This window comes from Cuculus canorus, chromosome 3 (genome assembly GCF_017976375.1).
Source record: "Cuculus canorus isolate bCucCan1 chromosome 3, bCucCan1.pri, whole genome shotgun sequence".
Lineage (NCBI taxonomy): Eukaryota > Metazoa > Chordata > Aves > Cuculiformes > Cuculidae > Cuculus > Cuculus canorus.
The window spans coordinates 84,738,730-84,810,541 of NC_071403.1; the positions used below are offsets into that span (position 1 = coordinate 84,738,730).

General features: G+C 42.0%; 3 protein-coding genes across 4 annotated transcripts in view; 1 reads left to right on the plus strand and 2 right to left on the minus strand.

Moving 5' to 3' along the window:
• APLF (aprataxin and PNKP like factor) overlaps nt 1–1,652 on the minus strand; it is a 23,261-nt gene extending 21,609 nt beyond the window's left edge. The window contains exon 1 of the mRNA XM_054061985.1: nt 1,481–1,652. The gene's annotated coding sequence lies outside the window, so the exon portion shown is untranslated. The remainder of the gene's footprint in view (nt 1–1,480) is intronic.
• An 8,868-nt stretch (nt 1,653–10,520) lies between these two features.
• PLEK (pleckstrin) lies at nt 10,521–33,339 on the minus strand. Of its 2 annotated transcripts, none has more exons than XM_054063360.1 (9): nt 33,193–33,339; nt 26,713–26,868; nt 22,743–22,924; nt 21,422–21,513; nt 20,514–20,698; nt 18,772–18,876; nt 16,432–16,515; nt 15,194–15,263; nt 10,521–14,323 (listed from the first exon to the last, which is right to left on the minus strand). In XM_054063360.1, the coding sequence occupies exons 2-9, from the start codon at nt 26,860–26,862 to the stop codon at nt 14,184–14,186; spliced, it is 1,008 nt and encodes a 335-aa protein (XP_053919335.1). In that variant the 5' UTR covers nt 26,863–26,868; nt 33,193–33,339; the 3' UTR covers nt 10,521–14,183. The 2 variants fall into 2 exon arrangements, with proteins under 2 accessions (XP_053919335.1, XP_009554801.1); XM_009556506.2 differs by lacking the exon at nt 33,193–33,339 and adding an exon at nt 30,070–30,233 and having other exon boundaries at nt 10,524–14,323.
• Nucleotides 33,340–38,959: 5,620 nt separating this feature from the next.
• CNRIP1 (cannabinoid receptor interacting protein 1) lies at nt 38,960–48,553 on the plus strand. The gene is made up of 3 exons (XM_009556507.2): nt 38,960–39,322; nt 39,994–40,138; nt 46,457–48,553. Exons 1-3 carry the CDS (start codon nt 39,144–39,146, stop codon nt 46,619–46,621), a joined length of 489 nt encoding a protein of 162 aa, XP_009554802.1. The 5' UTR covers nt 38,960–39,143; the 3' UTR covers nt 46,622–48,553.
• The last annotated feature ends 23,259 nt before the right edge of the window (nt 48,554–71,812 follow it).

The following is a 71,812-nucleotide window of genomic DNA, read 5'->3' on the forward strand; positions in this document are numbered from 1 at the left end:
GCACCATTTTTTCTCATTTTCACGGCTCCCTTTATCTCAGAACAGATCCTACTTGGAACATGCTGGTTCTGTTAAGGACAGACTATCAGACATCTCAACAGGATGTGTGGTTGGTGTTTCGTCAGCATCTACCTCCTGATCTTTTTCTGACAAAGCAAAATCATTTTTAACTAGTCAGGCTCATCACAAATATAAACACATACTCAAACACAGAAGGCAGTGTGAACATTGCTATTAACACACTTCTAAACTGAACATAACACACTCTTACATCAATTCACAAAACACATGCCTTCCTTTCTACTTCCACTGAGAGTATTTTGAGGGGAATATTTGCCAATCACTGCCGACCACTGCTGTAGAAATTTGGCTTTTAAGTATATAATTCATACTAATCACTGCCATGACAAAACTTTGAGAAAGCTAGATTTACAGGTCAGAAATGGCTTTACATAAATCAGCACAACATCTCAAAATTTGATTCTATACTAAAAGTCAGACGGCAACATTACAATCTAGTTTTCAGCATCAGATGCCCATCGAATCCAGCACGCCTCTGCAAGCGCTCATTAGGGGTGACAAGCCTGCAGCTCTGAGTTGACACCTTGTACTCAGGTGCTGGTTTTAAAAGCCTCAGCTCAGAACCACCATGTCCCAAATGCTTTTCAATCCTCAAAGTGCAACTGGTTTCCCTTCAACCTTGCCCTTCCACAACTGGATTTGCTAGCACAAAGAATCAGGGAAGGAAAGCCTGGATGCTGCCGTATCCGCTGCACAGCATCACCTGGGAGTCACTGCTGTTCCTTCCACACGTTTCTGCATTACGTTGGAGGCACTTGCTGACCGGCTCAACTTGGCTCCACCAAGAATCATAGAATGGTTTGGGTAGAAAGACCACCCAGTTCCAACCCCCTGCCATGGCCACAGCCACCCTCCAGTGGACCAGGTTGCTCAAAGCCTCATCCAGTCTGGCCTTGAACACCTCCAGGGATGGAGCATCCACATTTTCCTGGGCAACCTGTTCCAGTGCCTCACCACCTTCACAGTAAAAAATTACTCCCTTAGATCTAACCTAAATCCCCCCTCTTTCAGCTTAGAAGCGTTCCCGTCGTGCTGTCCCTGCACTCCCTGCCCAAGAGCCCTTTCGCTGCTTTCCTGCAGCCCCTTTCAGTGCTGGAAGCTGCTCTAAGCTCTCTTTGGAGCCTTCTCTTCTCCAGGCTGAACGAATCCAACCCTCTCAGCCTGTCCTCACAGCAGAGGTGCTCCAGCCCTCGGATCATCCTTGCGGCCTCTCTGGAGCGGCTCCCACAGCCCCACGTCCCCGCTAAGCTGAGGACTGCAGACCCGAGCGGGGCAGAACCCCCCAAGCCCTGCCGGCCGCGACCCTTTCGATGCGGAGAGAGATGCGAGAGCCGAGCAGCCCCTGCGCGCCCCGGGACGGGACGGGCTCCCCCCCGGCAGCGCCCCGGGACCGGCTCACCTCAACAGCGATCGCCGCCTGATGACGAACCCGCCGCGTCACCCCGCGGGGAGGGAAGGGTCGGCAGCGGGAACAGGGGGGAACAGCAGCGGGAGGAGCAGGAGCAAGAGAAGGAGAAGGAGGAGAAGTAGGAAGAGGAAGATCAGGAGAAGCAGGAGGAGGAGCAAGAGCACGAGGAGGAAGATCAGGAGCAGCAACAGCAGGAGGAGGAGAAGCAGCAGGAGCAAGAGGAGGAGGAGCCGGAAGATCAGGAGCAAGAGGAGGAGGAGCAGGAGAAGAAGAAGGAGGAGCAAGAGGAGGAAGATCAAGAGCAACAACAACAGGAGGAGCAGGAGCAAGAGAAGGAGGAGGAAGAGGAGGAGGAGCAGGAGCAAGAGAAAGAGAAGAAGGAGGAGCTATAGGCGGAAGATCGGGAGCTGTAACAGCTGGAGCTGGAGGGAGGACAGGAGCAGCAACAGCAGCAGGAGAAGCAAGAGCAGGAAGATCAGGAGCAGCAAAAGCAAGAGGAGCAGCAGGAGAAGGAGAAGCGGGAGGAGGAGGAGGAGACAGCCTGGCCGACTTCGTGTCTCTCCTGCCCCTGGAGATCAGCTGTCAGATATTTGGCGACCTGGACGCGGCCAGCCTGTGCCGGGCAGCCGTGACATGCAAGGGCTGGCACCGTGTCATCGAGAGCAGCCAGTGGCTGTGGCGGCACCACTGCCTGAGCGTGAGGGCCGTCTGCCAGCGCGAGGTCGACTGCGATCGAGGAAACGGGTATTCCTGGAAGGTAAAGTTCACATCAGGGACGTTCTTGTCAGCAGCACGGAGGCTTCTGGGTTTGGCCATAGGAACATGTAAAGGAATTGCATCAGCACTTCTCCTCAGTCCCGGGTTTGTAGGGGACACGCTCCAATCAGAGCAGTGCACCCCAGCAGCTGGACGTCTGGTCAAACACACAGAGAGGTGAAAGCATGGCAGTCCCATTTCCTACCAGGACCATCCTGTTTAGTCCTCACAACATGCAGCTTCAGCACTGATGTTCATCATGCCAAAGTCTGCACAGTCCTAGTGTGGAAGAAAGCCCACATCCCAATAAACAGGGCTAGAGGGAGAAGACATGTCCTAGCTAGGCAGTGTGTGTTCTCTGGTTGCATTCCATGGGAATATAACTGCTGTTGAGGAATGACTTCCTGGCCCAGAAGACCAACTGTATCCTGGGCTGCATCAAAAGAAGCGTGGCCAGCAGGTCGAGGGAGGTGATTCTGCCCCTCTGTTTCTCTCTTATGACACCTTATCTGGAGTACTATGTCCAGTTGTGGAAGCCTCAACATAAGAAAGATATGAAGCTCTTGGAACAGGTCCAGAGGAGGGCTACAAAGATGATCAGAGGGCTGGAGCACCTCCCACACAAGGACAGGCTGAGAGAGTTGGGGTTGTTCATCCTGGAGAAGAGAAGGCTCTGAGGAGACCTTATAGTGACCTTCCAGTACCTTAAGGGGCTAAAAAAGCTGGAGAGGGACTATTCATAAAGGCTTGTGGTGACAGGACGACGGGGAACAGGTATAAACTGCAGAGGGGCAGATTTAGGCTTGATATAAGGAAGAATTTCTTCACGATGAGAGTGGTGAGGCACTGGCACAGGTTGCCCAGGGAAGCTGTGGCTGCCCCATCCCTGTAGGTGTTCGAGGCCAGGTTGGATGGGGCCTTGGGCAGCCTGGTCTGGTGGCAGGTGCCCCTGCCCATGGCAGGGGGATTGGAACTGGATGGTCTTTAAGGTCCCTTTCAACTTAAACTATTTTACGATTCTATGATTCTAAATTCATCCCAGGCCTCTGCTTCAATATGCCTTGAGAAAAAAATTGAGAAGAGGAAACAAGCAGAAGCTCTGAGAATCTGCTTTGACACTCTTCCCACACACACTCCCAGTTACAGCTGCTCTGAGGAGAGAGCTGAATGTGCTGAAAGATCTATCACCATCAAGTCCAGCCTGCAAGCTGAGGTAGATCAGGAAAGGAGTGGTTTCACAGATAATACTCATTTTAGGGAGAGTGTTTGAGAACAGGAGGATAGTGGAGGGGTGAAAAGAGAGAAGCAGCAGCAAAATCTAACTGACTTCTAGACTCTTAACATTTCAGCAGGGTTGTTTCAGTATGTGGAAAAGCCTTGAGCAGTAGTGGTTGCCCTTCAGTCATACAAATCTTGCTACTCATTCTGTGGTTTATCTGTATTTTGGAGAAGGGATGTGAAGTGGAAGCAAACATGTGCCAAGTCAGCATTTTCTGGCACTGAAAACTTGGCTGAACAGAAGTATCCAGCCAGCTAGCATTAAGAACCTAAACAAGTTAAAGGCCATAAATAATCTAAAGAGGAAGAGAAAGTGAAATGTACTTCCTTTAAGGAGTAAGATGAATTCCTGGTTTAGGGTTTTCATCTTTACCTTCAAAGAACTGAGACAAGAAATGATTCTCCAAATGATTTTGAACAGAAGAGATGGAAATAGACCAAGGTCTGCTTCTTGGCAGGAGTTCACCTTCCTGGACTTAGTGTCTAAATATCTAAAGTCATGTTCTGAATCATTTTTCTAGCTTTAGTCTTCCAATGCAAAACTTATTTGTATTGAATGCAACTTAAATTGGTTCACTTGAAAGATTTGAGCTGTCTGTTTTTTCATCAGATCACATTCCTGAGAAACTATTGGAAAAGCAAAGTGAAGCAAGAATGGCTGAGTGGGAAATACAGCAACATTCCTTCACAAAACAGCTTGCCAGAGAAAAGCATGTATCCGATGGACGTTGACACATGGGGAGAAATTCTGGAGGCAGAACTTGAGAGATAAGAAATAAGTGCTGGTTCTTGGAACTCAGGAGCCTTCTATCAGCAACTTAAACTGCCAAACTGTAAATATTTTGCCGTTCAAAATCAGTTGTGTTTGCAAACATGATGTAAGCTTCTAAAAAAAAAAAAAAGTTATGCCTTTTTCTTATTTGCACTTTATCAGATTATTTTTCTGTAAAATTCTAAATAAGACTAAATATTCAGTTGTAATTCTATATTTGTAAATTTAATATTCTGCTGTATCGTCAAAAATATGTTGATTGTACTTTCAGTTTGCACTTTTATTTTGGAAGAGATTATTTTAAAACAAACAAACAAAAAAGTGTTTGATTTGAAGTGTATTCTGACAGCAGCACATGAGAGGTCACAAAGGAGGGCTGGAAAAGGGACAAGTCCAGACATTTGGAAAGAAGAGGACAAGGCAGCCACCTTGGGATCAGCTGGACATGCCCAGTGCCCATCTGATGGGACAGAGCCCTCACAAGGCTCTTCTCTGAAGCTGCACCCAGAGAGGTGTTAGTGCTTGGCAGTTGTGCATTTCCACTTCCCAGCTGTGGGATTTCTGGACCATCATCCACACGCAGGAGCACACAGGACTGAAGTAGCTATGGAATTAACAGCCGCTGTGCATTTTAGTTAGTGGCATAATGAAGAGTAGAGCAAAATTTACTACACCTCATAACAGAACTTCATGCATTTTTGTAGTCAGGGTAAAACACATTCAGAAACTCAGATTTTTCCGATGTGATGACTCCCATCACACAAACCCTGCTTTACCAGCACCGTTTTTTGGCACTGACTTTAAAAGCTGCTGCTAGTAAAAGAGGAGATGCCTGTCACGTTACTCAGCGTAAGAAAGGAGGCAAAATCAATTTATTACGACTCTATTTGAATATCACCTTTTCCTACCTACTTTGCACTGAAGAGTAAAGTAAGCGGGGAAAACCCTGGGAAGGTCCCTACTGCTTAAGGTATTCCTACAAAATTCAGTCACCAAACTGCGACCAATTTTCTAGAGAAAGACTTAGACTTACCATGCTTATGAAACTTAGTTAATATGAAGTGACTTCAAATCAACTCCTGTGACTTTGGCAGAGAACCTTCTGGCAATTTACAGACAGCAGTGTCCTGTCCCAAACATGAGGTTCAATGACACTAATAAATAGAGTTTACTTACGTGATACAGGGTTTACTTTACATCCAGCCCTTAGCTTTAACAGGGCCCAGGAACACAAGATGGAGCAGTGGAGCAGTTTTGATCTGAACATACAGACTGGTCCTCTGGGTTAAAAGCTTGTAGTTGTTTTTGTTCTGTTGTGTTGGTGGTTAAACAAATCATTAGTTTAAACTTGGTTCCAACTTATGCATTTTTGTTTTCTTACAATTATTTAACCATTGCAGAATATCTGGTGAAAATATCTAGTATTTTTCATCTCCCTTTATTGTAAGTGTCTGGGCTCACAAGTTGTTGAGATGCCCAAATCTACAGGCCGAGGAAGAAACAGAACAGCCAGGTGAAATAGATAGTTCTATAATGCTTCCAAGGAAAGTATGTTACCTGATCCCTTTTCTAGCTTGGAGCATTCAACAGATTTCATCAGAACTGATCCACTTCCCGCAGCCTTCTCGTTAGAAGAAGATATTGGTTCATAGCACCAGTACCTTTTCTAAATCGTGACTAACATACCCAATTGAGACAACTCTCTCCCCAGTAACATTGCATGACATGATGCAATGACTGGATGATATACCTTACATGTCTTTTGCAATTTATTCCTTATAGGTGTTAGTCCCAGACTCAGGACGCTATGGTTTTATAAAAACCACCAGGTTTTATAAAGATCTCCCTATACTGTCAAAAGAGATGATGCTAGTTTTGTGGGTTGATTACTAAATTAGCAAAAATAGATGCAGTACCCAAAATTTACTGAAGATTCTGCTGTTGACTTGCTGCCAAACATGGCTGAAATGTAGCTGAATAAACAACACTGTTCAGTATAGTGGGTGTAGCACAAAGCTCAATCAACGGCAAACACCGCTTCCTTTAGTAGTAGCTATTCTGGTCTACGATTATATTTTGTTAGCTCAAATTAAAAAAAAAAAAAAAACACACAACCCAGCACAAGTTTTTCCACTGAAGGTTCTGCCTTGCCCCCTCCTGCTCACAGCGTCTTTTACCCTGATTTTAAGAGAGCCAGAAGTGAAGAAAGTGCATATAAATTAATAATGAAGAAACTAATACCAGCAGAACATTCTCATCACTTCAATAGTGCAGAATTTATTAATCATAAGACATTAAAAATGCATAATAATAGGTTTGGTCTCTTACCCTTCTCACCCAGCCTCCTCCAGTTACCTCCTGTCTCTGTAACTCCCTGACATTTATCCTCTCTTTCTGCTCTTTTCCAGCCCCTCAGCTGTCCGTTCTCATATATTTGTCTTGGGATACAACTTTTAAGTGGAATAATTATTTTAGCATAAATCCTGACACTTTTGTTTCACCATGCGCTTAGATGCGGCTTTTCCTCATTCTCATGTAAGCATTGGAATCACCAGTTTCTCTCATGCCTCTGCCTCTGTCCAGAACAAGCGGCTGTGCCTCTTTAAACACGCAAGGAATTAAACACTCAGCTATGCAATTAGACAAGGCCTGGATCTTTAAACCTGCAGTAGCAGTGGTGTAAGTGGTGTATAAACTTATTTAAAGAAAAAAGCAAGTATTTAAGTGCAAGTTCTTAAGAAAAGGAAAGCTTGCTTCCCTACCTCAACCTAAGCACCTCCTTTAAGGGGTTTAATTCCCCCTGGAGATTCCCTTCCAGCAATTCTGGTCTTCTGTTCTACCCCTTTCTGTCCCTGTATCACCTGCTCAGCCTACTGGCTCCACTGCAGGCAGGATATTCTCTCTTCCCTTTAAAAACACCTCAGCAGCCTTCATCACTCCAAACAGCAGCACTTCCTACACCAGCTGGTTAGGCTCCTCTCTCTCCCTTCCTGCCTGCAAACGGAAAACACTGAAATGACAGCAAGAGGAAGATTGCACTGGTGCTTAAATTAGTGCTAATACATAGGTATCCTTCCCCAGTGAGCATCCTCAGCAACTAAGCCACACATGTAAACCCACCCAGGACATGCGCCAGCTCTCCTCACACCTAGGGGGCTGGGGAAACCCTTTTTCCACTCCAGTGCCCAGGTTGCTTACCCATAAATTTCTGAGGAAGTGCAAAGTTCCACTGTAGCCAACCCCACTGACCTTCCCATGTCACTTCTACCCTCCTCCTTCTGCAGGTGTCACCTGCAGAAAGGCGCCCAAGGTGCCCATCACCCAGGTATCTCGTGAGCCACACAACCTTCCTGCCCACCCAGGCAGGAAGAAAGGCCCTTTCCTAAGACAGAGAGGCCTTTTGAGAGAGCACACGAAGCTTGTGTGTTGCAGAGCAAGTAGGATGTTCTCTGCCCACACACCCCAACTATACAACACAGGCTTAAACCAGCTATGTTTTGGGGATGGCAAAAAGTTTCCCTGCTGCACAAAATGTCCCAAGCTGCCACACATACAAATGCCGGCACTGAAGCTCAGCCTGATGTCCCTTGAGGTCAGTATTTTATTTCTGCATTTCCAAAACTGCCTGTGCTATTAGAAACTTCCTTGCAACTCCTCAGTATTACAGTGCCCCATTTTTGAAAGGGAGGAGCTGACAGTGTGGCTTTATTTCATCACGGTGCAGGATGTGGCTTTGGGCCACTGCCATTAAGAATCTAAATGAAAAAAGAAAGCACAAGATATTTAATCACCCCAGGCTTTTCTTCATTAGACCACTTAAATTTCAAAGCTAATTTTGTCCAGACAAGTGTTTCTCCTGATAGGCAAGCACTAACATTTCATGTCTCTACCCTGTTCATCTCTGGAAAGTCCCAAGTGACAGAGTTATCCCAATTGAAAACAGAACAGTTGGGCTTAGGGCTGGGATAAGCTGCTTCAGCCCACCAGAGCTGACAGAAAGGTAATAAAGACATACTGATAAAGGAGAATTTGGGGCGTGGTTGTGGTATTTTTTTAATTTTCTCTCCAAATGGACTTTGGTAGAGGCATATTGGATTCTCAAGAGCACCCTGACACTTTGTGGTTGGTTCTCAGCTTATTGCTTGTTCAAAAAGTCTGTCTCAAAACCATGGAAGAAATCACCTGCTGCATTTAACTGTGAGTGAGCAGCAGCTTCTGATCAGCACAACAATTCTAAGGACTGGGGGAGGGGGACAACGTGAGGGGGGCGGTTCGGACCTCAGTGCTGAGGGCTAGACCCACTTCTACTATTGTGGTAAACCAAAAAGCCAAGCTACAACTGTGGGGAGAAGGAGACAGGTAATGGACAGCAAACTCAGAGAGGAAACTCAAGAGGACAATTCTATGTACTGGCCCTCCTAACTCCTCAGAACCAACTTCACTGCCACCAGTCCAGAAAACATGGATTTACAAATCCAGGGAGGAATAAAAACCACCCTGGTAGAATATGCAGATCAGATACAACACTATTAATTTTTTTAATCTTGTTTTAGTGCACGGTCCTTCAAGGTCTTCACAGCCAGAGGAGCTGCTGTGCTGCTCCTTTCAACCAAACCGAAAGGAAAAAAGTAAGCTACAAGAACCAGAAGCAAAGCATAGAAAGCCACAGTTTTGGTTCTAAACACAAAGCAGGAAGTCCTACATTCTAATCCAGGAAAAAAAATATACTTATTTTTAGGGCCAATAAGAAGCTCTATTTCAAGAGGTCTCATGAGTAACAATGAAAGAAGAACCTTAGTTTCAGTTAGAAATTTTTCAAGGGTGTTTTTTGTCCACTTGGCTTACGGATCACCAACTTGCCATTTTAAGAGGAAAAGCAGTTCCCAAAATACCTTCAAAAGGTGATGAAGTAAGCACATTCAAATTACTTTTTATGCATCAGATTCAAACTTCAATTATGTTATCATCCCACACAGCAAAAACAACCCACAGATACAGTTGGTGGCTCTCTTCCTCACTCATTTTGTAGATCAGCCAGAACCAAGTCTCATTCTTGTACTGAAGCTACTTCCACAGAGCTGGCAAAAGATTCTTTTTCAGGCTCCAACCCAGTGACTGCTGAAGCCAGGTGGGAGCACTCCAGAGGCTCCACATTGCAACAAGACTCCCTTAATCAGGTGAGGCACATGTCATGGACAGGCAAAGTCATCTGGAAAGGTACCAGTGCTTCACCAGTCAAAACACTGACCCTTCCTCAAGCAGAAAGATACAAGATATATATACTCGGCAACCCTGCTGCTGGGAACCAGAGAAAGGGTGAAAAGCGAGAGAAAGACTCCTCACTTGCTATCAACGTTGGTCACAAGAACTTCCATCCAGTGTCCTGATGTTAAAGGACAAACACCTGATACTTGATACATTGAGAGCTCAGCTTATAGGGTAAATAATATAACTATACAATTACTTAATTTTATAATCCAGAAGGAATTCTTCAAGCCAGAGGCTGTGTGAACAGCCTTGCATTTTATTTTATCCTAGCTTCTGAAAATAATCTCTTACATATTGTGGCATATTAATCACATGTAAGGGCACATACATTCCATTTTTACTTACTTCAGGACAAAGACAACAGAATACATTTACTTAAAAATTAATCAAATAGATGGGCTAAAGAATGTGGCGCTATTCTTTGCATGCCACACTGAGTATTCTTAGGCTGACGAAGCTATCAAACCCAAGAAGTCCTCCAAGAGGTTGGCTGGTGAGAAGGAAGGACTAGACCACACACACTCCTATTAGCCAGCAGGAATCCCAAACAGGAGAGAGAAATCAGAAGCCCAGCTTCTAGTCTAATATTGTGCACAGAAGTTCACACTGAGCATGATCAAACCTTTATATATCGATGAGAAGACCATAGTTCTCAAGCAAAAACACAAACTAAAGGCACTCACAGAACTATTCACTACCCACAACCAGCAGAGGACTGTTATCTACTCATTTTGCTTTTTGAAGTTCCTCCTACAGCGTCCAAAGGTATAAACTGACATTAAAAAAACAAACACAAAACCAACAAAAAAAACCCAAACCCAGCCCCCACACCCCCCCTAAGGTGTTTCTAGCCCTCACCAAAAAAAAGCTTACCTAAGGGAAGTTTTCAGGATTCTTAGTTTTGGTGCTACCCAAGCCTGAATTCAAACCGTATGGAGGCACATTACAAACAACGAACAGAGCTTATCCAGGGCCCTGTGAAACAAGTTGTTTAAACCAAAAATAACATCTACTTCATTTGAGAACAAATTAGGGAGGAAAAAAAAAGGAAATAAATTGTGTTTAACATTTGTAATAAAGTGAAATCTAAGACAAGACAGAAACAGTATTACTGCACCAAAGAGTTATCTACAATATTGCACTCACAAATACAAATAAAAACTTTGTCTGAAAGAGTAATTTGACGATACATACTAGATCACACCTCAGAAGCCTTAACTAGATCTTTCTTCTTTATGAATTAACTATGATTAAAGATGCCTCAATAAAATGTTGTATTTCTAAACTCACATTTTCAGCAGACCTTTAACACTTCCAGTTAACTAGTTCTTTCAAATAAAAAGCAAAGACAGCACACTGCAAAAAAAAGCAACAAAATAATACTAAACTTACCCTTCAGAAGGAAATTACAGCATAGAGAAAGTAACCAGCCCCCAGAAACCACTGCTAAAAACACGTTAGGGCAGAACTACCTCCACATGCAGCATCCATTGGCTTATAAGACCTTACACCTCTGTGAAAGTTTGTTGGGCTATTGCAATCCTTTCGGGTGTTATTTTTTTCAGTGTGTGTCTGTGTGGTTTGCTTTGTCCTGTTTTCTTTTAAACCATGGAAGAAGGAGCAGAGTGTCTACATGAGTATTTTTATGGGTGCAGGGTTAATAAACGTTACTGTAAACCTGACTGTAGGAAGCACACAGTCAGTGTCCAAAGGGAGGGAAAACTGCGCAGTGTAAGATGTTTGACTTACAACATGGCTTTATAGGAGATGGTACCATACAAGCCTTACAGTAATCAAAGATTATAAATATAGTCTTTGTCCACAATGGTTCATTTTGCTGTCCTTTAGTCTATGAAAAAAGACTAATTCCTGTTATAAGTAAAAAAGGAACTAGTGCTGATGTAGTAACTGCTGAGTGCATAGCACTGTGATTTAAATAGAGGGTGAAAACGGAGGAAGCATAGCACGTGAAAAAAGAGCATTGCTCTTCTATTTTTCCTCTTTCAATTAGTAGTTTCTTGTACTAGGCCTGCACTCCCTTTGTGCTGGCATTCAGGATACATGCCCGTTCCCTTCCATACCCTCTACATAACTAGGCTGGCCTCATAATTTGATGGACTTGTAGCTGCTATTTGATGCTGAATTCCCTTAGACAAGACCTGTTTAGTGTCTCTAGAAACTGAGCAATGTAAAATTAACCTTTTTTTTTTTTCCTCATATAAAGACAATAGTCCTCACCACCTTGTCTCCACTTCAGGACCTCTCTCCTTAGTGACTTCCCTGACTCAGTTCAAGGCTTGTTATAATTTTCATAATCTCATGCACAATTCCTAAGGTCAGACTGCTGGTCGCATTCAGGTACCTACTTTGATTTTCAAAAGCACTGCCATGAGTTAGGAAGCCAAATGTCTTTGAAAACTAGCCCCATATTAACCCTAGTCACCAGTTGATCCCTTGTGAAGAACTTATCAAAGAGAAAAATCTGTGAAATATATTGTCTTGTCTGAAAATGGACTAGAGCACACTCCCCCTAGAATACAGAGCTAATAATTGATATAAACATGCAGGAGGATCTGCCTAAAACATAGAACAATTTAGAGTCACTCACACTACCAGCCTCAGGAAAATGAAAGCATTTACAGCAGGAATGTAGGTAGGGTGGCATAAGACACACACTTCCAATCTTCCCATTTCCACCAAGAAGCAGACAGCTACATAACCATGTGATCCACCTTCAAAAGAAATGCCTATGAGGTTAAAGACCCTGTTGATATAGTCTGGTACAAACATACAAGCTGATTCTCAAATACACTGACCTCACCACCTACCAGAGAAAATACTGTTTATAGGTGGGCATCTGTACCCTTGACTGGGTACAGGAAAAGAATAAAGCCAAATACTATTAAAACGTCTTAGTTTTATTAAAAAGTAGCAGTTGTATCCCTCCTTTGCTAAGCTGGGCAAGTTTCAGTTGCTTAGTTTTATGTGGGTTTTCTTTTCTGTTTTCTTGTGCCATAGGATATTTTTGGGTTAGTGAGCTCTGAAAGTAAAAATAAGCAGCAACCACAAAGCAATTATCAAGAAAGCAGGGTGAGCAAACGGGGTATCTTTTTGCCGTGAGCCTTCCTTCCTCAAAATGACAGACTAGGCTTCAGTGATCCTGTCAGCTTGCATGAGATACAGGAAATGCCTGCCAGAAGACGATATCCTCTGGATGTCTTAAATGGACACAACAATGTAATGTCTGGCAGCCTGCTGCCCCTGCAAGGCTCTGTTTTCTTTGTGATAAGCAATACCAAGGCAAAAGACATTCAGACTCATTAGCTCAGATACAGGTATAATTAAGCAGAATTGAAGAGAAGCTTTTTCAGCCTGAAGAGATCTGAATAAGAATTCTTGAGGATAAATTACCTCATTACAACTACAAACAGAGTTTTAAAAGTTTTGAAGTTCAGTTGCACTCAGAAACATCAGTCTGATGAAACATCAGGAACAGTCTATGTACAGAATCTGACATTAACCCAACTTTCAACTCGTGCTTCAAGTTTAAGACTTAGAAGTTTGATAGATACAGTCAGACAAAACCGTAAGGATTGATCAGGTAAACTGACCCTATCAAATAATAATGTTTATTTCAATTACAACAAGCACAAGGTTTCTCTTATATTACTAAGGTACAGAACCAAGAATTGAGTGTGTTGCTGGAGGTTACAAAATGAAAAAGAAAAATCTAAACCAAACCACTCCAACCAGTATTTCAAAGTAGCCAAGTCATGGATCCTTTCTTTTTTTCTGCAAGATTCTTAATTCAAAGACAGGTCAAATCAGCAGTATATGACACTCTAGCAACTGCATTGGAGACCTAAATGGAGGGAAACAATGGTCCTAAAACAGATTCTTGTGGAGAAATTTAGTGAAGGTGAAAATCATATGATAAAGAAGTTGAACCAAGATTGCTTTGTCTTTAAAATACTGTAGAAAGGGACTTTTCTTCATACCCCTGTCATTGAGTTGTACTTGCTTTCTGAATGGTGTTTCCATAGCTGTCTACATCCTTCCCTTCCTGGACACCGAAGGATTATAAAGGAGTGGATCAGGTTTCAAAATAAGTTGATTTCTTTCCTTAAATCCAAGACATTACTCGTATAGGTGAACAAGCAGTAAAAAGACACGATAAAGAAGAAAGTATAAAGCTTGTCTTGGGAAGTCTTTGAAATATCTGAAGACACTGAAACACAACACAGGCTGAATGGCAGGTGAACCCTTGAGTTCCTCACTTACAGTCAGCGACATGACTCTGTCCCTTGATGGTGGTGAAATTCTCACTATCAGCTGTGGCAGCGGGGAAATGTATAAGGTACAACCTTCCAAAGGGGAACTAATTACTCTAAGCAGCACACACTAATATGGCATGTTCTATGCTACAATTTAGTAAAATATTATCATAATATAAGTGGAAAAACATTAGTTTGTTAGTGCCCACTATGGAATTGAAACCGACTACCCACCCTCACCCCTAACCCACAAGCCTTAGGATGCCATTCTGGATGATACTGCTTTCTTCTGTTTTGTTTTGAGCAACTAATTTCAGTTGTCTGTCTTCTCACTGGTAGATCATCTTCATTTTCCAGTCCTAGAAACTGTCTGAATTGCTTTGATCCACTCTGTACGCTCTGCGGATGAGGCTGCTTGCAAATAATAGTGGATATCATTTGCTGTGATGATTTCAAAGAGGATGTTGTCAACATCATACTTCTTGGCTACAGGGAAGAAATAAGTCAGTTATGAGAGAATGAAGTCTTGTATTTACAATGTTTCTTCCTTTACACACTGTAAGGGGATTTTCTTCCTTTTTACAGCTCTGCCTATCAGGCCTTCACAAAGAGATTGCAAGATTGAGTCTCCTCTCTTGGAGAGTCAACCCACGAATTCTGAACATTTCACCTTCCAGAGTCTCTGGGTAATTAATCTCTAGCTGCAGAAGGACCTCCAATCCTGTAGACAGGTCATAGTCCCCAAACCTTTCTGTGCCTTACCAGCTACAAAACCAAATGCTTAAGTCCATGCAACATCCAAAATCTCTGGTTCTTTTTGTATCTGCCAGCACAGGCCACACAGGTGCTGAGATGCGAATAGACCTTCTTGCTGGGTATGATAGCCTGCCTCTCCAGTAGAGAGGAGGATGTGTAGAATAAGTGTTTCTTGTCCCTTGCAGCAATGTTTAACCATTGCTGTTCCCACAACATTTAGTTTTGGGAGGGAACAGAATGTGAACAGTAATAATTTGTTGGCATAACCATGTCTGATGTAAAGCTTCCATCCCAAATTCATCAACTAAAAAGAGCAAACTCAGTTTACTTTTTCCAAGGCCAATTATCCTAACACAGGGATGGTGTCATCCTTTCAACAAGTCTTCTCTAAACAACTGACAAAACACAAGATTCCCTGTTGCTACCTTTACTACAGTATCCTTCTCCAGTTATTAGGACAGCAATAGAGTCTAGTTACTAGAGGAGTTACTGAACTGTTGCACATAGATCACTTTTAAATAAAAACCACTTGTGATTTCAGGCAGACTGAAAGAATGAACCAAAAGGGTATTACACAGCTTATTCAATATGGTTCCTTACAATCTGGCATGTCTTCTACTGCTGTCACCACACAGCCTCTCAAGTGAATTGCTCCTAGTGGTTCTTCTCCCTGGTGAGGACATGGAATCAGAATGAAACGCAACACTTCTAAAACTGTTTACATTTTAATATCTGGCTACAACTCCAGAATGGAAACAAAAACATTTGCTGACCCTTAGCATATGACCCAGAAAATCATGGGGTGCTCAGTGTGTGTGTGTGACATGGAGAGTAGGGGCTGTGATAGGGGGAAAACCTCCAAGTACAGAAGAAATCTCTTTTGGGATTTGGAATTCAGGATCTGCAGATTATTAGCATGTCCTGTACAAAGGCACAAGAATATAAGCCTTGTGCCAACTATAACTTTCCTTTTGATCTCCCAATGAAGAGAAAAAAAGATCAGTTAGAAAAAGAGCAGATCTTAGAAGTATTCTTACCAAGCAGCAAAAGCAGCTATAACCTTATTCACAAAACGTCCTCTTGTACATTTCAGGACTGTGATAGTCAAAGAAGGGATGAAGATGCATTTTTGTTATCGTAAGTTTCAAAGAAGCAATCCCTACAAGCTGACACACCTCAGGTCTTTGGGGTCCCAGAAGTGGGAAAGGCAAGCTGGGAATAGGGAGGTCAGAAACTCCTCACAGTTGATCATCCAGTGTATCTAGGTTGCCTCTATCAAGGGGGACATGCACAGCGTAAAGCATCTGTAACCCACAATGGCACTGCTCCTGCAGCAATACAGGATAAAATAAAACCTGTGGTCTGAATCCAGCTTTTGGGGGGCATATTTTGCCTGTGGCAAGGCTCCCACATTTCTTAGGGCAAGGTTTGGCCTATTAGAATTATATAAGAAATGGAATGCCATGTCTCAGCCTGACACAGAAGGTACTTCAGTTATAAACTGCAAAATTACTGTATTGTGTTTGCTTGCACTTATGACCTAGTTAATTTCAATCAAGTGAGAGCACACATTAATTCTGATTCATCACAGATAAGAGCACAGTTCAGTGTTACCTGCTTCCAGGTCTTGGTGGCACTTGCCACCCTGACTTGACAGCCCCAGAAAGCATCCCTCACTCTACTTTTGCAGAGGATTGCTAGGCTGTCTGAGCATGAACAGCCCTACAGTCCTGCTTGGTCTTCCCTATCACACATTCCCATGCAAATGCCCCATTCAGATATTTCTACAATGTGTTTGCTTTAAAATAAAACAGGGGAATAAACCACACGTCTCTTACCCCAGCAGGATCGTAGTAGTGAAGATATGCTGGGTCGTCTCTTAAAACAAACTTTCTCACTTTCCAGTTCTTCCTCCGATGTCCCTAAGAAAATCCAAAAACAGGAATGTCATGAACTGCTTTGCTTGCAAGCACTTGCAATCAGCTTACCTGCATGAAAGAACAGGCAAATACAAAAGGGTGAATACTTTGGACAGGAAATATTTGTTGGAGTGGAACTTGAGTCTGGCCTTTCTGCATACCACTCTTTTTCCTAGCAACTGGGTTGTCATACTGGTTTCTCTTTTTGGTTCTTTTTGTGCAAAAGTAGAACAGCTTCAACATAGGAGGTTCCCCTAAACATATCTCATAGTCTAGTAGTTATGACATTCACATGAGGCCTGTGAGAACCAGGTTTAAATTCTTGCCAGATATTATGGCTGCAAAATGTCTTGCAGGAGGGTACTTCAAGCTATTGGCAAGAATGAGCTGAAGATTGTTCTCTCCCTGCAAAGACAATAACAACCTAGCAACAACAACAAAAAGGCTTTTCTGGCTAAAGCACCCCAGAGAGTGTGTATGGCTGAGAAGCTCAAGCAGAAATAACACCACCTTCTGATAGGGACATGGATGCCTCATTGCCTGTTTTCAAGACCAAAATGATGGGTGGGGAAAATCCAGATCTGCTGAAAGCATTCTCAGCAGAAGCAGTGACACTTCCAAGCAATGATCCACGGCTCACTGGGGGTGACCAAATCCAGACTAACAATGGTGGCAAGCTGTCATGAATCACTTCTCCTCAGCATTTCAAAATATTAGTTTCTCAATTAGCTACACTGTTTGCAAAGTAAGCTCCTACTAACCAGGAAGATGTGAATGTGACAGGGTAAAAATTAGTGGAAAGATGTGTCTCTAATTTCTTCCATCACTTTTGAGTAATCTGATTAAGCAAAAGAAATACAAGTGAGCACCACCAAAAAGTTCTTAGGCTCCCAAGGAATATTTTAATGGTGGAGGTTCAGACTAATTAAGAAACATTTCTTTACAAGAGGGTGGTCAAACACTGGAACAGGCTTCCTAGAGAGGGGTCAATACCCCAAGCCTGGGAGTGTTTAAGAGGCATTTGGACAAGGTCCTTAATAACATGCCTTAACCTTTGGTTAGCCCTGAAGAGGTCAGGCATTTGGACTGGATGATCGTTGTCAGTCCCTTCCAACTGAACTATTCTATTTTATTCATTGAAGAATCCTGATTTTGCCTTCAGTTCACTAATATCTGCTTGCAATGGCCTCAGAAAGCAAGGATCTTACCATGACGTTCACCATACTGCCTAAGTTTTGCTGGAAAGGAAAGTATACAGTTATCATCCGTCTTACTCCTTTGCTCCGGTGTGCTGAAAAAGCCCATGAAAACTGGCAAATGGAGCCAGTTTTGTGTCCAAAGGAACACTGAATTAGCAGCCTTTTTAACCAAGTTCAGTTTTACATCGTACCAATGACTTGCCACATCTCCTGCTTTAGCACTCTTTTTTTTTCCCCGAATGCCCCTGTACTCAGCATTGGCGAGGCCTCACCTCAGATCCTGTATTCTGTTTTGGGCCCCTCACTAAAGAAGGACATTGAGGTGGCTGGAGCATTTTCAGATAAGGGTAACGAAGCCGGTGAAGCGGCTGGAGCACTTTCAGATAAGGGTAACAAAGCCGGTGAATGGGCTGGAGCACAAGGCTTATGAGAGGCAGCTGAGGGAACTGGGGTTGTTTAGCCTGAAGAAAAGGAGACCGAGGGAAGACCTCATCACTGTATACAACTGCCTGAAAAAAGCTTGTAGCAAAGTGGGCGTTGGTCTCTTCTCACAACTAACAAACAATGAGATGAGAGGAAACAGCCTCAAGTTGCACCAGGGGAGGTTCAGATAGATATTATGAAAAATTTCTTCACCAAAAGGACTATCATGCACTAGCACAGGTTGCCCAGGGAGGTGGTTGAGTCACCAGCCCTGAAGGTACTTAAAAGACAGGTAGATGAGGTGCTCATGGGTATGGTTTAGTAGTGGACAGGTGTGATTGGACTTGATTATCTCAAAGGTCTTTTCTAACCAAGTGATTCTGTGATTCCTAATTAAATCTACAAACCACCTTATTTCATAGTAAGAACAATAAACCTTGCAACACTGGGCAGAAGCCCTGCTGCCATGCTACGGCAAACGTTCTTTGTGCAAAAGCAAGAAGGACAGAGATGAAACCTGTCAAGTGTGGAGATAGCATAGGGTAGTTTCTTCTCTTAAGCTTTCAGGTGCAAAAAAGTAATCTTCTATCCACGCAACATCATCCCAGTGACAGGTTGGAGTACATGCAATACTGACCTGTTTCAGCAAACATCCTTGCTTGACTACCATGCCTCTGAATTCTTCTTTCAGGACAACATCATCATCACTAGAATTTCCCTCGCAGAAAAACCCACTGTCTGGCTGCATGATCACAAGAGAAAATTCAGAAGTTACACAGCTGCTGTATGTTTATGTAAACATATAAGTCTGGCTTCTCTTTGGCTTCACTCTACCCTGTTTTTTTAACACCCAAAAAAACTCTCTTACTGGAAAACACCTGCCAGGGAAGTTGAGGAGCTCTCCAAGCCACCATGGAAGCATTTCAGTGTGAGGTAGGACCACACCAGTAAGTCTCAGAGCATCTGAACAGAACTGGAGCATCTGTGTGTATGTCACTGCCTCCACTGGTCACATTTCCTCCACAATGGACAGGCTGCCTCAAACCGGTGAAGTCACGGTTTTTTAAATGCGCAGACAGCAGTGCATGTGAAGCAATGCCAGCACAGCCAATACACTCCAGGCTGGACATCTCTGCAACCAACAGATCCTTCTTCTCCCTCCATCCATCACAACTATCTAGAATTCAGGAAGAAAAAATGTTCCATCTAGGCTGTCCTCTCCAAAACCAACTACCCCTAGATTTTTAAATTCACAGTTTTCTATATCTGGGATGTTGTGATGTGTGCACATCACAACAGCATAGGCTGCCTCAGGATCCATGCATCACATCTGTTCCACACCAGATAAATTGTGACACTACTTACTGGAACCTTACACTGTTTAAATGAAGGTAACCATTCATATGGCTTAGAGTTAACATCTGTGCTGCCTGCTTGTACGGTAGCAATTCAGATATTGACTTTATGTGATCTCCTCACACCACACTGGTATTGAATCAAACTAGAAACAAGCTGAAAATCAGTGGAGTGCACATGTGCAGCTAGGAGAAGTCTCTCAGGCAGTCAGAAATTGTGATGTCCACCAAAGCGGCCTTCACCAGCAGTGTCTCTGCTGCCATAAGTCTCCCTACCAGAGATACATTCTAGGAAAACAAATGAAGTAATGGAAGATTGATTTTGCTGAAGTTGAGTGATTTTATGTGGTAAACATAAAACGAATTGTAATATTTAAGCATTTTACTTGGCAAAAGGCATACTTTGTTAGTGGAAGTTTATAAGCCAAACATCTTTAAAACAGTATTCGACTATGATTGTGATATTGCAGGTTCTTCAAATCAGTCTACTGAATATGAAGCAGTAAATTGAAAAGGTTGGGTAAGCTACATGGGACAGGTATTATTGGGGGAATATTAAAAACTTTTGCTTCTCTGCTCACAGACAAACTGTGTGTCTGTATGTGTGCACTGAGTCAGATTTGATGGCTCTGCACAAAAATGGGTTTGTAGCTTCTGCCACCCTGAGAAGCCCCATGATAATGAATTACTCTCTTCCCTTCCACTGAATCATCAGGGGAACTGATGGCTACATTCTGGCCGCTGGTGAAATTACCAGGAAAAAAAGTCTAGATTAAAAAAAAAAAACAGCCTGATCTCAACACTCAGTTCACATTTAGAAGGGTGTCAGAAGAAATATGTCATGCTTACAAATATTTAAGTGAGCCAGTTTGTTCCGAGTATCACATAGAGAAAGATAATTAACATGGATCTGCATCTCTGTACAATCTTTCCTCCAGGAGTTAAGAAACCCAACAAGAAGCCTGAGAAAAGCAGAACATCTGCAAGTCTGAGACAATTAAAAGAGTCAGAATACAACACTCACAAAGTAGTAGTAGGCATCAACCAGATCCAAGAAGGGCGTGTCAGACAGGCCCTCGGCAGCAGCCTTGGATGTATCCCCTGCAGGCTGTAGGTAGCCTTCACTCAAGAGGGAAGAGGCAAGCATGAGACCTTCCTTGCGATTTCGGATGGAGTTGCTGGACACCAGCCAGTCAATCACAGAGGTGCCTGGTTACAAAGGAACAAACAACATCAGCCACAAACCAAGACAGGCACAAAGAAGCCTAAAAATAAATAGGCAACATGCCTACTCCATCTATTCATCAATCTCCTGAAAGACGTTCTTAAGTGACAACACAAAGCTAATCCGGAAAGGTGCTCAGGTCTTCCAATGAGGTACGGCAAATTCAACTGGTGGCAGGGGCCAGTATAGCTCTTGAACACTGTACCTGAGGGAGAAGAGAGCTGGGAAGGGATGCAGGGCTGTGCTGGGAAGCCTCAGGGACTGAGGAAGTATGAAGGACAGCCACGCCTGGAGAAGACAGTCTGCAGGCTGCTATGTTACTGACACAGTGCTGTTGAAATGGTGATTTTTGACTCTTAGCACCCACAGATTTCACTTGGACAGGAATCAATGTGACATAGTTAGTTGATGAAAAAAATCAGAAAGGACTAATTCTTCTGGAGTTAAGCGTTTCATTGAACTTTATACAAAGATCTACTTCAATCCTTCCGGCACTGGTTAAATTTCTTCCTCCTCTCTTGCTTATCATGGTCATGACTGAATACTTCATCCTTTGAATACCTCCTGTGTTGTCAAGAAAAGATCTGCCAGGTTTTCTTCTCAAACTTCTCTGTACTCTACAGAACTTAGAGTCCTCTTTTCTGTCTTTAGCCTCTCAGCCTTGTGCTCCCTTTGTTGTATGGAAAAGAGGCAGAAGAGCTGCTTACCTGTAAAGCAATAATTGAACACTTTTTTATCTTTTTCCAGCTTCAACTCCTTTATTCCCTTTTCAGGATCTTTCATTGAGAGGTACAAAGCACTGTGCATAAAAAGAACCACAGAAACTGTCAGCAAATAAAAAGCTTTAGCCAGGTGATATCATTGTCATTCATGAGGTCTTCACATTTTCCTGGCATTTTGATCTCTGCAAAGCAATGGCATGGCTTAGTTTAATATCCTAAAAAATTTACATTGCAAAGCCTGGAAGCCTCACTACATCACTGTCACAGCTGCAAGAGCAGAAGCAGGAGTGCACAAACAGCTCACCACACCCCCCATACTTTAAGAACAGAACAACTTGTGGTGACTGTAGTGCGAAGAGAACACCCACTGCTGAGGCACCTTCACAGGGCCTCACAGTCTCAGTGCTGATAGGGGAGCTCACTGCTTTGCTATGTTCTCCCAAGAGTCCTTGGCTGAGCAGAAACCCTCTGACACTGTGACACCTCCAAAGCCTGCATGCTGTCAGGAGCCTTAAATAACCTCAGTGACTCCTGGTCTGACTTCCTTCCTCCCACACGCCTTTTATTTGCTGAGAACTCTAATTCCTTGGAGCTCTGGAATGACAAGAGGGACAAATATTAAATGTCATAGGCTAAGTCCTTTGGCCTATTAGTCATGGTGATCCTCCGCTGAAGCCTGTGAATTCGGATTTATTTGGATCTTGGCACTATGCAGTCCTCCAAGTAGCACTGCAAGCTCATTTATATCTTGGTATTTACTGCTCAGGGGCAAAACTTAAGTTATTCTTAAGTTTTTTAAGTACTGACAAACAGATGGCATCCTGTGTGTGCCCTTTTATCTCTTCTCCTTTTGCCAGTTTCGAGTTCTCTGGCAGACACTCTGCACACCTCACCACCCAAAAAAAGCAGGCTAACATCAGCATTTCTCTGGAGAGCAAACAAAAGGTTTAAAATAGTTTTGCAATAAATCAAATATTGTATAAAAATGTTTCTCCTGGAAGAGGCACACTTTGCCTAGGGTCTCCTTTTGCACCACAGTGTGCTCAGAAATCTCCTTATCAGCAAAATCCTGTGATAAATAAGCATACTTTTAAGCAATTAAAATTGATCTTCCCAGTCCTGATCGTTAGCTCCTTTCTACCACGTTGTCCACTCTGAAAACGTGAGTCAAGCAGAAAGGACTGTGAAGAAAACTAGAGAGGTAGTGAGGACAGAGATGCTCATAGCTCTTCCAGACTAGGGTTACAGATCTGGCACACCACCTGTGGATGGAAGTAAGCAAGGGAGCAGAGCTACAAGAACGAACCTCAGGTTGATTGTTTCAGGAAGTCTGATAGACTTTCTTGTGGATTTTCTGGCAAACCTTTGGCCTCCATCTAGGCAACGAATTGCTTTCTTGATGTCCCGTACCCAGGCATCTCTCTCTTCCAGGTAGGCAGCTTGAAAAAAGTGGTCCTGCTGCTTGGCCACAGTGAGCTTGAAGACAAACTGGAATGATATATGAAGTTTCGTTTAAAGTTACTTTGGTGTAGCCAGTTGGGTGTGATTAACCTTGTACCACCACAACATACAACCTGACTGTGCCCAAGGGACTATGAAAAATACCTTAGAACCACAGTTAAACTAAAAAAAAAAAAAAAAAATCTCTGAAGAATAACATGAACAGGCATTGCAGGTAACTGACTCCTTCATTTTTCCCTGTGAAGGATCCTGATGTTGTGTCTACAACTGAGGTTAGTGGCACTGTAATAGCTGCAGATTTTAACTTTTGCTGGGGAGCTCAGCACAGCTGAAAGGCTGAAGTGCCCAGACCCTGCAGGCTGACAGTAAAATTTGTCCTAACGTTGCAGAGATGTGATCAGCCTGAAGGAGGAAAAAACTTTGCATCATGTTGCTCGGCTACTGATTCACAAGGGGAGAAAAGGTCACATTCACACTGGAGAGTAGCTGAACACATCTGCAGACTAGCAAACCTTTAAGGGCTTGGTCGGGAGATGATATATCCAACCCTTGGATACATCGTATGATCACTACCTTTCTAGATACACTAGCAACAATGGGAAAATTGTTATTTCCCAGAACTGAAAAAAGATCTTTTAAAGGTAGGTCTAAGCAAAAAAAACATTAATCTGAAAAAAAAAAAATCTACAAAGTTCACACTGTTTGATCTCATTTTCATTCAGTAATCTTTTGGGTGGAAAACGTGGATCTAATTCCTCAGTCAAGAGGGTTTCCAGTTCCTCTAAAATACGATTCTCCATAAGGGGAACTGTAATTTCTTCCATACTTGTATTAGAATAAACACAACAAGTTCTGACTCAACAGGCATCTAAAAATGACAGGCTAATCAGCAAGCAAGCAGCATGGCTTGGTGATGGCAAGTAAAGAAGCGACTGCTGTCAAAGAACAGAGAGCAGTGAATCTACAGCAACAAAATCAAAAAACTGAATGAGTCTACTGAAGCCTGTGTTTGTATATGGCTCATTTCTGAACATCCCTCATACACATCTTCCATATGTGTTGCCAATGTGAAAAAGTCTGACACCCTGAAATGGTGCAGAAGTCCCACTGGCTTTCACAGATGACAGATTTCAATCTTATAAAGCACTGCCTCCTCAAAAATCCATTTCAGACAGAGAAGTAACCATTTCTTGTCTGATACTGTTCATATTTCCAGCATCACCCACCTTATCTATTATGCAGTTAAGAGCCACATCCTGAAAACTGACATATAAGAAAGGGGGTCTGCAAGAAAGCTGGGAAGGAACTCGTTACAAAGGCTTGTAGTGATCGGACTAGGGGCAGTGAGTATAAACTGCAGAGGGGCAGATATAGATGAGACATAAGGAAGAATTTCTTCACTATGAGAGTGGTGAGACACTGGCACAGGTTGCTCAGGGAAGCTGTGGCTGCCCCATACCTGGAGGTGTTCAAGACCAGGTTGGATGGGGACTTGGGCAGCCTGATCTGGTGGGAGGTGTCCCTGCCCATGGCAGCAGGGGCTGGAACTGGATGATCTTTAAGGTCCCTTCCAACTCAAACTATTCTGTTTCTATGATATGGTGCATGTGTAAAGCAGACATGCAGATCTCTCCAAACTCCAATATCCGAGAGTTAGGCTAACACACTACATTAACAGAATAAAATGTCAAAACATTAAACAAGCTTTTACCAAAGGAAAAATCATCATTCTCAAAGTCAAAGATGTGAGAAGCAGTGTACAGTGAAATGCTAAAGAAGATTATTCATTTCTATTTTTCTTTTTCCCAAGAGACTAGGAAAGCTCTTTCTCTTAACTTTAGCTTTTAGAAAGCCTGGCCACTAAGCAAGATATCAAGGCTTCCTCTGAAACTGGTGAAGAGGTTTAGTCTCTAATGCTACAATTGACCAAATCTTCCTCTGACGATGCATATCTGTTTATGCTTTTAAGAAAATTAAACCATTAGACTGAATTAAATGCTAACATTTTAGTCAGATTCATTTGTCCTAACTTAAAATATGAGCAACCATACATGAGAACGCCATCCACAGGTAAACCATGGGGAAAACAGAGAAAGCACAAGTATAGCAGAATTAACATCACGTTAAGCAAGGACCAAACTTCAGATCAAGAACAGCAAACAGTGGTGAATGCATTTTGAAATAAAATCTCAAAATATGCAGTTGCAGCCTCTCCTGAACAAGGCTATATATCTGTTTAACAAATCCAAGATCATTTTCTTTTCCCTCAGCCCCTGCTTTTTGCAATTGATATAGGACATAAAGTGTGTTGGTCATGTACCCTAAGGTTTCAAGGTAGGCCCTGATGCACATACACAAGCTGATTGAGAGAGCTGACATCTAACCAGATGAATATAAAAGTCTGCACATGGCTCAACAGTTACTACCCCAAGTGAGCAAGACAGGACTTAAAACTGACATAATGAGAATTATCCCACTTTTCACTCTACACAATGCCTGCCCTAAAAGCATATTTTCATTTCCAGCCCTATGAAGTAACTTAGCAAACCACTCAGAACCAGAGTAATTTCTATAAGAGGAAGGTTTTGGTACACAACTAATGAGAAGGCAGGATGGAATGCAGAAGATTTGGATTCAGCAGTATAGTAAAGCTGTAAAACGCAAGATACTAAAATCAATATACTATATTTTCAAGGAATATATGTAGAAATTTAGGTTCAGTGGACAGTAACTGTAATTGTAAAAACAATCGCAGTGATGGCATTCCTCATATGAATAAGTGTGTTGCAGTTTTAACTGTTTGAACAGAGCAAATTCAAAGAGAAAATACGCCTCCAGGGACTGGTACATCCTTCAAGCAACTCTTTGGGCAGGTTAGGACCTCTCTCACTCTCCCTTCAGCAGACATTGGGTGGTTCAGACCTCTCTGCCTGTTTTGTAGAATGCACATACGCTGATGAATTATCTTTTCCTTATTGTTAAATGTGCTATTGTTACTGACATTTCGAAGCAACTACTATAGACCAATACTGATGTCAGTGCCTCTGTGGGAGTTTAAAAAACAATTAAAAAAAAAAACCACAAAAGAAACAAAAACTCACGCCCTCAGAAACTGTTTGGAAAGGAATGTCTTGTGAGAAAAAACTTGATTTCTAATATTATAATGTAGGGTCAGTGATGCTTTTGAACATCGTACCCTTCTTTCCATGAATTATACCTCATGTATAAAGGAGTGCTTTGCTGCAGCTTGTTAATTAGATGATGTAGGGACATGGTGTCAAATCAGCAGAATTAGAAGCAAATGTGTGCATTTAGTATCTGTTCCTTTATTTGGTTATTTATTGTTCCTGCCCTGTGCTCTAGTCCTTAGGCATAATTTTGCTTCACCTTTATTATTAATGGTTTGAAAAGATTTCAAGGCAAGAGCTGTAACACAAAGCTCCCAACGAACGCCCAGGCAATGCACTGACAGCTCCTGGCTGTAGCAGAAGGTCAGGTCTGAAGCTGCAGAGGTTGGACAGCAGGGCTTTCTGAGCCATGCCCAAGGGTGGCTCAGGCAGGAGCTGTGAGCAACAAGGAAGAGTAAATGAGCTTGACCACAGCAGTTAATTTCAAACCCTTCTGAATCAGTTGGACAATCCACTTGCCAGCTCAGGGATCAAAAAAACTATCTTAGGCATGGGGTGGGAATGCATGATCATGCGATTCTCCTTTCAGGTATGATAATACACTCTCCTGCAGACAGCTCACAGTACCTAGAGAGAGCTAGGAAGAGCACATCATTAACCATCATCATAAAAAAAAAATGTACTTACCATTCTTTTGCCAAAATCTTGGCATGGGCTGTTAATAGAGCTTCCTTTTAGTGGGATCATTCCTTTGGGGCTGTTGTCAGCCTTCCGTTTGTAGAATTCAATTCCATCTTCTAAGAGCACGACCCACATTGCCTTCCAGGTATTAAACATGCTGCCCTGCATCAATGAATCACTCTGTATATTACGCTCAATAAGTCACTCTTCACATGGTATCTACTAAAGATATGACCCTCCAGAGAGTGTCTGACTGACACTAAGATAACTGTAGTTAGTGTCTTGAGGGGAACATACCACAACCGCACCCATCTTACTATGCAGTAAAACATTGCTGTTATTCTTCTGACCACTATTCATTTCCCCTTGCAGTTGCCCCAGCCATGAGTTTTTCCAAACCACATTGCCTGCCTCAGCAGATGTTTCGTTTCACTATCAGTATGTCCCAACCACTGTCTTCAAGATAACATAATGGCAATGAATAATCTTCAAAATTTCTGGACGTGAACTGGCCCATTAGGATAGTCTCATGATCTTGGACATCCCATGCTTTATTTAGGGCTCGACAGTCAGTTGTTGAGGGTTGGGTCTCTGATAAGAAAGCACACACACCAGAGGATTTCTAGACATATAAGAACTAACTGTAAGAGTAATAGTTTAAGGGCCTGAGGATGCTGATCTTCAATGCTGTGGTGAGGAATTGAGGTACTTAATTTTTTAAAGCTTTTACCTCCTATTCCTGAAACACAGCTGTCAGATGCAAGACACACAGAGATAAAGAGAGGTGTGGATCCTACATATAGTGAAACACTCAGCAAAACTCAGGGATTCAGAGAAGAACAACCTGTTTCTCTTTGTTGAGCATGATTAATCACTAGAATTACTAAGACTGTTGCACTCTAACAAGATGACCTCTCTGGTCCTGCCTGCAACCTCCTGCAAAAGCAGTCACAATTCCAGATACCCCAGTGACTCACTGCTCAACCAAATGAACACTTAGATATGCTGAATACCAGCAGTTCCTTTGAAGAGCTACCAAAGCACAACAAACACTTGTGGGCCCCAAATCAGAGAGGCCGTCCTTCAAAAATATTGGTTTCCCATGCTTTTTCTTTACAGTGATCAAAATTTATCCTCCCCCTCCTACATCTCCATCCACAGCATTGTTAATCCTGAGAGCCTTGCAGAGTTAGTCCACATTTGCATTTTGTATTTCTGAAGAAGTGAATGGGACAGAAACATGCCAAGTCTTTCACTTTATTTTTCCCCAAATTAACCCTTTGTCTGTCACATCCTTTTTTTTCCTGCTCTACCTTCCAAGAAAAGCCCCTTGCTCTCTGAATCAGACCTTATGTTCTGTTACAGGATGGGGAAGCAAAACTGACAGCTGAGATCTCAAAAGCCGGACCTGCTTCCAGCTTCTGCAGCCCTCACTGGAAGCAGAAGGTGCCCCACAAATGAACGCTATACCTTCTAAAGGAAAGTCACTGCCCTGTGGTGCTCTCCGGAAACCCAGCTAAACAGGGAACCACAAAAAAAGAGTCTCATCCTGGTACCACATATGGGTTGACTGCTGTTTTCTTTTTATTATTATTATTTATTTATTTTAATAAGCCATAAGGATTTACCATTTTTTGAAAGGACAAATTGGCCCACTGGATCTTTTCCTGCGTAATCAATTAAAACAATGACAAGACAAGAACTGTTGCAAACTCCTTTGTCTGTGGGTTTACCACAGGTTACAAAACTTCTGTTCATAAACAGACAAGTCCAGTAGTTCCCGAATAGCAGACTCTGCCATGCTCTGCCAATGGAAGCCACTATGGAACAGTTTTAGACTGGCAGTCTCAGATCCACACCATCAGCAAACTTGAGCACGGTCACATTGCTCTTACCTAAAGCATCTCATGAAAGACAAGTAAGCAGGATGTGGCCTTTGATTTTCTTGGACTAAAAATCAAATTGTCACACCTACTCCAAAGGCTGAAGATACAGGTGAGTGTTCCTTGAATTGCTCCCTGAAATCATTACCTGCTTCAAAAACACACACTTCCCTTTGGTAGAACAGCATTTTGTAACATCTGCAGCACTACAAGATTAGAAAATAGGCTGTTTCTTATGCTTGGAAGAAGACACAAGGTCCCTAAAATATACAAATAGAGGTTTAAGCTGACTGAAATTAACACCAAAGTCCCATCCCACTTCTACTGGAGGTCACATTGTCACAGCTAAAGCACTGACCCCAAATACAGCACTGCTCCCCAGTCTGATGTAACTATCAAGAGGAGAAAGTCGGTGACAAATGGCCTTCGTTCTCTGCAAAGAGATATATGGCGGCATGGATGACTTGTTTGGGAAGTCAAATGCTTGGTTTCACTTTACACGCATAAAGAAGAGAAGGAGAGTACATAATTAGCAGGTTAAGTTAATGAGGAGCACGCTCATCATAGCTGGAAGCTCTGGGTGTGGAATTCACAACAGCTTCACTGATATATCAAACAGCTGGTACCAATTTGATCTGTATCTTATGTTCCTTTTGCCCTCCAGCCCTTCCTCTACAACACTGTCATTCCTGGCCACCAGCAAAAGCTTACTTCTGAAGGGACAGAACCAACTGAGAGGCTGCCTGTTCTAAGAAACGGGCACGATTTCCACTTCCTTGTTGCCATTGCGACAGCACCTAGCAGCAACTTTAGCAGCACCTCAACAGAGAGACTTTTTGGGGACCCAGCATCCACATGAATGTGAGGGACTGACGCTGGCACATCTGTATGAATCTTTTCCCTAGCATACCAAGCCAGGCACACAGTTTGAGGTTGTCCCAGTGATGAAGTTACCAGCCATTCTGCTGTCATGGAGGAATATTGACTGTGAACCACTTGCTCTATATATCAGGCCACTGGAACTAGAGATTTGCAACATGCACAGCACAAATTTGGCTCTCCTTTGTCATGACAGCATCACTGGAGCTTTGCAATTACTTACAAACTTACTTCCTTTCAGTGTCAGTAGAAATAATACTGAGCAGTGGCCTTTTCAAGCTGCAACCTGTTTCAACAAGCTTCCACTAAGGCCATCAGGTTCGTTACTAAAAATACAAAATTTTGAAGCAAAGGTACATTGGAAATATGTGAAAAATGCCATAAGTAGTATTCTGACAAGATATAGCTGCTAGCAAGTACCTCTATAAGCACTAACACAGCATTGTTTCACCGCTCTAGGAACTCCATTCATTTGCCTTTTCTTTTTGGAAAGAAATTATCTTTTTTTTTAATAACTGAAAACAAAGTATGTTTCCTCACACCTTGCTAACCTATTCAGAGTTAGCTTCTTCCTCCACCCTGTCCAAAACTGCCCACTTACCTTCTTAACTAAGTAGCCCTCCCTTATGCGCATGGGTTCTCGCTCCATGTCTCAGGCAATCCTGCTCTCAGGTCTATCAACACTGGCAGCTGAGTTCTTCTGGCAGCAAAGTCTGAAGGCTGGCGTTTTTACGGTACAGCTGTGTCACTTTCACAAGTTCCTCTGCCTGCTAATCACATGAAAACCAGCCCATTTCCTCTTACAGAGTGAGAGATAGGGAAGTGCAGAGGCACATGTGTATTCATAGTTTGCCTCTGACAGAACAGGCAAGAGCATCACAAAATGCTCAACTGCATCAAACGTGGCCAGGCTTGATGACAGAGTCCTGGGAAATTACATACGTATTTTAGTGCCCAATCCCAAGAAATCAGGCCCACTCTGCAAATACATGAACTCTAGCAAAACAACAAACAGGATGGAGTACTGTGTTGCTGCTTAGTGCATGCTAAAAGGACCCAAGAGACAGGTTTCCACCTCATCGGTTCTGTCACTTCATCCCATCTCTGAAGTCTGACTCCCACTGAGGGAGCCCCTGGGGTCTGGCAGAGAGCTGGAGAGCCCTCACTTGGTTAATGACAACGCGCCCCCTGTTGTTACAAGAAATTTATTTATCAGACTCGATCAGGTCTGGGAGTTTGATGCTGAGACCTCCCAAAGACTTCAGCTGTCAAACGGATTACTTGGATTAGGCCAACGCGTTACATAAAGCACTATACAATGTCACTTTCTACAAGCATCTTTTATGTGCTGCAGAGCTCATTTAGCTATATTTGGTAAAAGAGAAGGCAAAATCATAATTTTTCAAAAGCTGAGATATATCAGAGTCACAATCCATCTTCCTCATACAGAAGGAAGGGTGTTGGTATACAGGAGACAATGAGGAGGCTGCTGCATTGCCAAGAGCAAAGTACTCTCCCATGCACAGGACTCTACATCGCTTCTACAGTTCAGACCATTCAGCTAAGGGCTGAGCCCAGATAAGGGTTACTCCATCTCTTACCTCTGCCACTTGTAAAGTCTCCCAAAAGGGGACTTTTCCCACAGAAATTCCTGCTCTCCGTTTGACTCTGTTTGTCTCAGCCTTTAGTCAGAAGTATACAGAAGCCTGCCAAGGTCTGTGACAGAGGATCAAAAGGTTAGAAGAGCCCTCAGAGACTTCCTCTAGCCATTCCTCTCTGATGCCTATTTAGCAGTTCTCCCACAGGTGAGATCGTGCTCTTTCCTTGGTCACCTGTATTAGTGCTTCACTAGCCCAGCTGCTGAATGTTTCTCCTCACTGGGTGAATTGGTATTTTCCTTTCCAGACCTTTCTCAACTAGCTGCTCCATTTTCACCTTCAGGCAGAGCACCTGTCTGTACCAGCAATCTCAGGCTTTACACTTTGCAGCGCATTCTGCCCACAGCATACCTTTTTGTGATGCTTTTATGTACTATTATGTTGTCAGTTTTCCTGTTTCTAGAACCTACAGAGTCTCAGTATGTTGTTCACTTGTTCATGTAAATCCTGCTACCATGAAGATCTGGTTGCTATTAAAGGCTGACCAAGTCAATCATCCATTAGGCGGTTTACAAATCAAAGGTTCAATATACACATTCCAAGTCTCCAGCCGCCAAGTGCACTTGATATCAGCCAACAGATTCTAAAATAACTAGAGAGACAGAAACTCACACATAGCTAATAGAAGCTACACACTCTTTGGAAACTGAGCTAAAAGTAAAAATTTAACATTAAAATGTGATCAAAAAGCTTTGTGTCACATTTACAGTAAAGAACCTGCCTGCCAGTCCCAGAGCCTGGAATGAAATGAAGATGCGTTTCAGAGTTCAGATGATCTAACTGAATTTTTTATTTTTGGTTCTGTGAAGGCTCTCTCCATTTTACATAAGCCTTTAAATGATGCTTGATGAACTCAGGAGCTTGCAGACTCCTCTTGTATAACGTCTTTTTTTGGTCAGTAATTCCTTTTGCTTTAAGAGGGTGAATTACTTCCTTCTCTTCCCTTTCATTCCAGTGGTTCCATCTTTGGGAAAAGGTGCGTTTTTTGGGTTTTTTTCCTTTTGCTCTGATTGGCTAGCCCAAAAATACAGGTCATAGGCCACTGAAAACTTCAATTAAATACCTTTCACTGTATGGCTGGAAGCTGACCTATCCCGTTACTATCTGCCTTGAGGATATAATGCTACAGAGCCCGGGGTGAGCATGAGAGACTAACTGGCTCACAGTTCACTCTTCCGTCTATACCTTGTGGCCCCTGAGACCTGAAGAAAGGAAATCTCTTCCCCAGCTGGAAGGGCTTATGGGGAACAAAGAAATAATCTGCCAGTATTTTTCTCCCTGCAGGCAGCTTTTCCACAGGCTTTGTGCTCTCCCACTGGTTCAGTGTTTGTGCCGTGTCAGGATGGCAGGGCCCTGCTATATAAATTGATTATATGAAATGTTCAGGCACAGATCATCTTCAATAGGGCTTATATAAGACTTGACGCTAAAATTGGTTTAACATGAGCAGAAAAGGATGCTGACTCCACAATTCTGAAAAAGCTCAGTTTCTCATTTACCTGTATGAAAAGCCCTTGGAGATGTGAAACGCAATTCTAAATATGGGGCACCAAACCAATGATTCCAGAATTTACTGTTACCTACTTAAGTGACTCAGTGTCAAAGCATAGAACTACCTCCATCCAGTATTAGCTGGATATAACACTTTTATAACACTTCTGTTACTCTATATTTTTTCTGTTTCATCTTCAAAGCTCAGGTATTCCTTTTGCCCTTCTACCTTATGTGTCTGGAACAATCCTTTTAACACTGAGGCTTGGTTTCATTTATCACACACAACCACAGGGGAATCAGCACTTCATCTCCTCCCAGGCAGAAACGTGCTAATCAGCAAAATCACTCCCATGAAGCAAAATGTTCCTTAACCACAGAGTGGACGTGGCAGGCGTGAGGGACAGCCTAGACTGCTGACATGCCTTCTTTGTGCAGCTATTCCTAAAGAGCAGCACCAGGCATAGGGGAGAGTAAGGACTTTATTTCTTCTAACTCTCCAAAGAGGGGAGAACAGAGCTTTGTCTAGCAGAAAGAGAAAGTTACTTGCATTGTGGAAACCTGCTATAACTTACCCTGTTCTTCCCATTTCTCTTCAAAGTAGATAAAGGTGCATCATGCTGGGTTAGAAGTGTTTGCCATGACAGCACAGTCTGCAGACTTTAGCTTGTTTTATTGTCAATCCGTTCTTGGACAGCAGATCTTGCTGCTGCATTTCTTCAGAAAATTCTGGGGGGTTTCTGCCACTGCAGGGTCCACTCCTAAGAAATATTTTTTAAAAAAGTGATCAATCACATTTATCTGAGCAAGATATAGCCGAGAGACTGATGGACTCTTACACTAAAAATCAGAGCTATATCTTTGCAAATAAATCTGTTGGCTGCAAGGCAGACAGGCAGTTTCTCAGCTCATTACATCAGCTTCACTGCTCTCTGTACTAGCCCTTGCATAGCTGTTCTTCCTACATGCTTGCTGCACTGTAAATGCCATAAGCCCTTTCCATCTGTAACATAGCATGTGTGTTCTCCATAAATATGCATCTTTTCAGCAAATCAAGTTGTATTTCCAGGGGAAATTAAATCAAAAGCTGTGTGTTCAAAATTGTTTACATAGGAAAAATACTATACATAAGTGGTTTACAAAGATGATAAAGACTCAATCCATCTTATAGCTCAGTAAAACACTTTCTTACTTCTCCACAGATGCAGATGTCTCAAAAGAAAAAAGAATTACAGTATTAAATGGTGAGCTGGCAGGTGCAAGTCTCAACACAATTCACTCCATAAGGAGTCACACATATTACTATTTTTAGTGAATGAGAGATTGTGGCTTCTCATCCACTTCTCAGAAAGAAACTCCAAACCAGAACACTTCCAAATTTAGCACTGTGTTACGAAAGTAACAAAAGAGGGGCAAGCATGGAAAGACTATTACAGGTATTGTCCATGTTACCTTGGAAACTAAATGCTGTGGTTTGGCTGTCATAAATGACCCATCTTTTTCTGACCTCAAGGCACATTTTCTATATTTAATTATCATGGAGCATTGCAGCAGGATTAGTGCACTAACTCTAAGTGGGAAGATCTACGTAAATGGTAATACTGAAAAGCTTGTGCAGCTGACATACTATCACGTACAGAGAGATCACACAGAGTGGATGAAGTCAAGAGACCAAATAGGTTCCTCCAGAACATTTTCTAGACAAATTAGACAAGCACAAAGCATAGGCCACGGCTTATCTACATATTAGCTCTGACTTTTCGTTGCGGGCATCCAGCCTCACCTCTCCCCTACAGTAGCTGCCCATCAGTGATACAAATAGGCAATGCAGCTGCCACAGGGAAAGTCTAGGCACAAGAGAGAAGTCTTGCAGGATGAAGCTGCAGCATGATAAGACTTTCCGATTCTGAAAATAAAGAGAGGTGAGAATGCTGGCTGCAGCTCACTTGAGGGAGCTCACCACTCCCTTCAGAAGCGCTGAAGGGTTCACCAGTGCACAGAGCAGTGATGCAACATTACTGCCCCAAGGGAAGGGAAATAGCTTAACGTACCTTGATGACTGCAGACAGCAGACTAAGAAGTCTCAGATGCCAGGGCAACAAACAAATAAAAATCACAGTTTTGCACCTTATAAAGACATTAAGGTTTCCAATCTCCACCGCTCAAACATAGGTGTAGGGAATAGAGGAATGGGCACAAATTTATCTCTTTGTTCCTGGAAGTAAGTTACTGCTACGGCTCAGGAGAAATAGGACCTTGCCCTAAGTCTACGATGATCTATTTAGCTTCACACCTTAAAAAGGTTAGTACGTTTGCTCTGTGCTATGGACAAAAACACACTACCTCCTTCTTCCTTCGGGTATCTTAGTCCCTACAGAATATCAAGCAACTAATATCAGGTAACCATGCAGCAGCCTGTGGGCTGGGACTTAAGGAAAAATGCCATGGGCACTAGAAGGGCATGGGTTTGTCTAGCCAGGCCACCATCCACAGTGAGGGAACAGCCCATAGCATCAGGCATCTGCATAAGGATGAGCTAAGGTCAAGCCAGGTAATCAGCCTGCAAGTCAAGATCAACAGCATCCATGGCTGGGTACATTTATAACAGAGCTGGAGACCAGCCCTCATAAGCACAACCTAGGAAAGCACCGAAGGCTGAGCAGAAATAGGGCCCAAGGGCAGAGCTGTGGGTGGAGGCTCCAGGTGAGGCTGGTCAGGGCCATTAAGGTGGGCAGCAGTAAAACTAACCTCCCAGAAAGGCTTAGCAAATGCAATGCCTCCCCCAGATCTACAGTGATAAGGAGCATCCGGTAGGATCAGATCAGTAAATATACTAACAGCATGTGAAGTTACCAGGTCGATAAAAAGAAAGGCAGTGCTTATGTTTAAAATTGCTTCTTCATAAATGTTCTGTTCTCACTGAATTTCGCTTTCACACTGTAGAACAGTTACTCAGCCTTTGCATACATGATCTGCAGTATGATGCTTTTTTAGTTTTCCCTCATGTTTAGCACTTTTTGCCATAGCGGTCTGGAATAAAGTCACGGCCTGAGCTGTGTCCAGAGAAAGATGATCGTTCAGGCAGAAATAATAAGGGGAAAAAGAATAGATCGTTATAGATCTGACCTCTCATGTACTTGGGAAACTAATTGCAATCAATGTCTTCAGCTACACACGATTTGCTACAACATGATACGTCTGGCCTGTGAGGTGAGTAAAACTGATCCCTGGCAATGGCCATTATTCTTCACACGCCGCTTTAAGTGATACTATCAGATTCCCCACTTGTAAGGCCTCTGTGATTTCGTACTGAATTACATTTAAACTTACAGAAGTGGCAATTGCTGCAAGCAAAGCTTTCAACAAGCCACGGAGTGCAGCAGTTACAGCAGAATGTAGCAAAAAAAAAAAGAAAATTCTCTTGCAATAAGCAAAAAAAGACAGGAGGAAACGCACATGTAGCTGTCATTTGCAGAACCATACTGTTACGAAATATGTGTCTATTTATAGCAACTGCCTCCTCATCTGAAAACCTAGACAGTGGTAACTGGATCGTCTGATAACTTGCAAGATATTTTCAAGACTATTCATTGTTGACCTAGATGAGGGTCGGAGGGATCCGTTTTGCCTATTTCGGGTAATTCCTTTTGAGGATCTTTAAAGTCAGCAAAGATCTTTGCCAAAAATCAAGGTCAGTGTATGATCCATGATCAAAAATTGGCCCCTACTGTAGGATGAGAAGCTTCTGCACCTTACTACTTTATTAGATGCAACTACTCTTTGATTTGATGCCCTTTGACCAGATGAGCCTTGTGTGACTCAACAAGCCTCAACAATTCTTCTAATACATTTATGTTGATTCTGCTACTACCTCATCATACATAGGGATTTGTTGTTTTGGTTTTCTGTAAATGATACTTGTTTTGCTCTTGACTCTCCAGTGGGAGAAGCAATGATTGCATTGTGTAACAACTTCCCTATATGAAAGTCCCTGCTATTGAAGTCTTACAAAACTCATCACATACACAGTTCTGAGATGCAGTGATCATGCCCTGCCTTTAACTTTGTGGAAATCTTATCTGCTAGACACACTGGGAAGCCAATTCTTAGCTGGATACCTAATCAAGGTAAATAAATTAGAATTTTTAGTTGTTTTTTTTTTTTTTTTGCAGAGGTTGTTTTCAGCAGAATATATTCTTTTGCTTAATATCCACAATAAAATTGTTCACTAATTAACTTGCACACACAAAGAAATGCAGCTGGGTGATGTTATATTTCCCATTTGATTCAGCAATACTACCTTTTAGGATTATGAGCATATCCTGTCTTTAGAAAAACAAAGAAATGGTCAGATCCACAGCAACATATAGGTGAGCTAGCTATGAAATTGTCCTAAGAAAATCATTAACTCTGCCATAATATCCAATCAAAAAAAAGCCCATATTTGTGGCCCAAGCTCTGTGTCAGTCATCACAGCTTTAACAGTAAACAAGAACAAATGCAAGTAATGGAAAGGACGCATAAACCTACTCCTGGGTTAAAAGCAATCTCTAACTATTAGATGGGAACGAGACTTGCAGAGTATAATTCTGGTGCAATCTCCAAAGATCTTTCTCCTTGAAGAAATGTACTAGCCATAGGTATAGAGTACTATTAGACTTATAGAAATGAGATTTTGATCTGATACTAAAATCACAGTAGCATGTTTGGGTTTTTTCCTATTAAAATAAGATTGTGATGAAGTGATAAAAGAAAAAAGGCCAGCAAGTCGAGGAGGTGATTCTGCCCCTCCACTGCACTCCTGTAAGACCAAATCTGAGTATTGTGTCCAGTTCTGGAATCATCAACATAAGGAGAATCTGGAAAGGGTCCAGAGGAGGGATACATAGATGATCGGGGCTGGAGCACCTTCCACAGGAGGAAAGGCTGAAAGTGTTGGGGTTGTTCAGCCTGGAGAAGATAAGGCTCCGAGGAGACCTTATAGCAACCTTCCAGTACCTGAAGGAGCTACAGTGAGCTGGGGAAGGACTTTTTGCAAGGGCATGGAGTGATAGGACTAGGGGGAATGGCTTTTAAATTGGAAGGGGGAAGATTTAGATTAGACATCAGGAAGAAATTGGTCACGGTGAAGGTGGTGAGACACTGTAATAGATTGCCCAGGGAAGCTGTGGATGCCCAATCCCTGGATGTGTTTGAGGCCAAGCAGGATGGAGCTTAAGCAGCCTGGTCTAGTAGGAGGTGTCCCTGCCCATGGCACGGGGTTGGAACTGGATGGGCTTTAAGTCCCCTTCTAGCACAAACCATTCTATGATTCTATGATAAAATCCCAGCAAACCCCCTGAACCAAATATTGATGTTGACAGTTGAGTTCAGGGCACAAGAAACCAATCCTCAGTCTAGGCACAGCGGCTCACCAAAACCTTCAGCTGTACAGGGAGAAGAGGCACAAACCCATCTTCAGTCTGTGCCCTTCTCTCCCTCTGCAGCAGCTCCGTCTCCTGAGAGATCATAGAATCATAGAATCACCAAGTTGGAAAAAACCTCTTGGATCATCAAGTCCAACCATTCTTATTGGCCACTAAACCATGTCCCTGAGCACCTTGTCTACCCATCTTTTAAATACCTCCAGGGATAGTGACTCAACCACCTCCCTGGGCAGCCTCTGCCAATGCCTGATGACCCTTTCTGTGAATTTTTTCCTGATATCCAGGCTGAACTTGCCCTGACACAGCTTGAGGCCATTCCCCCTTGTCCTGTTCCCTGTCACTTGGGAGAAGAGGCCAGCTCCCTCCTCTCTACAACTTCCTTTCAGGTAGTTGTAGAGAGCAATGAGGTCTCCCCTCAGCCTCCTCTTCTCAAGGCTAAACAACCTCAGCCGCTCCTCATAAGACTTGTTCTCCAGCCCCTTCACCAGCTTCGTTGCTCTTCTCTGGACACGCTCCAGAGCCTCAACACCCCTCTTGCAGCGAGGGGCCCAGAGCTGGACACAGTATTCGAGGTGGGGTCTCACCAGTGCCGAGTACAGGGGCACAATAACCTCCCTGGACCTGGCAGGGAAGCCCCGCAGCCCCCGCGCTGCCCGCCGCCCGGCCGCTGTCCGTGGTGCTGAACTGCGGCGGCGCCCGCGAGGTACGGCCTCGCTCGGGCTCCCTGCTCTCCCTCCGGGATGAATGAATGGCGGGATTAAGGTTGAGGTAATCGGGGCCGGATTAACTCCCTGGAAACCGTCTGCAATCTGAGCAGCTGCAAATGTGCCCCAACCCGAGAGATGGGGGGAGAGGAAGGGAGGGGCGCGCATCCGCCGTCCAGATGCTGCGCCGCGATTAAGGGGAGGGGGAAAAAAAAAAATAAACCCAAATCTATCATCCGCTGTTTTTGAGAAGGGCCGGGCTGGCTTGGATCCGGCAGCCCCTCCTCTTCCTCCTCCCTCCTCCTCTTCCTCTCCCTCGCAGCCTCGCTGTCCTCTCCCGGCCACCCGCCTTCCGCGGAGGGGGCGAGAGCAGCGCGGGTCCCGCAGCGCCTCGCCATGGGAGACATCCCCGGCCTCGTCAAAATCAGCGTCTCCCTCAAAATCCAGCCCAACGACGGGGCCGTGTATTTCAAGGTGGACGGGCAGCGCTTCGGCCAGAACCGCACCATCAAGCTGCTGACCGGGGCCAAGTACAAGATCGAGGTGTCACTCCGGCCCGGCACCGTCCAAGCCACGTAAGTGCCCGGGGCGGCTCCCCGCGGGTCGCCCTTCCCCTACGTTTTATTTTTAGAGGTTTAATATTTTTTCCTGGCAGGCTGACAGCACAAGGGGTTTCCGTGATTCCTCCCTCCCCGCCCTTTCTCTTCGTTGGCCCCGTTTCTGGGTCCCCAGCCAGCTGTTCGCACCGCATTGCCCGGCTGCCTTGGGAGGCAGGGAGGCTGCTTTCTGGAGTCACCTCCTTCCCTCTCCCTCCCCGCCGTCTCCTGGAGCTCTTTCAGCCCAGCTCCTTTTCTCCCTCCTTCCCTGCGGTTTGCCCTGGAGGCAGAGGGATGGGGCCCTGCGTGTCAGGGATGCATCATGCCCAGGCCACGCTGTGGCAAAGCAGAGACTGGGACCAGCGTGGATGCAGATGGGAACCGGCTCTGGGTGGAGGGGCAGCCCTAGAGAAGAGATTAGACTGACCTACCCCCAGATCCCTCCTGCCTTTCCTTTCCACGCCCTCCTTGGGTGGCTGCAGAGCCCTTACGTTTTTCGAAAGCCCCAATGAGTCAGCAGTGCCTGCAGGTCTGCTAAAATCCCTGAAGCATCTCCCAGCAGAAAGGCTGCCAGCCCACGGGCTGGCTCCAAGCTGCCAGGGAAGGGGGCGTGCAGAGCTGCTGAAAGGCTGGATCTCATCTCTTTGCAGGACAATGGGCATCGGGGGTGTCAATGTTCCACTGGAAGAGAAATCGAGGGATGCACAGGTGGCCTTTTACACAGGGATCTATGACACAGAAGGGGTGCCCCATACCAAGAGCGGGGAGAGACAGCCCATCCAGGTCAACATGCAGGTATGTGGTTCTCCAACTCTGGCATGGGAAGACAAGGGAGGGCAGCAGGTGGGTCACTCACAGACAGAGGTGTGGTGGTGAAATATTCTAGGGTGAAGTCTGATCACAGCTGCTGCCCTCTTTGCTTTGTGTCAGTAAGACTGCTGGTCAGAGTGTAGCTGGAAACACAAGCTCTGCTTCCTAAGGGTAAACAAAGAGAGTGGCAAGGGCCAGGAAGTAGTAGGGGGATTTCTAGAGACCTGCAAAGCCTTCTGGGGTGCTGTAGCAGAAAACATGAGTCTCTCCTCTTCTGCAGAAGGTATTACAGACTTCAGGCAACTCACAGCAAAGTCCTTGGCTAGGAATCCAGTCCCAAGCCCTTGGCATACAGGGACTCTCCATTTGCCTGCCAGCACTGCCAGGCTGTTTTGGAGCACAGCATGCTCCAAGCACAAAGGGAGACTACTTTCCACTTCCACCTGTCATCTCCAGGATGCCTGAGGACCTGCCAGAAGCTGATGGCATGCATGAGAACACACACACTCCACCCTACTTAACAAAGGCCATCTTCTTCCTTTAGCCCCATGGATTTCCATTATCACATTATCTCTGCAACCAAAAAACCTAAATTCTTATTCAAATGACTCTTCACCCTAACCTTAAAGAGAAACCAAAGGGGCCAGAAGCAGTATATACCATGGCCTCAAAGTGAGATGACAAAAGCTGCAGCACTAAGGTAGCAGAGCTGACAGAAGACAGGAAGAGCAGCAGGCAGATTTCCACAGCAGTTTTTAGGTGCCCAGGGCACAGGAGATTTGTTTTATTCTGGCTTTGACTTGGTTGGTTGTTTTGTTTCCCTTCTCTTGATTACAGTTGTGAGGGATTCCTGCTGTTCATTCTATGTCTCCTGGACCAAAAAGGGGAAACAGGCAGTGAGCCATCTTATTCTGAATCTTTCTTAATGGTCTGTTCAACTTATACAAATTTAGGACCTTGCCAAGCCTAGCAGATTTCAGCTTTTTCTCACATTTCCTCACTGCATGCGAGATTTCATCTTGAGCTTTACTATTTTTTTCTGTAATCATCATTTAGCATGGCAATCCCCTTCTGAGTAAGAACTGTAACATCACCGTTTGGTGTTTCTAGTAATTAGAGCTTGCCTAACTTCATTTTGGAGACCCACATCACATTAACAGTTACCACTTCATAATCTTAGGCTGATAAGACTACCCTGGGCTATTTGTCCACGTTAATCACTTCTTTATACAGTGACCTCCTTTTGACACTCAGGAAACGGAACACCTAGTATGACTTCTCAACAAGCAGAACAGGGCTGCTAGATGCCACTGTTGAGTACTGCAGTTACATTTCATAATGCTCATATACCAGGAGATGAAAAAGCAGCACTCCCAAAAAACTAGCTTCTTTGATTAACACATCCTGTTTTGGTAGCCGCCTTTACCCTTAAGGGTAGCACTGATGTGAACTCTGAAAATCTGGAAGTTTATCTTTTCTTATGGAGAAAACCAAGTCAAATCACAAAGGAAGTAATTCAAAGAAATGCAAGGAGGGTCTGATTTTCAGGTACAAGCACTGAGATGGCTTGTTGCAGCATCAGCATGAGCAGTCACAATATTTGTCCAAACAGTTGCTTTTACAAATCAAATCCTGGGATATTAACCATGAAGCTAATAGGATTTTCAAGCATTAAGCAGGTCCTTAACCCCTTTTAGGATCTGATCTTGTTAGATAGGTTCTTCAGTATAGACTTACATGTACACAATTGATACTTTTAAGTATTAAATATAGGCAACTGAACAGGGATTTACATGTTTAACTTGCCATTTAACTACTTAGCTAGACAGAGCCATAACAGATTTAGGGAACCAACCTCAGATACCCCAGTCTGTAAACTGTTTCTAATACCTACTTCCTGAATCTTCAAAACTGCATTTATTTCATACAGCTTTAAATTTTCCTGTTCCCTTCAACTATGAGGAACTTCTGCCTCTGCCTCCACTTCCTTGTCTATAACAGGCAGGATCCTGATGCATCCTAAGGAGATAAGGACACTATTTTAAGGCATAAAATCTAAACTCATGTTAGAAACAGATTGTGAGGTCAGCCCTGTGGTTAAAAATTAGTCTAGTAGTGCCTGAAAGACAGAAGGTCCACAAGAATCCCTTTCCCATGCGCTTTAAAACTGTAAACAAATAGTACTTTGTGCTCCTACATTAACTGCCGAGTAGACATGTGACCTGTTACAGCTGTAGTTTATACCTGTAAAGCAACAATCCTGTTTCTGAATTCCATAATCTGAGGATGCATTTGTTACCTAAATGCTCAATTACACACACCATCCAGGAACTGCTGAACTGTCTAGCAAATGGTGTACACTAAGTCTGAAAACTCTTTTTGGGTCTCATTTTGTTCTTGGTCAGACTAGACTAAGATTGATTACAGAAGCTAGACCTCTACTCCTAGTAATTAACACCAATCAAATCATCCTAGTGTGCAAATTCAGAGGGAGTGATTAAAGAACTATTTACACCTATCGCACTGGATGACAGAGAATAGCAGACAGGGAAATAGGTTTCTAAGGCTTTCCTACAAAGAGCAGGGAGGCCCTGTATACAGGCCCAGGGAGAAGCTAGGTTTCAGCTGCAGGAGTCACAGGGAATTCAGAGGAGCTCTGAGGATGCTGAATGCTCATTACACCACAGAGCTTCTGCATCTGCTAAGTACTGAGCTGGGGGGAGGCACATGGAGCTCTGCAATTAATTCTTTCCTTCTCCTGGAAATCCACAGCAGTCAAACTACGGAGGGTAGCTCAGCAAACTAGGTCATTGGAGGAAGACAAAATTTTTTTCCTCTCTCTATCTTGGTGAAATTCATATATTCTATGCATTATTATATGAAATGCTGCTCTTGTATCATATCACCTTCTAAAAATGCTATTAGAAATGTCTTTTCTTCCTCAGTTTCCAGACTGTGGGTGGCTGATGCTTCTCTCTGATGATTTCTCTGTGTGGGTTATGCACAGTTAATATCCAGTGTGCTTAACCTTTGCTATCTTGCATTATGAGTATATCAGGATTGCTTTTAAAGATGATTAATTAAAAAACCCCAAAACTTTAATTAAGGTTTTCATTGCTAGGAAAGATAAAATAGCCTGTACATCTGATTCTGTCTTTGTCAAAGGAAGTAGCAGAAATATTTCAGCTGCTGCTTTAAGGTAACGCTTGGAACCAGAGCCAAATAAAAACCTTCCACTAACAGCACACAGCAACTCCTGCTGTTGTCAAGGCTAAATTTGAGTTACCACAGGGTGCAGGGGGAAGGTTTAAAGCAATGTCCATTATGCAGCAGCAGCTTACAAACCACATTTTGGATTTTAAAAAAATATGTTTCTTTCTGAGAAAACTGGATACAGAAGGCTCTGACTGCAGTTCAGGAGAAGCCTCTGTGTAAAAGGGCTTTCATACTCACTTTTCAAGTGTGATTATAGTAGGCAGATGATCAAAGGTCAGTTCCTAGGCACATGATGGGAATGGAAAATGGCCAAATGCAGAAGCTGGCATTAAAGAGAATGATGGAAATGTTTAAAAGGAAAAAATGTTGAAGGACGTTTTTTGTTCAGTAGTTTTGAATCCACTGCCTTGTATCTTCTAACAGTATAACACAATCAACAAGCCATACTACTGGAACCAACAGCAATACATATAGGCTCCACACCTACACTTCAGATTCTCTGCAAGGTCTCAAGGCACAGGAACTCATATTTTACATTACTATTATAATTGAAATCATCATCGCCCCTCCTGATCTTGTTGGGACCAAGATCAGGACCAGGGGGGTAAACCCCCTTCCAGCGTAGGTCAGGTTTGTGACTACCTAAGGAGGTCTATGGGACGGGATGAGATGCATCCCAGAGTCCTGAGGGAATTGGTCGATGTGGTTGCCAGGCCACGCTCCATTATATTTGAAAAGTCATGGCAATCATGCAAAGTCCCTAGTGACTGGAAGAAAGGTAACGTTGTCCCCATTTTCAATAAGGGTAGAAAAGGTGACCCTGGGAACTACCGACCTCTCAGCCACACCTCTGTGACTGCAAAGATCATGGAACAGATCCTCCTAGAAGCTATGCTAAAGCACGTGGAAGACGGGGAGATGATTAGAGGCAGACAGCATGACTTCGCCAAGGGCAGGTTCTGTATGACCAGCCTACTGGCTTTCTATGGTGGGGTAACCACAGCAGTGGGCACAGGAAAACCAGCGGCTGTGATCTATCTGGACTTCTGTAAAGCCTTTGACACAGTCCCTCACAACATCCTTCTCTCTCATTTGGAGAGATATGGATTTGATGGGTGGACTGTTCAGTGGATAAGAAACTGGTTGGATGGTTTTATTCAGAGAGTAATGGTTAATGGCTTGAGGTCCAGATGGAGATCCATGACAACTGGTGTCCCTCAGGGGTGCATACTGGGACCAGTGCTGTTTAATATTTTTATTAATGACATAGACAGTGAGATTGAGTTCACCCTCAGCAAGTTTGCAGATGACACCAAGCTGAGTGGTGCAGTTGCCGCACTAGAAGGACAAGATGTCATCCAGAGGGACATGGACAGGCTGGAGAAGTGAGGCTGTGTGAACCTCATGAGGTTCAACAAGGCCAAGTGCAAGGTCCTGTACCTGGGTCAGAGCAATCTGTGGTTTCAGTACAGGATGGGGATGATGTGATTGAGAGAAGCCCTACGGAGAAGGGCCTGGGGGTACATGAGCCAGCAATGTGCGCTCGCAGCCCAGAGGCCAACCGTATCCTGGGCTGCATCAAAAGAAGCGTGGCCAGCAGGTCGAGGGAGACTGTTCTGCCACTCTGTTCCACTCTTGTGAGACCCCATGTGGAGTATTGCGTCCAGTTCTGGAATCCTCAACACAAGAAGGATATGGAACATTTGGAACAGGTCCAGAGAAGGGCTACAAGGATGATCAGAGGGCTGGAGCACCTCTCACATGAGGACAGGCTGAGAGAGTTGAGGTTGTTCAGCCTGGAGAAGAGAAGACTCTGAGGAGACCTTATAGCAAACTTCCAGTACCTGAAGGGGCTACAAGAAAGCTGGGGAGGGACTTTTTACAAAAGCTTGTAGTGATAGGACCAGGGGGAATGGCTACAAATTGGAGAGAGGAAGATTTATGCTAGACATAAGGAGGAAATTCTTCACAATGAGGGTGGTGAGGCACCGGCACAGGTTGCCCAGGGAAGTTGTGGATGCCCCGTCCCTGGAGAGTGTTCAAGGCCAAGCTGGATGGGGCCTTCCTTTAGCAGCCTGATCTAGTGGGAGGTGTCCCTACCCACGGCAGGGGAGTTGGAATTAGATTATCTTTAAGGTCTCTTCTGACTCAAACCATTCTATGATTCTATGATCATCTATCTCTGAAAGCCTCACTTATAAGGTTTTTCCAATAGGGGTGACTAGCAGGGGCTTAAAAAAAAGGGGAGATGTTATCTTACAGAACTTACTATAGCCATGGTCTCATTCACTTCAAAGCTGCAAGCACTATCAGGCAACTTACAGTCAATGGCTCGCTACTCCTCTGCTGTATTAAGCATTATCTGCTAAACGCATTGATCACCTCCTTCATAGCTTCTGTTACTCATATCCAAGTTTGATAAGCTGAACTATCACAGTACAACTAGCAATTACAGAAATGCACAAAGAGCTTCTTTTGCTTAAGTTTCATGTAAGATGCAGAATGGAATCCCAGGAAAGGAGTAAGCAGCATAGCAGCACATCTCATTCAAGACATGGCAAACACAAGGCTACGAAATACAGACATATTAAAGATTTCAGATAGAGCAAAAGAAGGAATCTTCCCAATCTTTACTGCAGCCTTCAGGTATGGTATAAAGGAGAAGTGATGGCCTGTATCACTACAGATCACTGCTTCACATTGTACAGACTATACAGACCACTGAGAACATTGGGCCAACTAGTGCTGTGCCATCTTAAGAAGGATTATAGCTTTGATTCTTGGTGTTAGTACCATTTATCCATATGGGAACTTGAACATTTTTACTCCTTTGCATTTTCCAGATATAAGTGTAAGACAACAGTATATGGAGAATCTTATCCTCCCCATTTTATGTACGTCTAAACATAAAAGACTTCATGACTACAAAAGCAGGCTTTTAGAGATCTTTCATTTATCAACTTAAGGAACAGTTACCCTTATATCGGCTGTTTTATATTCTGCAGTTTCATAATAGCATTGTTTCTCATAGAAAGAAACCAACAAAATTATCAGCTTGCTAACACTTATAATTACTCTTCCTCACAGTTTAATGACATTGGCGTTTTTGAAACAGTCTGGCAAGTCAAATTCTACAACTACCACAAACGGGATCATTGCCAATGGGGAAACAGTTTTGGCAGCATTGAATACGAATGCAAACCAAATGAAACACGCAGTCTTATGTGGATCAATAAAGAGACCTTCCACTGAAGAGATGAGAAACCAATACTGCTGAACAATCTCCCAAAAGAAAAATCTACCTTTTAAAACCAGCAAGAAGCCTTAACAAAGGCATACTGTAATGTTGCTTTGTTCCATAAGGTTCCAACAATTACGCTGTATATGCAGATGGTGCCACTACAATCTTTGCCTATTATTGTACTTTAAGTTTACCATAGCATCTGTAACTTTCTTTTTCTGTCACCCTGAGAATACTGAAAATTTTATGGTAAAGAATATTTGATAGCTGGGTAGAAAGCCATTCCATCATAATATTGTCATAGTTATTTGGGTTACTCCCACTAAGCAGTTCCGCTAGACGTAACAACTTTTGTGAAGTGTTTTGCTGTATCACTTAGAATTTGGATGCAACATCACATCAGTGATTTCTCCATTTATATTTGTGTTTGTTCCTAAATCGATGTGCTCCTTCAAGCATTTTGTTGTACATGTCATCCCAGTGGACAGCAAAAAGTGCAGATTATGGATATTTGTAGGTTTAGCTCAATGGCAGCTACTGCATTGTTGATATTGTGCTTTCATACCAGGGGAATTGGAAACTCATCCTCCCTTTTCTTAAGTGCTGTAAGATATTCTGTGAAAAGCTTGATCATTTATCAGCTCTCTCAGAATACGATTCTTTGTTGTTAAGTTTCCCAGTCTCTGCAATAGCTTCAGGAAACAGTATAGAACATGCTAACCTGAATGAAGGAAAAGCAATAAATCAGTTATGGCATCAAAGGCATCAGGCATCATGGCTAATGTCTATCTTAAGATCATATAGTATTCTTGAAGGATATGGCAGCCATACTTAATTTAGTTCTTAGAGTTCTGAAAGTAATCTCCATTTTTTGTTTTAATGACACATTGTCCAAATTGGTGAAATCCGAGAAATCAACTTTTTCAACCCTGACCACTGTATTATACCAAAATCAACAGGATTTCTGACTAACAAACACTAAGTAGTGTGAAGAGTGCAGATCCCAGTGAATACTTACACATGCGCTGCATTCTTTCAAATCAAGATAAGCATGTAAAAGCATTTGCATGGTTATGACTAAAGGTGCTACATAAACACTAAATCAGTGTTTAACACATACAGACAACAAAAAAACAAACATATCTTTTCTTTCAGTAAATAAAGCAGGGAAACATCTACGCTGTCCCCTCCACAACTTGGGCTGAAGCTGTCGGTTCTTGCATATCTGTTATTCCCTTTGTGAATAATTTGTAAATTGTGTATGTAAATGGTAACCATTACTTTTGATCTTTGTAATAAAGGACTTAAACAATTTATTCTCTAGTATGACCATTAAAGGAGTGGAAAATACTATCAAAAAAAGACAGTGGTTTTAGAAAGTCAGACAGCAGAGAGTACATGGTGCTTTCTGAGAATTCAATCCAAAGTACCTCATGTTTTTTAGTCAAAGCTACTGTTTCTAGGAAATACAGATCCAATGTGCTATAACACAGACAGTTAATGTGATAACACTCAGACAAACCAGAATATACTCAACAAAGCTTATTGATAAAATTCAACTGCATTTTGTTGCACTAACATAGCATTGAGAGTAGAGATCTAGGACAGAAGTGAAATAACAGAAAAAACATTTTCTTCCATTGAATTATGAATAAAAAGCTTGACTGCATATTTCTACAGACAAAAGAACCTGACAGTAGCACTGTTGCAATACACCACTGGAACAGTGAGGTTGTCACCTGCATCTCTACTCGGAGGCAATGTTACACAGACAAATTTCACTGCAATGAAATAACCTTCTCTGTTAAATTCTTTCCTAGCATCTTCCTAGACTGCCGAAATATCTAGATAACAGGCTTCAGTGATACCAGACTTCCAGCTGTCAAACACTTCCATTTCTGCACTGCTAGAACATGATTTTCTTCCACAACGATCAGTATACTTTTATTTTCTTTGCATGTATGAACTGGAATCGCATCAGCAAGAAGTATGTAAGATTCATAAATTAGCAGGGAAACTTCTGTCCCAGTAAAATTAAAATGTGCAAGAAAGGCCTTCACTTTGAGTTCAGCTTCTGTTAAATCCTTGGCTTACAATGTCGTAGCCCTCCAGCACTTAAGAAATGTTATGGTGAAGAAATCTAGCCTATCCTGGCACAGGATGGGTATTATTCTCAGCTAGCTGCAAGCACACCTTTCGCAAGGTAAATACTCATGTTCCTCTCAATGCCAAATAGGCCAGAAGTTTTCTCTTGTCCTAGCAAGTCCTGTATGAATTCAGCTGAAATTCAGTTCACAGGGTGGTCCAGAAAGAGCCTGCAGATGGAATGAGTTGCCTTTACATGGAAGGAGAGAACAGTCAGACCAGTTGCAGGCTCCATATCCCCATACAGAACATTGCTGCCCAAGACCCCTTTCACAGATGGCAGCAGTGATAAAAAGGCTGAGGACTGGTTAACAGCTTGTCATGAGGAGGGTATAAATGGCATTTATCAGCAGCTGTTATATCTTTCTCCCCTAAATGAGGTTTAAGCATACAGAAATGTGGCTTGATGGTCTTGCATGATTCCTAAATAGATTAATTGCGTGGCATTTATTGAGTATCCATACCACAACAGACAACAGTGCTGATACTCTGTATACATAAAGCAAAACAGTCCCATCCCTTGCTCAACAAGTGGCTTGCTAACATGTAAAACATTTGTTCCTAGTAAAGAAGACCCAAGACTCTAGCAGTTCTCTGAAAGTAATGTTTTTAATTTCTTTCATCCAGGACAACTCAGGTAAATATTCATAAAGCTTGACTTACTGAAAAACTTTTGCTGTGAGAGTCTGATGCATTATTCAATCAGCAGCGTTTAATCTCCAGACAGGTTTGTTCTTTACACACCTTTTTCTAATGAGTATTTTTCGGTTTTGTTCAGTACAGCATACAATATGCCAAGCTTAAACGCATTTATTTTTATCCATTATGATGTCAGAAAATGCTGACAATGTGTCAATCCAGCTGAAACCACAAAGCACTCATATCTGAAGGTTTTATACACAACAGACAGATTTTTCTCATGAAATGTCCAGCTTTCATTTTCATAAGAAAGACTGAAACAAGTATACTAAATTCCAGAGTCACTTTTTCGTCTATATTTAGATAGCACTTAGCACTTTCAGACTGCTGAGTAAAAGGATCCAAGAGCGAGTTATGAGTCGTGCTTACTACAGTTGTGATCCTGCACGGGGCTTGCATTAGATCATCAGTGTTTGCACAAGGCTTTGTGTTTAGTGCAACTACTACAGACTCTGGTATCTCCTACCATCTGACTGTATCTGAAAAAGAAATAATACTGCCTAAGTCTCCATGCCCTACTAACACAAGTTAAGAGGTTTCACTGGCTTCAGCTGAGGCTCTGCCCATTGGTTTGCAAATGCAGAGTGACCCTCAGTGATTCCAGACTAGCAGAGCATCAGAAATCCTCATTTATTGCATTGTTCCTACAGAAGACGTGAACAGAACTTTCGTACAGCAAATCTGTAAGTTTTGTAATACAAGGCATTTATGTGCCACCAGAGGTTGATTTCCATTTGGTTAAGAGGATGTTCCTCACTTGCTATGTTAAATTTTGACACATGCTATGTTGAATAGTTCAATTCCTCTATAGCCTCCATGTAAAGCTTCGATTAAATAAGGACATGGCACAGTGTGAATGCTAACCTCTTTTTAAGATCTGAAAAAAGTGCTGTAGTTTTCAGAATTCAAAGCATTGAGCACTGCCTTAATAGCTGTGTTAACCCTGAAGCACAAAACAGCAGTATAATGAGTCTTAAAACATTCATGTTTTCCCTTAGCTCTACACAAAGCTCACAAGCCTGTGACTGGAAAGTCCCCTCAGCGTGGCTAATCTGGATCTTTGGCTAGGATAGATGGGCATACCTGGCCACAGTCCTTCTCTGCTGCATGCTTGGCAGTTTTCACCACCATTCCTTGGGCTGCTTCCTCTTCCCTCTCCCCAAGACCACTATTTAAAGCTTCAAATCCCTGTGAGCCCTGGCTTTCAGCCTTAGGAAGGCAAGGCTGCATCAAAGCAGGAAGAGCCAAACTAGTCTTCTCTGAATCATTTTCTTTGTTTGTACCTCAAAGTCATTGGTTATTTCTCATATTAGTCAACACTGCTTAGTTCTGTGCACTCAGGAAGGGCAATCTCATGACTGACTTTATACATTATACATCACCTTCTCTGCCTCTCCCTGCAGAAGAAATTCACAGGGATTCCAACTGCATCCCAACTGTAAATATGAGAACAATGACCAGATACCAAAAAAAAAGAAAATAATGAAGTTGGACTACAGAAAGCATTGCTGACGGTCAGTGGTGGATGTTCCACAGCATCTGCCATTACAGTGCTGGAGAACATGACAACTATATAGACTGCTTCCACAGTGCTCTAACACTTACTGAATTTCTCTGTATAATAAAATATACACAAGTGAAGATGCATAAGCTTTTGAGTTCTCCCACTGCAGTCACTGGAGTTTATAATCATGAGACCTGACTCAGGTATGAGTACACAGAAACAAACAGATCTCCATCAGAGACAAGGCTTAAAAACAATGACAGCTTTTCCATCAATGGTGATGTCAAAAATACTAATTTAAAAAATAATTCATAACAACATATCTGCATTGACCAAGTGCAAGGCTTTGATATTCTGTTTTTCGTTATTTGGACAAACGTCTCAAAGCTGCCATATACAAGTGCTTCATATACTATTCATAAGGCCTTTGTTTTCTTCCCCCAGAGAACAGACACTCCTACTGCCTTTATCCCAAACCCATCCGGTAACTTCTGCAGCCTTCGAAAAATCCTGAGAGAAGCAATAATAAACTCTCAGTTGATGACGAATGCAGCACAGGCAAGAACTGTATGATCATGCTGGAGGTAAAGGGGGGACCTTCTGCCCGTTCCCAGCAGGCTAACTGCAAGTTTAGGTGCCATCCTATTGTTACAGAGTGACTGCAATAACATCTCAGTAATATCTACATTAAGCTACAGCATATGTGCTACAGGGAACAAATGTTCCCAGAAGCTTGAACTGAATCATTATGAATTTAATTCGAACCCAAGAGGGCCTTGCCTGCAGAGAAATGGCAGTAGCATGCAACGATACCACAACATATACTATTTTCCGACTACGATGGCACTCTTTCACTTAGTCTAAGTTGCTATGCCAACAGATTCACCTAAGGTACTTACACATTTCAGACTTACTGTAGAGAACAAGCCCTGGCTAATTCTATGTATAGAATATAGACTAAAGTAGGTTTCTTCTTCCGGGTTTTTTTTTGTTTGTTTTTAATTAACTGTATTATTTTTACTTCTGGCACCAAAGACATCTCTCTGCCTAAACGCTACACTACAGATGTCTGAGCAAATGCAAAAAATACCACTGCATGAAAATACAACTGCAGTCATCCCTGTTCTGTATGGAAACAGTGTGATTGCACTCCAAAGGCTTAACAGAATTAAAATAAACAACAACAACAAAAAAAAGCCTTCATGTACATTTCAGTTCTGTCGCAGACTGAGCACTCTTCAAGAGGCTTGCAACATTTTTGTCTATCAGAACAAGATACCAGTCATACAGAAACGTGCTGATCTCATTTTCAAACGCACAATGCTCACAATGAACTTTGCTACGCTTGAAGCAGATGGTTAAGAAACCAAGAAAAGGTGTAATACTCAAAGCAGAAGTTGGCACAGCTGGGACAGGCAGGGTTCATTGCTCCAGTTTTGTGCTACTTTCTCCTCTGGTTCAAGGAACACCACTGCACTCTTCGACCTGAATTCCTGCGAGGCACAGCTGCAACAAAAAAGAGCAAGTGGCTAAGGAAATCACGGAGCAAACTCCCAGGTCAGGGTACATACACTGCCTGAACCCAAATTCAAAACCAGGGGAAAAAACGGATGCACAGCAACCTCCTTCCTACAACAGCTGCATCCTGGTTTCCCACAGAAATGAAACCTTTGTGAACAGTCCAGGTGCAAGACTGAGGAAACTTGTGAATTCCTATAGGGAAGCCTAGGTACAATCCAGTGTTAACCTGTATCACAGTATGGCCAGGATAACCTTTTAGAATAAAGATAGGAGAGACAGTTGCTAATCAAACTACCAAAATATAGCCATTAACCACGTTGCTATGATAGGCTTACCACGTGCTAGGTTGCTACTGATTCTCTAGAAGAGCAACCTACGAAGACGACAGCCTTTTACTGGGAGAAGAGGCACAGTTTCTCCCTGGTTAGCACACACTACCTGCTTTTACTTCTCTGGCTCCAAAAAGCCCTGACAAATCTAAACTGTTTAGCAATCCACCTTCTGATAAGTACTTCATGCAAGCTTAAACTCGGCTAAAAAAAAAAAAAAAAAAAAAATCAAGAAACTAGAATCCTAAAAATCCAAACGGATTATTTCTGTGGAAGTCATCAATTTTACATGTTTTCCTTTACAGAAAGGAAGTGCTTTCTTTGTCAAGACAGTGTAAGTTAGCCCAGGAAAACTCAGAAACAAATTTCACTGTCACTGTTCCTAATTGCTTGCTCAAAAGACTGAATTAATTGTCTTTATTTTTTCAGATTCTTCACTTCTGCATGCTACAGATCTTTATGCAAGCTAACAATTTGTGCAGACAAACCATGCAATTATTCAAATAGCCACTTAGTTGTATTTTCTACAGTACATCTGATAAAACAATTAGTTCTTACTTTCCAGAGGCAGGTGAGAAGAAGTCCCATATTTATATATATGTTCTCACACAAGAACATGCAAAGAAGTATTTTAATGTGCCGAACATTAGCTCTAGGCCTAATTTTAAAGATTATTTACAAAGAAAAAGGGCCAAACCCCCAGCATATTCAAGTATCAAATCCAGGAAATCTCTCTCCATTATGTACTCACTACAAGCACCACACATGCAGCTCCCTTTCCATGAGATTCAAGCTTGTTTTATCCCACATTTTATTTGATACTTGAGACCTTCAACTGAAGAGAAGGTGGAATCAATTTCAGTTCATCTCCTCCTTACCTTCTGGGCTTTTATGAAAGAGTCATAGGAATAAAAGAATAAATGAGGTAATGGTCCTTAAAATACTATGAAAAGATAGGCTGGCTTTATCATAGATCAGTTATGAGTTACTTGCCGTGTAGCCCCTTTGATGCAGAATTCCTGGAAGAGGAGAAGGCTTTAGTGCAATCTGCATCAAGTAATTGAAAACATTGCTTTAAATAACTGCAAAAACACAAGAACATTTCTCTGCAATTCTGTTTCATTCATGATCTACAAATTTTCAAACAAGATTTCATTTGAAGTGAGCAGGTACGAATTATTAGTCATTACAATGAAGAATAAGGGCCCAGCTCTGGTAAGTTTTCTCCCTTGTATTTTTTCATCATCTCGATTCCCATAGCTTCAGTAAAAGAAAACTGTTATTAAATTAACTGTTGAGGATTCAGGGATTTGAAGCAATATTCTTTAAGCTCACAGTCACTTCACAGAAATCACTATGATCATAGAATCACTAGGTTGGAAGGGACCCACTGAGTCATCAAGTCCAACCATTCCTAACACTCCCTAAACCATAACCCTCAGCACCTCATCCACCCGTCCCTTAAACACCCCCAGGGAAGGCGACTCAGCCACCTCCCTGGGCAGCCTCTGCCAGTGCCCAATGACCCTTTCTGTGAATTTTTTTTTCCTGATGTCCAGCCTGAACCAGAGCTTGAGGCCATTCCCTCTTGTCCTGTCCCCTGTCACTTGGGAGAAGAGGCCAGCACCCTCCTCTCCACAACCTCCTTTCAGGTAGCTGTAGAGAGTAATAAGGTCTCCCCTCAGCCTCCTCTTCTCCAGGCTAAACAAGCCCAGCTCTCTCAGCTGCTCCTCATAAGACTCGTTGTCCAGCCCCCTCACCAGCTTCATTGCTCTTCTCTGGACACACTCCAGAGCCTCAACATCCTTCTTGTGGTGAGGGGCCCAGAACTGAACACAGTACTCAAGGTGCGGTCTCACCAGTGCCAACTACAGAGGGAGAATAACCTCCCTGGACCTGCTGGTCATGCTGTTTCTGATATAAGCCACGATGCCACTGGCCTTCTTGGTCACCTGGGCACGCTGCTGGCTCATGTTCAGTCAGCTGTCAACCAACACCCCCCAGGTCCTTCTCCTCCAGGCAGCTTTCTAGCCAGGCTTCTCCTAGTCTGTAGCACTGCATAGGATTGTTGTGCCCAAGTGCAGGACCCGGCATTTGGCCTTGGTAAACCTCATGCCATTGGTCTCAGCCCAGTGGTCCAGCCTGTTCAGATCCCTTTGCAGAGCCTCCCTACCTCCAGCAGATCCATGCTTCCACCCAGCTCAGTGTCATCTGCAAACTTGCTAAGGGTGCACTCAATGCCTTCATCCAGGTCATTGATAAAGACATTGAACAGGGTTGGACCCAGTACCGAGCCCTGAGGAACCCCACTTGTAACTGGCCTCCAGCTGGAGTTAACTCCATTGACCACCACTCTCTGGGCCCGGCCATCCAACCAGTTTTCAACCCAGGAGAGGGTACGCCTGTCCAGTCCAGAGGCTGACAGTTTCTGAAGCAGAATGCTGTGAGAAACTGTGTCAAAGGCTTTACTGAAGTCCAAACTGATGTGAATGATGTGAATACTAAAAACAAAATCTTTTACTTTACTTTCGTTCTTGGTAGTATACCATGGTGAACCATAGATCCTAGAGTCCAATTTCCCATCTGTCTCCTGTGGATTCTCTGGTGTTTTAATATTACAGTTCAACTCATATTTCATCCCCTCTCTCATGATGGGCACTAATTGCGAGCACTGTACTCTGTTCAGATATGTAATTTCATAAAACTCAATGCAACTCAGTATGGGACCTCAGCTTCTCTTTTGATTTTCAGGAAAATCATTTAACACCAGGGATGGAGGGGTGCAGAGGAGGAGGAAGAGCAAGACAATCTGTTCAACACAAGCTTCAGTTTCTTAAGAAACCAGACTAAAATTGCCAAAGGCAAAAAAAGCATCAATCAAAAGTAGTGCAGACAACCACTAGATGGTGTTACTAAGAGGAAATATGTACCATAACAGAACTTTAAAAACCCAGGAGCCATCTATAAGGTTGAGCCACATGAAAAAGACTCCCTATCCCCTTTAAAACTGTGTAGGCCACTTCTCCTCCCACTCAAACACACTACAGTCTTGCAGAACCTAGGGCAAGTACTTATATTCAAAAGCAACTCTTCTTAGCTATTGCCAAGTTACTTTCAATTCAAACTGGCACCTGAATAGCAGCAGCCACAGAGTCCTCTGTGGTCCAGGAGATCAGACAGACAGAAGTCCAAGGGGCTCACACAGCACTGAACCCCACTAACAGGGCACTGCTGCCAGCATCCCTCATTACTCTGACTTCAGCCTTCATTGCATGCAGCCTCATGAGTAGTTTCTGCTTTTCCACAAGTTCAGAAGTTTGCATTTCTTGACATGCAGAGTCATAAGGAGTATTCATCCAACCTATGGCACCTTCGAAGTTCTTACAAATGAGGATACTACTTCCTTACTAGACCAACCTTTCTCCACTTCAAAGATAACTCCAAACTGTATCAAAATGAGCAGGTACACCACAAATTTCTAAAGACGGAAGCAAATCTCACTTCACCATTATGTATCACAAAACATGTGCCAAATCACGTGCTTCTGTAATCAAAGTCATGTCAGTGTTGCTGTGTGTCACAAGCTAGACTCCAGCCAGCTCTGAACAAAATCAGAATTTAGCTTTTTACCAGTTAACAGGATCCCGATGCTCACTCTCAACACAGCATTTTTCTGCAGTGGGGTTCACCACACTGTGCTATCTCAGTCCTCTACATGGCAATGACTTTTAGATGGCAAGTGTAAATCTCCACCCTAATGTTAAATGATCTGTCTCTCTCTCCACCCCCTCGAAGTGCTTCATCCTCAGGGGAATAACATTAGCATTTATGGAAGTAAAAGTCTTAGGGTTTTTGCTAATGTGCTAATGAGCTAAAGCCTTCCACCTTCAGATCACAAGTGTGAATCCTATTCAGCTGAAAGGTAAAAATACTGTGTCTAGCAGAAATCTGGTACCAAGATGAGCTCCAGCTCCTCCATTATAAATCCACCTTCATGCTTCCTGTGCAGTAGTTTCCCAGTAAAACAGGGCTTGAAGCTCAGCACAGCCCTCTACCAAGGACTCCCAATTAGAGCAAAATCCCAAAATCATTTTGATACAGATCTTCTAGATACGCTGAACAGATTAGCACAGAGAAAAATAAAAATATTTTTTAAAAAAAAAAAGTTCTATGAACTTGATTCACAGAACTGCACAAACTACTGAGGCTTTTCAGCAAAGACCTACAGAAAGCAAAATCTGTATAAATATCAGCTGCTTTAGACAGCCCTTTAACACTAGGGATTCCACTGTGGCCACATGGTAGTGTGTTTTGCCTACACACAAACAACTATAGCTAATATACAGTTTTAGAAAGGAGTAATACGGAATCTGGAGAACTTGCTTTAAGGTAAAATAACAAGGAATAATGTCTTGAATCCCACCATCTGCAAACACCTACAGCGCTCGCACCTCTTTTTCCTGCCAATTTAAAATCACGGTATTATGCCCTAACATTGCCCCTAGCCACTGCAGAGGTTCCTCTCTTCCACAGGAGGGAGCTTTTCTCTTGCAAGAATGACGGAGTCTCTTTCGCAGTTCTCATTTTGGAAACGTGTAGGAGCTGCAAGCAGTTCTGGAGGGCCCCACACCTGACAGCTTCCACACAGGATTAGCATTCAGGAAATGAAGAACAACCCAGAAAATGAAAGACTAAGCATTGATAAGCTATATCATTCTCAGACCCCTGTGTTATATCACACTATTACTCCTCCCCACCCCAATGCAATTACCTACCTAGCAGAAAAAAACCTGGACACGTTAAGTCCAACACCATTTATGTTCAGCCTTATCTGTCATATACAAGCTCCGCTTATGCGCCTGACAGTATCAGCCATCCAGACAGCTCTAGAAGAACATCAACAACAACAAATCAGAGTAATTCAAAGGCCATAACATTTTGAGAAGAAATCTGTCCTAACAGTCTAAAGAAATAACTCAATGCAAGTTTGACAAAACATTTTAAAGCACACAAATAAAAGCAGTCCTCCCTCTGGACAACCACTTATTAATCCAGCAAGTGACAGTCAGCTTTTAGTAGGGTTAACCTGCATGAGCTGTTTTTCTGGAAAAAGCAGCCAATTCCACCATTCAAAATGCTGTGTCACACTTGATCTGCAGCTCTGAGTGGCAACTTCAGTCCACGCAGCGCTGTGCTATCATTACATTTCACAGCTGCTACTTACACTACTCTTTCCTTGGCAAAAAGTAAAAAAATAAAAATCACAAAATGCAGGTGACGAGCCAAGTGGGAGCAATGCTTAATGTGCTGTACTCATCACTTATTAGCTAGAAAATTTCATATTCCCTGCGGTCTAAGCTCTATTCCAATGGGTATACCCTCCTCCTGACTTGTATAGCTAATTCCCATCATCAACAGTGGGAATAACACTTGCACACAAAGGGACAACAAGCCCTTGAGGCCTGTTGTAGTAGTAATTTCAAAACATCAGGGTAAACACATTCTGCATGTGGTAGGTAATAAGCCTGGGCACCAGTTTGTGTGTTTAAGAATGCATTATGGGTTGGTGCACTCAAAGCACTAGAGATACCCTATTCTCACCAGGTTTCCAGTTCCAAGAAACGGTTCTGCACAAATAATGAAATGCTACATGTACAGATCTACACACACAGATCTAATCACAGACCAAAGCTCTGTGAAGCAAAACGGGGTAGAAAGCATTAGGTAAAATATATCTTCTTCTTCAAAGGTCTTAGAATATTCATTTATGACTAGCCACATAAAAAATAGCACATGATGCTGAGAGCTCTTTCCTCCTATTAAGTAATAACTTGAAAAAAATACTACAAGTCTTTCCAGCCTTCAATACTTGCTACTATTTCAAAGCCAACTATGGTATAAGCATGCGGGCTCTGTTTTGGCTTACACATAATCAACACTAGTAAAGATAGGTTTAGCTGCAGGCCATGGTCAGCTAAACAGAAAGTTAAATGTTAAGTCAGAAAAGCAGTTGAGTGATAACTTAGTGGTGTTAAATTATCTTTAATGAAAACCCTATCTAACATTTAAATATATATATATATATATCTCCACAAAATCTACAGACCTGATCAGATCTCTCTATGCTCAGGGTAATTTTTCAGCACAAAACTTTTCCTGTTCACAGATGACAAACCCTGCAAAGCTGTCATGCTACATGGTAAGTGTAAATAGCCAACAAAATATTAACGATGAAACAAAACAGGCCAGACAGCATTGTTTGAGAAAAGACCACAAGTCCCAATACAAGCAAATGCAACCAGAGAGTCTTGTTTGTATAATACTTAATAAGTCCCAGAGGGAAAAGGGACAGCTGTGTAAAGCTGCCTTGGGTGTCCCTTTTTTCTTTTATCGTAATTACATCTGTTACCGATGTTTCATAAAATGAAGTGTCCAGAGAGTCTCCCAGAAGTTCAGGGTGTATACTGATTAATCTTGAATATAGAAAAACAGATAAAAAGGCATCCTCAATGATACTTTTTGGAAGGTAGCCATGATCATATTGGGAGGTTAAAAGTAAAAATCTTTACTGAGCAACACTGCATTTTCAATACTCATTTGATTTGTCTTGAGTACAAAGACTTAAGTGAACTTGACATCACGTTCCCCAGTAGAATTTGTAGCTTACAAAGACAGCATGTCAATGGTTACAGTCATTTCATGACTCCCGTTTTATTTCTTTAAGTAGATTTTTTTTCCGTACCTTTGAAAAGAAATTATGGACTTTTTAAAGATCCTGAAAATAATAACTCCTTTACAACTTGAAACTGCAACAGATAAACAGAAAACACTGGAGTAGGTTTCACTCAAAGATAAAAAGGCAATAGTCAGAGTACAAGGTAAGCAATTAGAATTCAAGTCTGGGAAACAAGGACTACTTGATTTCACTCCAGTTCCAATAATCGCTCTTATAAACTAACCCAGAACGTTTTAACAAAAGCTAGACGCTTACATATATAGCTTGAATTTCAGAATTGCTAAGTACTTCTCTGCTTTACTTGAAAGAAAAAAGGGACATTTGAAGCTGAAAAGAATCAGCAAAAGTCTCAGACAATACTCAAAAAGGAACAATCATTCCCTGTTATTTAAAGCATTTCCTAATATTAAAGGCTTTTAAAACCAGTTATTTTCAAATAAAGTTTAGAAAAACACATGCCAATTAAAACCTTAGCAAAAATTTTCCATTTTAAAGCATATTTAGTAGAAATGAGATACTTGCACACAAAAAGTTAGCTGGAAGTTTGGGATGCTTAATTTGTTGAATCTAGTAGCTGGAATTCCTGTAACAGAAATTTTTCTGCAAAAAAACCCCCTGTTTTGGTCTAATAAGTTATTTCTCCATAAGTAGTATATCATAACTGAGATTTTATGTAACCAGGTAATATTATAGACTACTTACCTCTGTATCATGCCTGTGATATTACTATGGCTCACAGACAAGACTGATAAACATAGAGCATGATTGGTTTTATTAACTTCTAAGCATTGCTTTCTAACAAGATGAAGAGTTAAAAGAATCATTTGGCTCTTTAAGGTTCTCTTAGTCCAAATTTGCAAAAAAGAAATGGTAGGGTATGATCCTTACTAAGCTACATATCTACCTAAACTTGAACATTAATGACTACCAGATCTTTTATCCCTTTTTGTGCTACTCTTGCATAGAACAAACACCATGATTTTAATTAAAGAATAGAGGATGTGACTGAAGTCCAACTGCAGTCTCCAGAGGACATGATTTAACTCCCACCAGGTAAAGTAAGCATAGAAAACCAGAACAGTCATCAGGACTTTCAGGCTTCAAGTAGTCTGCTATTTGAGTGTGAAACTTGAATTTGGGCAACTACAGTGCCTGCAGCTTCAGAACAAAGTCAATATATTGATTTTGAAGCTCACTTTTATGGAACACAAAACATTCACATGATGCTTGGACACCCTTACAACACACGTGAAGCTTTATGGAAAGCATTGTATCCTTTCAAAAGTTTTATGAAAAGAAAGGCTTTATTTGGGGTATTTGACCTGCCTGGTAAAAGAGAGCACTTACTATATCCCGTGATGCACTCCCATTTCCGAGTAAATTGCATCTGTGAAATATCAGTGGAGATAAAAGTATTCTCAATTTCCATACTTTGAATAAAAAAATCAAATAAGAGAAGAAGCCTGCAAAAGTGCCTGCATTGAAACAGAAGTTTAAGTAACTAAAAATTAAAATTCTCCACAAAAATACCTGATACGTAAGACAAATTATAGAGAAAGCACATGGGCATCTTCACTGATATCTGAAACATTGATCATATTGAAGCAGGGGAACCAAAATTGATCGTTTTTTGGTAGCTCAGTTCCTCCCTGTACACATGAGTACTGGAATTATTCCAAATTTATTTTAATCATGTCTATAATAGGAAATAATACTAAAACAGAAATAGATCAACAAAAGTAATTGGCAGTAGAAAAAAGGGCTGAGTCCAGTTGTGATAAAAGGTTTCAGACCCCATCAAGTTCACTGGGATTTGAGGATACAGAAACCATACTGAGTCAGGCCATACCTCCTTTATATCTCCACTTCTAATACTGTCCTGTGAACTTTTGGACATGTATTTGCAACACACCAGAAAGCCACCGCAGTCATGCACCCAAATACCACTTGTCTCAGCTTTTCAGTAACTGAAAATTGGGGGAAAAAATCTGTCCATAGTACCAGAAATAAAGACATTTGTTTTCCTGACCACTAATATTCCATATTTGTTTGTCTGTTCTTTAAAAAGCTGAGACCTCCAGTTGAAGCTTTTTATACAAGTGGGACAAAAAGGTGTTGTTTCTCTATGGATTTCTGGTGTTTAACAAAAATTAGGTTTATATATCTTCCCCCCTGTAAGGATGATAGAGAAATCTTTTCCTCAGCTCTGTGGCCTGTTTTCACACAGAGAACTTATTATTCTGGAGAGATTTTCTTGTCAAATGCAGCTGATCATCACTGCGTACTCCTTGTTCCTTAAAGCTAGCTAAAAAAAAACCCTCAAAATGTCAGTGGCAGTAAAACTCCTTTCTCCCTTGGCTGCTGTTGTTGCTTTGGTTCGGTTTCTTTTAAAGCTCAAGTAGTTACTGGCATTCATGCCACATCCCTCTATAAGATTTTAAAACAAAAAAGGGTTTGTGGATGTGGATGTCTAATCTATGATAGTTATAGTCGTAATGTAAGCTCCGTTGCAGCTCAATGCTAGCATACCTTAACCCTCATCTGGGAGGGCCACATTTAGCCTTTGTATCCATTCCCTGGAAGAGTAACAGGAACTCAAACTTTCCAGCAACAGCATTCTTCTCATCAGCAGTGCCAGAATTTCAATGTGTGCGGTTCTTCTACGAGGTTGCCAGATCACTTAATCAGGCTAAATAGATTAAAACCTTGCGCAGTACCAACACTGCATATGGAGAGCTGCAGACTCTGGTTTTTTTACATTTATGTTGGTTTTTAAACAGTACTCAGAACACTCACAAGATGTTTTTATTAGAACTGCAGTCAAGGACACATCAGCTATAATGAAACAGTAAAATTTAACTGCTGCCAACAACATTCTGCTTTGGTCTGCAGTCAGTTTGAGCTTCTGCCCAACATCCACAGGCTCCCACAGAGTGACACAAAGCTGCTTCGTCAAGAGTCCTAAAGTTTATTTTGCTTTTACTGCAACTCTTCATTATGTAGTTGCGCAGTAGTAAACATGACCTTAACATTGAATTAAAGTTTGGCAACAACTTGATTGCAAATGTAATCTACAACAGCCACAGAAGTTAACCAGGCCAAAAGAAGACTTGCAGCTCTTAAAAACTCAGGCTATAAATGGCTATACAAGATCACATTTCATGCTGCAGTCTTGCTAGTATGATTAACTGTTGTGCTGTTATACCTGCACATCATTTAACTTTCTACAAATACTGCAAAAGTAACATAGATGCGCCAGTACCTGACTGTCTTCAAACCAGGTAACAGAACATGAAGAGTAATAAATCAGCAGCACCGCTTGGAACATCCATTGTTCAAGAAGTGTGCAAGTCTCCATGGGATCAGGACCTTGGATGAAGAAGTAATAAAAGTTGCTGGAAAATAAAATAGCATTATAATTTTAAAGGCTCAAAATGAAGACCTAGTTAATGTAGCAGATAAAAAGTAAAAGCCCTCATCAAGTTTTTAGGATGCGTTTTAGAAGCTAAGCCTGTAAAGTTCTGTAGTTATAAAACAAATTCTGTTGCAATGTTTTATAAGGCAGAGGGAGCAGCCGACAAAGTAATACATCTGAGATTTATTTACAAATCAGCTATAAAAATAGCTAGTTACTACCCTTGCTGCTGTTGAAAAGAAAGCTGAAGTGAAAAGATGAGGCTTCTCTGAAAGCAATCGTCTAGGCACAGATAAAAAGAAGATAAAACTAAAAGTAGAGAGATGCAGCAAGCTGATTGTTCCAGAGCTCCTGAAGTGAACATTCTGATAAAATACTGTGGCCACTCTTCAGAGGCCGGCATATAAGACATGAAATTTCCATCCTTTTAGCATTTTCTTTATTCAGAACAGTGCTTCAGTAAAAGCAGCAGATATACTAGGCTCAGGAATATACTGCTAAAGTCACAAAAACACTTCAAAATTAATACGAGTTAGATCATTTCCTCGCCTTAACTGGCTTAACTCCCAACCCAATACCTGGCTTTCAACAATTTTCAGCTATAGCTTATTCGGGCCCTAAACAAGTAGCTTCAGCAGCAGCCTGGTAATTAATTTGTAGCTGTCTCCCCACACTTCGCACGATCACACATTCTTGACCTTCCTCAGAGCCCTACTGGTGCTCACACAATCGTTTGGTCAGCCAGATCAGAAGAATAAGCTGGTGTACACTGATTTTTAGGGAGGGTTTTTTTTCAGTTACATTAGCTTCCTAACCCCACCAGGCTTGCAGCCACAGGAATACAAATAGTGGCACAAGGGAGAGGCCAAGAAGGTATAGCAGGGACTAGCTGTGCCTCAACCAAATGCAAAATTGCACTTTAGAAGTTCAGGCCTTGGCTCACTACAGTATTTGCAATCCTGATCAGCAAAGCACTGACTTGAGGCCTCAGTTACTATGGTGATAAGCATGGAATAAATGCTTATATATAATTAGATAAATTCTCCCTTCAAGAAAGCAGTTGTGCTTCTCACAGGCAGCTACTCATTTTTTTTAACTAAATAGATGTAAAAAAGTATTAAAATTTTAAATCCTAATGATCACTATTATTCATTATAAGTTAATGTTAATTTAAACCTATGGCAAGAATTAAAAAAAAAAGGCACATGAAGAATTAGTCAGCAAGAATCCCACCTTTTCTGAAAACTAAACTGTTAAACTCCCTAGAGATGAAGTTAATGCTAGGTTTTATACATTTTAGGTTTTTGCTTAAGAAAAACAGGCATTATTAATAAAACTCTCATTGTTTAACAAAGCTTAAAGAATACCTACTTCCATAAAAAACTAATGAGTCCTTTTCTTCTTTGCAGTCACTAAACTAAATCACCCCTACTTACAAAATACAAGCAGTATTTCTTAACTCTACACTTACCATAAAGGCACTAAGTTGATATAATCAGGTTAACGTAGTTAAAACATTTAGTTCATAAACTAGTAATCAGTAGCTTACTTACTTTTTCAAAAGGTTATGAAGTCAGTAACTACAGCAGAACCATCTGCCACAAAGAAGAATATTCTGCTTAGGGTTTTGGGGAACCCTTTGCCACAGCATTTATGTATAATTTGGGCTTTTCAGAGAAAATCTAGTCCTACAATGTTACCACAAGCCATATTCCCTAACATTGCTTTAAAAGTTAAGAATACTAAAGTTCATAGAAGACAAGATGATTTCCTAGGATCAATGACTATAAAAACTAATGACAAAACTTAACCAAGCACTGAATTCCTCCCTGAAGAAAAACAAATAATTGGCAAAATGCAGCAGAAACATTGCCAGCTGATGAGCTGCCTCATTCTTTCCACTATGATGCCATCTGTTGCCAGCTCTTCCCTGACCACATGCACTATGTTCCCTCTGACTCTCAGCCTGACCCAGATCCAGCTCTGATCTCAAGTCTTATAATGAATCCAGCTTTACCCACCCAATGGGTGTCAGTAACTACACCTGTGGCTGGAGGTGGTGCTTTGGTGACAGTACCCAAGTAGAGGCTTCTGCTCTCAGCCACCTAGAACAGTTCTTTCCTCTCACTGAAGTTTTCCTCACTTCTCCCCAGTCTGTCAGCATAACTACATGTTTATTCGCTCCTCAACCCAATTGGCAGAGTAACAAGCTTCAGAGAAACTTCAGCTACATCAAGAGTATAAGCTAAGAGGGATAGTATTTTAAGAACTGAGTTAAGAAGCATGCAGGTTCATGCCACTAGATCATAAGTGGGAAACTTCCAGTAAGCAGGGCAAAACCAACTGCATATGCTCTCTTACTGCAGCACAGCAGCATACAGCCTGGCATCTACCCACACACTATCACCCAATGGGAAAGAGTAGTGGCATCTTAACGCTAATAAAATCATCAAATAACAGTTAGGGTATAAATTCTTCCAAGGCAAAGAATTTTTGTGCCTTCTATACACTGTTGATACACAAGAGATAATAGGAAGATGTACAGCCAATCATGAAGAAAGAGAGTGTACTTTTGACTTGCTCTAAGAATAGGCCAAATGCCTTCCTCCAGTTTGCATGCAAATTTATTAGTGAAGACAATGCAGCTATTTGAGGGAAGAAACTCAGCTTAGAGTATGAATATCTCTTCAGGGACCATCCACATCATAACCAGATCTTCTCAGGCATTAAGGTTTACAGCTTTAGCAGCCTCTGTCAAAGTTTCTTTAAGTGACAAACATTTATATATTTATGGAATATTTTATCTTTGTTTCAATTGAGTATTTAGCTATAGCTGCAGGGAGCAGCGTGTTATTGCAAAAGGCAATAACTGAATACTTAGGTAAAACTAAATCTCCTTTTTTCCTTAAAAACCGTGCGTAACTTAATTCAGAAAACATTCATTTACACTTACAAGATAATCCATAGCAAGGGACCAGACATCCCGAAACACTGACAGCAAAGCTAGGAGCTGCACTGAGTCAGGTAAATAGCTTGTTGTACAGTTAAACAATCTTAAAAGGGGATTTTCTTATTAATATCATTAATATCTCTAATTGTTTTTTAACTGCTTACAGTACTCACCCTTAGAAATCCTATTTTCATTTAAACATGAAATAGTAAAGAGTTTAGCTGAGTAGCTTTACCTAAAAAACTGGATTCACCGTGGATTTAGGCTGTGGTACTGAAGCAAAGACAATATGCAACTTTAAAGATTTTTCTCCCTTTGAATATCTGAAATCCTATTAGTGAGCTTTTCTCTTTCTCTCCTTAAAATTTTTGCAGATAATAAAAAAAATTCACCTAACTGTTGATATTACACTTTGAAAATTTTATATATCAAGAAGAATCCTTTTTTTATTTTTCCTCTACAAAAACAACATTTAGGCTGGACATGTTGGGCAACGTTGGATTTACTGTACAATGTACACATTTATTATCATGTACTTTTTATAAGCAATTATACTATATAAATATCAATGCACTTATAAATACACTATGTATTTGGATAAGAATTTCTGAATCCTCCAACTAGTACTGTCTTTCGAAGAGGATGTTTCAAGACAGACTTTAAAGTGCATGTGCCCACCTGCGATACCTAGTGTGCAAGGTCACACAGCAAATGAGAAAAAAATTTGGTTGGTAAAAATCCTCTATTTAAACTCAGTGTGAGCAGAGTATTAGTGGAGGTGTTCCCAAAGTAACATCCAGAGAAGCATGGACACTCAAAAACTTGTCTTATACTTCAGGGTTAACATGTAGCCACCTCGCATATGTTAAAGAGATGGATTTGTTAACAGCTATAGCAAAGAATCACTGTGGTCCTGGTCAAGGTTTGCCATCTCCAACACTACAGGAAACTTAAGCGCTCAGTAATCCCACAAACCAGAACAGAAATAACTGGGTGCAAGTTAAACTTATGCAAGTAAGTGTCTGGACCTGTTCTGTTGTCTCTACCGTGACGGCAGCAGATGGGAACACATTACTACAGAATGCACTAGGACACATTTGACCTGAGCAGGACCACACCACATGAGAATTTCAGGATGACAGAGAGCCTGTATCTTAGTCCTAAAGGAGGGAGCACGAGGGGCAGCCCACAGCAACAGCCTTTCATTGGTCTGCCCAAGCATTCAGCATGCTTCCAGCTCAAGCAATTACCTCAGTGGAACCAGAAAACTCTTGGGAGACCATTTTCACATCTTAACTGAAAGTTACCTGCAGAGTTCCCTCCCAAACAAAAACTCTCTCAAAATATAACTATGCCACAACTGTCATAGCATACACAGAGGACTCAAAACTGGCTACTCATGAATGGAGATGCTGAGCAAATGCTTGAAGTGGCTACTACAATGACAAGAACTGAGTATTTTAACCTTTCGTTACGTTCTGTAGCATGCATGTACAGATGTATTCAGTCAGAATAACTACCTACACATTCAGAACAAGGTAAATGTACATGTTCACTAACAATTTAACAATTTGAGCAGCAAAACGTGCTCTGAATGTTACTAAAATACCATAAATAAAGGAATAAAATACCATTAATTAAAGGAATTACAACTAGAGAGGCAAGTTCTTCGTTAACTGTTATACAAACCAAATACTTGATCGAACACTGCACAAATAAGATACATTTCAAAACCTGTCATTACAGTAGTGTAAGATTTTTTGGTTGGGGTTTTTTATTTTGTTTTGGGTTTGGTTTAATGGTTTGTTTTTTTTTTAATTCTTATACACAGTTCACTCTACATTAACATAAATCAAAAGAGGGCATTGTCTTCAATTAAGTTGTATTTTAGTTCTGCTAAAGAGTTCCCAAGAACCTAGTGCTTTATCCATAGATCCCAAGTGCTTTAGAAGAGTCCAGCTCTGACTGCTTCAATGATAGATGGGTTTTGTCTTAGTACCACAAGCTTTACTGGCTTGAGACATTCTCTGCACCTTCAAGAGCCTTGATCAGGTAGCAGCATTTCCTCTTTAAAAAGTCCATTTGCAGGGTCACTCAGCCTTTGCTGAGTGGGAGACTGTGAAGGCAACACAGCTCAGATCTGGGGAAGTATTTTATTTTATTTGTAGAACACTGCTTATTCCACACAGCTATTTCAAAGGCTCCTAAAGTTTGCAATGGGAAAACAGTTTTAGGCGATATCCAAAGGTTTCTGAGGGCTGACAACCAGGTTATACTAAAAATTATTTCCCTGTAGAATTAATCTAAAATATGCTGTCTATTGCACTCAGAACAGCAGCGCTTTTAAAAAAAACCAACAGCGCCCACAAAAAAAAGAGTTGCAGGTTCTTCTGAAAGGCAGATCTCCATTTATGTGTCTGAGAAAAAGATGAAGCCTCCATAGATACTGGACAAATGCCCTCACTGTACCAGGTGTGGGTACATCTGGCATACTATAGATCAAGACTGTCCTGGTCAGCAGTGGGGGAAAGAAGTCCTTGGCCAAGGGGATTACATACATGCTCCTCCTTCTCCCTAAAAGCAGTCCTTCTCTTTTCCTTTCACTCCAAGCTAAATCTGCTAAATCCAGCAGTAACTGCCACAGTGTTTGATATATAGAAAGCTATGTACATGTTCCCTGGAACTGAGGCATCAATTAGTCCCTTTCATCCCAAGGTATGATTACAGTACACAGGCAATGGGAATAAAAGCTTTCAGTTTCTTGCTACTGAGGTCTTGCTCTAAGTAATGCTAGAGTGGGAGAGTTCGTATCCTGCAGGGCAAGATATTATTAATTACCTGTATTTATTCTTTGCTATATATGCCAAAACCAGTAAAGCAGTGTGCTGCCTCACCATGCCATGAGGGGTGATTCTCAGAATGGTTTCTATTTGCAAGATGGGCAGAACATAAACATTTCCCAGACATGTCCTACACTTTTAGCTCTGCTGGTTAGCAACAGGAAGGCAGCAAAATACTCCTGTGAATACAAGTCAGACAGAAGACTGCAAATTACGTTGGCCAAAAAGCCTCTACTGTGTTGCTTATTCTAGTCCAAAATTGGTGTGAGCTATAACAGGAAAAAGACACTGACTGTAAACAAGTTTTGTCAGAATGGCAGTACTGTCCCATCCATAGGCAGCAGTTACCTTGAGAATAGTGGATCCAGCAGGTTTGTATAAACCTAAGTAAATCTTCATCCAGTTTTGACCCATGCAGCTGTAGCATTACTCAGAGGTAACATGCTTATTGCAACACTAAACAATTACCCATATTTTTTCAATGCCGTGATTTACATGCATTACAGAACTCATAGCACTGTGAAGTACAGTGGTGTACTTCACCCAACTCTGCATTGCAATTTTACCAGCTATCCCCAAGTCTGCAGAAAGGGTCACTTAACGACTTCAACTGAATGGGAAAGACATTAAATTGAAGTTCTTAACATGACAATATGACTTTTTCAACACAAATAGTTTCCTGTCATTATCATTATCCTGATAATGAATAATCTGCACTATTCTTTTTTATGCAATACTGTTCTCCTAAACTTTTGTTTGGTTATTTATATAGAAGCACATACGCCTGAGCCACAAAATGTTCTGTTGAGTTCCCCACAAGCCAAAAAGCATTAGAATCACTACTGGGCTTATTCTTCCTGCCACAGACAAGGCTTAGAGGAACAGGGGTTTTGAAATTAGATTTCACACTGAGGACAGCCTGGAGCATCTCTTCTTGCATGATATATGCTGCTTAAACTAGGGACAGCACATTTGCTGAGATTATCATCCAGTGGTAAGATTCAGGCTGAAGTAGAATTCCAACAGTGGTGCTTTATAGTACAAAATCTGAAGTTGTTTTCAAAGTGCCAAGCAGGCTGCAAAATCAAACTCACAATTTCCAGAAAGCAGAATTCTTCTCTATTGACAGCGGAAAGAAAAATAGTACTGTATAACAAAGTCAGCCAAAATGTCATGGTATTTACTTAGGAATTTAACTTTCAATATGCACTCCTTTTGCCTGCAGGGAGATGGGAGGGGTGGAGGGGAAGCTTGATACAAAAATATAAGCAAATGTCTTTATTCTGACTTTTGGGTTTCCCTCTGGAAACCCTGCAAGTGCTTCCAGAAAAGGAAAATCCCCATTTTTTTCTTGTGGAAAATTTCTTGTGAGAGAATTCAGCAACAGCATGATCGATTAGAAGCTAACATAACATCCACTGAAGTTTCAAATCCATTCCATTCCAGAAAACAAACATGTTCTGCCAAACAGGTAGTAGGCAGAAGCATTGTGACTTATAGTGTACCACAGTAAGAAGCTGCACCCCATCCCTGGCAAGTGGCCGTTTTAATTTGGCAGTCTTTGGCAACATGAAGGCCCAAATACTTAAATCAGACAAGATCTTCAGATTAACAGAGATTAGCAGCAAGTCCAGTCAAGTTATAATTCCTGTAAGGGTTTCTTCAACCTGTGTGCAAAGCAAGAGCTCCCAGCAGCTGTAATGACTCCACACAAAAAAAGCTGCAGTCTTTTAACCACTCTTTCTCTAAGGAAGAAGAGGATGTTAGGAAGTTAAATCTTTTTAGGATTCCTTAGATGCCCATATTATGCCAGAAATGTAGAGACCAAGCATTCAATGGCAGAATCTATCCCTTCTGGCATTGGGGTGAAAGAATAAAACCCAGGATGCCCAAACACTTGGATTCAGGAACTGAACCTACTTTATAGGAACAATACACAGAATCCCCATCCAACAGCACGGGAGCAACTTCAGTCTTCTACTGAAAAGCATCTTCAGTCTTCTACTGAAAGCAGCAGAGTAGGACTGAGTTTTGACCACTACCAAAAGGTTGAGGAGATTCTCTAGTCCCGTGTTGCAGATCCAGAATATCTGAAGACCACCATGGTAAGAAGAAGGCAGCATCCAATGATGATCCAAACTCTGACAAACAGCCACAGTTAACAGACTATGTGCTTCTTGAGAAAAGATCATCACCAAACCCTATTTCACCATGTCTAAAACAGTAAAACCTGTCACACCTATAAAAATACAGGTAGCACTCTGTATTAGCACTAAATTAGTTCCCTGGGAGTTTAGATACACATCTGAATTCCTGTGGTAAAAAAATAAAATAAATAAATCACATCCCATGGCAAGCAGGCCTATTTGATCCCTCCCATTCCTCAGATTGAAACTACAAACCACACAATCCACACAATCCTTAGTATATGCTCCCAAGAAAGCCTCTGCATGGCACAGAGGCACAGAGTTGAGAATCACACACGCACAGCGCTTACCTCAAAGTGGTCTCAACGCCTCAGCTGAGGGGGCCCTTAAACATTTACATGAACAAATGTGATAATGCTGCATCGTGTTTTCCTTGAAAGCTCTAAGAAGCTACTTAATTTTCACACAGATGGTGGCACGGCAAATGAAAACACATTACATGAGAACTGTGATCACAACACTCAGAGCTATGGAAAAACCCACAGGTAAGATGGATGCTATTTACAATACTGTACTGCATACAGCACTTATTAATGCAATTACTTTTCTCTTCCATGACAAAAAGGGTCAACAGACACAGAACTTCACACTACATTCATTAAACTCCCCCCAACACATATGCTAAAAGGTTTTCCACATAACATCATCTATTCCGATTACTTTTGAAAGAGCGACATTAGTTACTGGTTTTGGAAAGTTATCCCCAACTCAAACTGTTAGGAGATCGATAACCAAGCAATTCCTCAGTTTCCTCTCTGCCACAAGAAAAAGAAAGAACAAATTAAAACCTTGTGGCATTGTTTCATTTCAGACTCTGTCATTTTCCCATTAAATTATTAGTACAGTTCGCTGCCTG

What these genes read in the sequence shown, in the direction of transcription:
- PLEK (XM_009556506.2), bottom strand. Translation starts at nt 30,117, where the DNA reads ATGGAGCGAGAACCCATGCGCATAAGGGAGGGCTACTTAGTTAAGAAG. An exon ending in AGGGCTACTTAGTTAAGAAG is followed by an intron (nt 26,869 to 30,069) that starts GTAAGTGGGCAG and finishes TCATTGATGCAG; the next exon opens with GGCAGCATGTTTAATACCTG. An exon ending in AAGATTTTGGCAAAAGAATG is followed by an intron (nt 22,925 to 26,712) that starts GTAAGTACATTT and finishes ATATCATTCCAG; the next exon opens with TTTGTCTTCAAGCTCACTGT.
- CNRIP1 (XM_009556507.2), top strand. Translation starts at nt 39,144, where the DNA reads ATGGGAGACATCCCCGGCCTCGTCAAAATCAGCGTCTCCCTCAAAATC. An exon ending in CCCGGCACCGTCCAAGCCAC is followed by an intron (nt 39,323 to 39,993) that starts GTAAGTGCCCGG and finishes ATCTCTTTGCAG; the next exon opens with GACAATGGGCATCGGGGGTG. An exon ending in CCATCCAGGTCAACATGCAG is followed by an intron (nt 40,139 to 46,456) that starts GTATGTGGTTCT and finishes TCTTCCTCACAG; the next exon opens with TTTAATGACATTGGCGTTTT.